The sequence below is a fragment of the Pristis pectinata genome, chromosome 26 (genome assembly GCF_009764475.1).
Source record: "Pristis pectinata isolate sPriPec2 chromosome 26, sPriPec2.1.pri, whole genome shotgun sequence".
Taxonomy (NCBI): domain Eukaryota; kingdom Metazoa; phylum Chordata; class Chondrichthyes; order Rhinopristiformes; family Pristidae; genus Pristis; species Pristis pectinata.
Genome location: NC_067430.1, coordinates 9,652,962 through 9,725,050, shown reverse-complemented (window position 1 = coordinate 9,725,050; position 72,089 = coordinate 9,652,962).

The window sequence follows — 72,089 nt, the reverse complement described above, 5'->3', positions numbered from 1 at the left end:
AGCCAGTACATTCCCTAATCATCCTGGTGCCAACGCAGGGCACTCTCTCCATCTCTCCTTCCTATATAAAAACAAGTTTGATGTTATTTTTAACAGTAATTATTGTTTATGTGGCATATCTTGATTTACAATTGATTTCTTCTGCATTCAGACTGGAGAGAAGTGTATTTAAAACTTTCTGTTGTTGGGTAATAATTGGTACTGCTTGGTGCCAGGGCATACCAAGCAGAACCTGATCTCACCACGTTCTCAGGGCAGACCCTGTTGGCTTTACTTTAATCAATATTGCATGACATTAGATACCATCCTTAGACTGGGCTCCGTCCCACTGACATTAAGGTCCAAACCAACACAGCAGAAACACCCTGTACAAACATGCTTGTAAACAGAGAATATCATCAGAAGAGATCACGACTTTTAATAGAATTTAGATGAAACTTCATGTCATATTCCATTTTTTGTCACAACATAGAAGCCCTTCAGCTTCCTGAGTGTATTCCAGGTTACAGAGTAATCCCATTCCCAACTAATTTTCCCTGTGACCTATTCTCCCCACATTCGGAACAACTCCCCTCAGACTCAACCACTCACTGATATATGGGGGATAATTTACAGCAGCCAATTAACCTACCAACCTGTATATCTTTGGGATGTGAGAGGAACCTGGAGGAAAGGCACACGATCATTGGGAGAGCATGCAAATTCCACACGGAAAGCACCAGAGATCAAGATCCAATGGAGTTTAATCCGGTCAAGTGCAAGATGTTACACTTTGGGAGGCCAACTATAGGAGAAAAGTATACAGTAAATAGCAGGACCCTTAGGAGCATTGACGTACAGAGGGATCTTGGGGTGCAAGTCCATTGATCCCGGAAGGCGGCAACACAAGTAGATAGGGTGATAAAGAAGGCTTAAGGCCTACATGTTTTCATCAGTCAGGGTATTGAATATAAAAGTTTGCAAGTCATGTTCAAACTGTGTCAAACTTTGGTTAGGCCACATTTGGAGTATTGCGTGCATTTCTGGTCACTACGTTACAGGCAGGATGTGGAGGCTTTGGAGAGGGTGCAAAAGAGGTTCACCATGATGTTGCCTGGATTAGAGAGTATTCACTATAAGGAGAAGTTGGAGGAACTTGGATTGTTTTCTCTGGAGCGCCACAGGCTGTGCCTGATTGAAGTTTATAAAATTAAGAGAGGCATAGGATAGGGTAGACAGAGTCTTTTCCCAGGGTGGAAATGTCAAATACTAGAGGGCATAGGGTTAAGGTGAGAGGGGAAAATTTAAAGAAGATTGATTAGGGAAGTTTTTTACACACAGAGTGGAGGTGGTGGAAGCAAATATGACAGCAACATTTAAGAGGACTTTAGACAGACCCATGAACAGGCTGGGAATGGAGGGATAAAGACAACATGCAGGCAGATGGGATTAGTTTAAATTGGCATCATGGTCGGCACAGACATTGTGGGCCGAAGGGCCTGTTCCTGCGCTGTACTGATCTACGTTCTATGAATGCAGGTGGCTGCAGCTGTGAGGCAGCGGTTCTACTAGCTGCGCCACTGTGCAGATGACAACATTGAAAACAAGCTGATACCTGACCCTTGAACTGACAGACAACTGATAGGAGGGGAGATTAAACACGAGATGTGATTGGTGGTGCTCAGTGTATGATACATTGAAACCAGGCTGGAGCACCTGAGGCAAGGCCCTAGGAGTCCTTACTTTCTGCTGATTCTTCTGTCAGCAATTGGCCGGCACTACACCTGTGACCACCAGAAGGAGCTGCCGAATGCAATGCTTGTAGCCCTTGACAATGGGTCAGTGCAAGAGTTAGGGTGACTAAGCATGAGAAACCGAGGCAGCTGAGGGCCATCAGCTCCTCTGCAACCCATAAGAACTTCCAGGAGATCACTTCTCATTCTTCTAAACTCTAGAGAGTTAAGGCCCAGCTGTTTAATCAGCCCTCATATCTGTTTGCCATTTATTTAGAATTTACAGCTTTTTGCCACTTTCCTGCACTAATCCTAGACCTCTCAATTTCCCCAATATCTAAAAATCCATCAGTCTTCACCTTAAATTCAGCAGCTGAGACACCAGAGCCTTCTTGTTTCAAGAATACCAGAGATTCTCTTTTCTTTGGGTGAAGAAATCTCTCCTCATTCCAAGAATTTCTTCTCAATTTCCAAGATTGTCTGACTCCTTATTTGGGAATATGACTTGATTCTAGATACTGCTGTTGGGGGAACATTGACTCCACATCAATGCATAAGAATTTTGTATGTTTCAATGAGATCGCTTCTCATTCTTCTAAGGGTATAGGCCTAGTCTCTTTTCACTGTTCCAGAAATCAATCTGGCAAGCCTTCAACTGTAAATCTATCCTTCCTGAGGTAAGAAGACCAGACCTGCACACAGTAATCCATGTCTAGTCTCACCAGGGTCCTATATAATTCCAATAAGACATCTTTTGTATTCAAATCCTTTTACCAACGCACTGTTTGTCTTCCTAATTATCAGCTCTACCTGCACATTAACTCTAATTGATTGGTGGATGAAGATACTCAGGTCAGGCTGGATACTAAGACCTTTCAACCTGTGGGGCTGAGGAGAAATGGACTTCCTGGAGGGCCAGAAAACCACCTCGATTCGCAAGTTGGCCCATGAGGAAATGTCATGGTAAAATGGGACTGAATTTGGATAGACTTTGGATAAAACTTCACTGGGATTAGGATATTTAGTCCGGCCAGTGTATTGGGTTACTGTACATGTTGTGAATGTTTGGGCTATGGGATGAAATCGATTTGGACAGTTTTCTGCTCTGAGACCTGGAATTGGAATTATAGCAATGTACAAACTGTGTCGCATTTCTCGGGATATGGAAGGGTGCTCCGTGCACCGTCTGGGATCTCACCGAGGCCAACTCGGGAGCTTCGCATTGTGGCTGTCAATGGAGAAGTCTGTGGCTCTGGTGGACACAAAGAAGAAGAAGCCTGAAACATTTCTTTCAGTCATGTCCTCTAGACCCTGCACCAGAACAAGGCCAAAGATATTTAACCAGTTTGTTTTCACAGTCGTCTGGGTGTGCCTCGCTTCTGTGTTGGTATTTTCAAAAGAAGCAACAGTTGATGGTGTGGCAAAACCAACAGTAGAAAGATCACAGAGCGCAGCAAACATCTGATTAGAATCTGGGGACGGGTATAATTTATAGCTCATGAGTTGAAAGCACAAACGAAATCATTTATGGTTCATTTCAAAACCACATCCCAGCTCTTCCACCAGGGTGACCTCAAGTTGTAACTGAAGACATCCAGGACGTGAGCCAACAGCTGAGCCCCATAAAGAGTCACGGTAATAATTGATTGCATATTTAAGGCCGTGTCCCCAAGCCAACAAGCTTCAGTGCTCTGACATAGATGGGGGCACAGATTGCTCTTGTAGCTGCAGCTGCTGGCAATTGCCACAAGGGAGAGTCAGTGGCTACTTAGCGAAGGTCTTCAAGAGCCTGCCTGACTCAGAGTCTTGGATCTCTCAACCCAGGGAGCAGGATCCTCTGGGGTATTAATATACCAGTCGCCAGTCTAGGTCTGAACATACACAAGCATTTAATAGTATCATTTAAGAAGCACTTGGATAGGTACATGCAGGGGCAGGGCTTAGAGGGATATAGGTCGAACACTGGAAATTGGGACTAGATGGGTGGGCACCATGGTCGGCATGGACTCGTTGGGCCGAAGGGCCTGTATCCGTGCTGTATGACTCTATGACTCTAAGCTTATGTGCACATTCACCGGTTCTGCAGGAGAGGCAAGGGGCAAATTACTTGTGGGCCCCAGAGAAGATCAGTCCTCTTTGACCCCCAGAAATGATCTGGGCCACTATCAACCAAAGACATCTCCCCTCCAAGGCCCTAACCGTCCCCCAACCAAGCCATCACAATCACGAACCCTCCCTCCATGACTGAGACTCACTCCTCAAAATCATGAGCCCCAACCCTGTGATCAAACATAACCCCACCCCTCAGTGATTGGGAGACACCGCCATCTCCTGCAAACATGACCGTCCTTCCCCATCCCGTCCCCAACACTAGTGAATTCCACATCACCACAGCTTACCTTTCTAGCTTCAGAGCATTTTCTTTTTCCAAGTCCAGCAGCCAGTGTCAGGGGACAAGACTGGGGTTGGTGTCACAGCAGAAGGGTTGGGTGAGGTTGGGGTTGGAAGGGTCAGGATCACGGGAGTCACTTTTGTGCAGGGGTAAAGACTCAAAACCAGGCAAGAGAGGAGCAAAGGATGGAGTGAGGCAGAAGGGGCCAATGAAGGCTCAGTGGAGGAGTGCAGGCTTGGCCTATAGAAGGACTGATAACCCCAAATCCAAAATCAATCTCAGAGCAGAAAACTGTCCAAATGTATCTCCTCCTATAGCGCAAACATGTGCAGTGTGTACAGTAACCCCATACACTGGCCAGACTAAATATCACAAAGAAAGCCATTTCAAAAATAACAGCACCCAATTGACGTTTGGGCTGTGTGCTTAGGCAGAAGATACCTTTAGCAATGAATGACTCCCCTTTCTTTGGATTAAGAATACGTACATTGAAAAAATGGTCCTTTATACCAAATACATAACTTGGAATTAGTGGTTTTAAGGGAAAGTGATCTGGCACTTATTAACCCCTGACCCCTCGAAATATGTCAAAACCTTCTCACCCTGAGGCTGGAGATATTATTGCTATTTCATTACAACTTAGACGATGGGAAATCAGTCCCCATTAAAACTTGCACAGATGTGAAGTCTTTGTGAAGTGGAACAGTTTCTTTTGGAAAAATGATGTCCTGTTTGTTCTTTCTTTCAGCTAGCGAGTGGGTTCTGGGCTCCTGAGGATCTCCCATTCCACAGCAACTCCTGAAGAATGGGAACATGGTGCCAAACAGTTTTGGGTAGGTCCCTCAAGACTGATGGAGGGAGATGGGATGCCCATCTTCACTCAGCCACCTAAAGCAGAGGGTACTTCGTATAAAGTGAGCAACATGGATGGTAAAATGAGGGCTGGGTTGAGGAAGCTTCATGCAACCAACACAATGGGGGAATCAAGAATTTCGATGCTGGACCCAGTGCTGCTTAAAACATAGAAGCAATGTACAACCCTGCTCCGTTCAGGATTCCAGGCACATGGATGAGGAGATAGAGTTATATGGAATGCATGCTACTGAAGAGCTAAACTGGTGTGGTTCCAAATCATAGTAACGTTGACTGAGGCACCCTGAATTCATTTAGTGAAGCCAGGAAAGGCAAGTAGGATGTGCTGATGCAGCTCCCACTGTTAACAGCAGTGCATGCATCAAAACGATTTGCTCATTATATATAGTGGTCGTTGTGAACAAAAAACATCTCTATAAGGCAGAGTGAATCTGTGACCTGCACTCCTTCAGCCCCAGTCACAGTTCTAGTAAAATGGAGCTTTCTCGGAGAAAGTGCCTCGCCTCTGCAGAGTTTGCACGTTCTCCCTGTGACCGTACAGCGGCCAATGAATCTACCAACCCACATGCCTTTGGAGTGTGGGAGGAAACTGGAGCACCCCAAGGAAACCCACACAGTCACAGGAAGAACGTACAAACTCCATACAGACAACACCAGATGTCAGGATTGAACCCGGGCCACTGGAGCTGTGAGGCAGCAGAACTCCCAGCTCCACCAGTGTGCTGGTACTTACTTTTGAGATTTTTGGGAAAGGGTCATTGACTTGAAAGGTTAACCCTGTTTCTCTCTCCATTGATGCTGCCTGACCTGTTGAGTGCTTCCAGTATTTTCTGCTGGATATCCATGGAAAATGGCTCTAGATCTTTAGAAGCCAATTCTTTATGTGGTGAGCTTTCCCATCCCAGCTCCCTGATGAGAATCACCGATGGCTTTATCATATTCCATAGTCTTGAACACTACTCTTCTTCTTTAGTTGCTTGCCCATGGCTAGGGTGCAGTTGTCCCCATGAGGTGCCACCTGATAGCCTTATCCTGAGCACAGTCTGAGACCATGATGTCCAGGTCAGCCTCAACGTTATGTGTTCACTTCAACCATGTCTGCCCCAAGGTCAGCTCCAGAGATGAATTCCAAGCAATCATAGAATCATAGAACAGTACAGCACAAACAGACCCTTCAGCCCACAATGTTGTGCCGACCTTTAAGATCTCTCCTAAGACTATCTAACCCCTTCCCCCCACATATCACTCTATTTTACATTCCTCCATATACTTATCCAGCAATCTCTTGAACTTGACCAATGTACCCGCCTCCACCACCGCCCCAGGCAGCGCATTCCATGCCCCAACCTCCCTCTGGTATCTCCCTTGAACTTCCCACCCATTACTTTAAAGCCATGCCCTCTTGTATTGAGCATTGGTGCCCTGAGAAAGGGACGCTGGCTGTCCACTCTATCTATTCCTCTTAATATTTTGTACACCTCTATCATGTCTCCTCTCATCCTCCTTCTCTCCAAAGAGTAAAGCCCTAGGTCCCTTAGTCTCTCCTCATAATGCATACTCTCTAAACCAGGCAGCATCCTGGTAAATCTCCTCTGCACCCTTTCCAATGCTTCCACATTCTTCCTCTTATGAGGCAACCAGAACTGGACACAGTACTCTTAGTGTGGTCTAAACAGAATTTTGTAGAGCTGCATCATTACCTCGCAGCTCTTAAACTCGATCCCACAACTTATGAATGCTAACATCCCATAAGCTTTCTTAACTACCCTATCCACCTATGAGGCAACTTTCAGGGATCAATGGCCATGAACCCCCAGATCCCTCTGCTCCTCCACACTACCCAGAATCCTGCCATTGACTTTGTACTCCACCCGAAAGTTTGTCCTTCCAAAGTGTACCACCTCACACTTCTCCAGATTGAACTCCATCTGCCACTTTTCAGCCCAGCTTTGCATCCTATCAATGTCCCTCTGCAATCTTCGACAATCCTCCACACTATCCACAACTCCACCAACCTTTGTGTCATATGTAAACTTGCCAACCCACCCTTCTACCCCCTCGTCCAAATCATTAATAAAAATCATGAAAAGCAGAGATCCCAGAACTGATCCTTGTGGGACACCACTAGTCACAGCCTTCCAATCTGAATGCAGTCCCTCCACCACAACCCTCTGCTTTCTACAGGCAAGCCAATTCTGAATCCATATGGCCAAGCTTCCCTGGATCCCATGCTCTCTGACCTTCTCAAGAAGCCTACCATGTGGAACCTTGTCAAATGCCTTACTAAAATCCATGTAGACCACAGCTACTGCACTACCCTCATCTATCTGTCTGGTCACCTCCTCAAAGAACACTGTCAGGCTTGTGAGACATGTTCTGCCCTTCACAAAGCCATGCTGGCTGTCTCTGATTAGATCATGATTCTCTAAATGTCCATAGATCCTATCTCTAAGAATCCTTTCCAACAGCTTTCCCACCACAGATGTAAGGCTCACTAGTCTATAATTCCCTGGACTATCCCTACTACCTTTTTTGAATAAGGGGACAACCCTCCAATCCTCCAGTACCAATCCCGTGGACAATGAGGACTCATAGATCCTAGCCAACGGTTCAGCAATCTCCTCCCTCGCCTCGCGGAGCAGCCTGAGGAATATTCCGTCAGGCCCTGGGGACTTATCTGTCCTAATATTTTCTAACATCCTGGCCCAACTGTAACAAGGACCTGAGTTCATGCCCGCATTCAGCCATTAGGTAGTCTCCAGAACCCTGTTGCATCAGTTCCAGATTGTCACCCATGGTGCAGTCGACCAAGGGAGAGACTCTGGCATTTTATGACTCAAGTTCAAGGCCTGATTGAAAAATAGATCAAATGTAAAAATCTGCTGACTAGATTAAGCTACATCAGTCAGCATTCCCAGGCAGACACTGATAATAAGTACATGCCATCATTATTCAAGTCATCAGTATAGACAGAGCAACTAGCGGAGAAGTTGAAATAATAGAATCATCCATCTGTGTTTTCATGCACCATGAATCTGACAATGATGCCACTGTTGGATTTGTCTTTGTAACCTGTCATGTGGAGCAATTTCCCATTGTCCCAGCTGTGATGAAGAGGCTATTACGAGCACTTGACAAGGGAAAAGTGCTCCGATTTGAATATGTACAAAGATTTTCAGGTTAACATTCAGAACCAATTTGTTTTCTTTTCCACCTTAATCCTGAGTAATGCAACCCTGACATCGTCAGAGCAAGAGTGCAGTCATTCATTGCTGAAGGTATCTTCATTTTGTTGGGGCACTGGATTGCAATGTACATTATCTGGGGAGACAGGTTGTGGGAATATCTGCATTGTTGCCAATTTTTACCACTGGTCATTGAGGGTCTGGTCCCTGTGTAACAGCTTCTCAATCACTTCTTGGCTGCATTGTTTAAGCAGGAAGCATGACGTTGATGCATTGTAAGGGAAGGTGTTGATTTGATGGTACATGTTATGAATGAAGTATATTTGTGAAATAGAAGGTTGTTTTTACCAGTTTAAATTCCAGAGTAGAATAGACAGAACAGAAGACCATTCGGCCTATTGTGTCTGTGAAAGCTCTATCACTGACCCCACTCCTCTGCCATTCCCCGTGCCTCTGTATGTTTCCCTTTTCCCGTTTTTGTCCATTCCTTTCAGCCCATGTATTCCAAATCACGTCACTGCATAAAGAACCATCACAAAACATAGAACAGTACCTGACCTGCTCCCATTCTAACCTCTCTGTCTTTACAGATATGCAGATCAGACATGCAGATATCAGATATGCAGATCAAACACCTCCATTCAGCACTCAGGAGTGCCTCTGAGCTTCCAGTTGCCTGTTGCTTTAATATTTATCCCACTCCCTTTCTAACCTCCTAAACACTAACTTGCCCCAGGCCGCAAGAAACTGCAGAGAGTTGTGGACACAGCTCAGCACATCGCAGAAACCAGCCTCCCCTCCATGGACTTTGTCTACACTTCTCGCTGCTTCAGGAAAGCAGCCAGCATAATCAAAGACCCCCGCCCACCCCAGATATTCTCCCTTTTCCCCTCTCCCATCGGGCAGAGGATACAAAAGCCTGAAAGCACGTACCACAAGTTTCAAGGACAGCTTCTATCTCACTGTTATAAGAATATTGAACGGACCTCTTGTACAATAAGATGGACTCTTGACCTCACAATCTACCTCGTCATGGCCCTTGCACCTTATTATCTGCCTGCACTGCACTTTCTCTGTAAGTGTAACACTATATTCTGCATTCTGTTATTGCTTTTCCCTTGTACTGCCTCGATGTACTGATGTGATGAAATGATCTGTATGGATGGCATGCAAATCACAGTTTTTCATTGTACCTCAGCACATGTGACAATAATAAACCAATTACCAATTATTTGCTTTGTCCATGTGCTTTCAAAATGCCAACCCATGCTCAGAGGGCAGCCCAATAGCACAGCAGATTGTTCTGCTGCCCCACAGCTCTAGTGACCCAGGTTCAAACCTGACCTCCGGTGCTGTCTGTGTAGAGTTTGCACGTTCTCCCTGTGACTAGCTGGGATTCCCCCGGGTGCTCCGATTTCCTCCTGAATCCCAATGATGTATGGGTCATAGGATTAATTGGCCAAGTAAATGTCTCCCCTCTGTAGGTGGGTGGCAGAGAATCAGTGGGGAGTTGATGGGCATATGGGAGAGAACATGTCACAGGGAAGTAAGTGGGGGAATGGGATTGCTCGGAGAACTCGATGGGCTAAATAGCCTCCTTCCACGTCAGAAGAAAATATGAGAATATAAAATAGGAGACAGTGAATGTGGAATCAGACATCTACAATGCAGCATCCTCTTTTACTTTAGTTCCACAGTAACTCTGCGCCTCGAGACAGTTCCAGCTCTATAAATGCTCTCCTCATTCAGTCAGGTTTTATCGGGGGTCCTTCTACTTGGGGGGGCAGCACCGAGGGACCTGGAGTGGATACCTCACTCACACTTAGTGTGAGGTACAGAAGTCCCGAGGACAACGAGCTTCACACAGTGCGAACAGGCATGTGGTAAGTCACCTTCAACAGAGGCGCACACTCAGCAAGATCCACCAAACAGTGTCCTGCCTGGAAAGTTGTGCTATTGACAGCGATTGAGGCGGGGTTCTCCTGGTCTTCCTTGAAACGGTGGCACTGGAACCTTCATCTCCCCTCATATACTCCGATCATTTCCTCATTTTCTCTCCACCGTAGCTGACAGAGAGCTGAGGGGAACTGGATCCTCAGTTTAACATCCAACCCAACTGTAAGTGTAAATATTATCGTCAGCAAACACGTGGGATCTCAATATCCACATTTCCTTACGACGTGGAAGCAAGTCATTTTGGCCTATTGAGTCTATGCCAGCTCACAGAGCAAGCACATTCCTCCACTTACTTTCCCTGTAATTACTTCCTCCTCACCCCCTCTCCCCTCACCCCAACCTACACACTAGGTGCAATTTATAGCAGCCAATTGAACCCCCCCAACCGTCACGTCTCTGGGATGTGGGAGGAAACCGGAGCAATCAGGAGAGACCACGTGCAGTCACAGGTAGAACGTGCAAACTCCATGCTGGCAGCTCCAGAGGTCAGGATTGAACCTGGGCTGCTGGAGCTGTGAGGCAGCAGCTCTGCCGGCTGCACTCCTGTGCCACTTGTTGGTGAAAGGGCTTCCGCTACAGACGAGGAATGGGAACCTCCGTACTGCCGACACGGCTGGGGTGGAATACTTGCTTTCATGTACCCAATGCAAAATGTAACTCTTACAGTTGGGTAGGATGTTAAACTGAGGATCCAGCTCCCCTCTTGGGTGGATAAGATCCAATGTCACCAATTCAAGGAAGTCCAGAAGAATCCCCCCTCAATCATCATCATTAGCATAACTTTCCAGACAGAACATTGTTTGATGGATCTTGCTGAGTGCCAGTGCTGGGTTTTGTACAGTATGTGTGTGACTGCATTCAAAAGTCCATCATTGCTTTGAGTCAGTTTGGGGATGCCAAAGGTCCTCGAGGAATGGGAATCTTTTTTCCAGTTTAGCCCGTGGTGTGACAAGACTTGGGTGTGTGAAAATCAAAGAATTGCAGATGTTGGAAATCTGAAATGGAAACAGAAAACGCTGGAAACACTCAGAAGGTCAGGCAGCATCTTTAGGAAGAGAAATAGTTAATGTTTCAGGTCCAGGACCCTTCATCAGAACTGGGGAAAGAGTTAGTTTTCAGTCGGAGAGAAGGCTGGGGGAAGAAGTGGGTAGAACAAAGGAAATATTTCTGATAGGGTGAGCCCAGCTGAGTTAATGGATGCAGTTACAAGCACGTTATGCCTATATTTGTCTGAGTAATGTGTTGTTAATGGCGAGGTGGTGGGATATGTCCAGCAGGCCAGACTGCATCAATGGATTAAGGAAAACTCAAGCCAAAATGCCTTGAGTCTGTGCTGGGACCGGCACGTAGGGGTGAGATTGCCATTTGCAAATGCAGACAAAGGCCTCAAATGGGTGGCTGTCTGTAAGAAACACAGGTGATTGGCACATTGTTAGTGTAACAACATGAGGTAGATGCTTTAACCTTGTTAAAAAGAAACATCTCGTTTCTATTATGTTTTGCTGGGGATTCCCCCACAGATCTACCATCAAGATGGTTACAGTACTAAGAGGGCTAAGGATCATTTCCTAAGCTTGTTTAAAGCCCCTAAGCTGAAAGCTTGTGAACAGTCCTTGCAAGAGCTCGTTCCTTGGTTCCATGGTAACACTCTTGCTTTTGAGTCAGAACATTGTGGGTTCGAAGTCTCATTCTTGAGGACCTCTGCTGGTAATTTAAAACTGAGTGTCTGCCTTCTCAGCTGCAAGTAAAAGGTCCTTTGGTACTGTATTGAAGAACAATGCCAGTCTCTCTCTATCCTGTCCAACATTTAATCATCAACCAACATTAATAGAACAGATTATCTGCTCATTTCCTCATTGCTGTTTGTGGGATCTTGCTCTGCACACATTGGCTGCTGCCTGTGTTTCCTACATTACCATGGCGACTACTGCTAAACAATTTAACTGGTTGCAAAATGGTTTGAGACATCCTGAGATAATAAAAGCCACCATATAAATGATTTATTCTCTCTTTGCATGGGAGTTTAACACTGTATAAAGTTAAATCTTTTAACCTGTTGTAGGATCTCAGTCTGATAAAATTTCCTATCTGTGAACCTCATTAAATATCAGGAATATGGGAGGAAAGATCTTATGGCTGTGCTTTGTTGGAAGTTGGAAGTGTTTTTGTTAACCTGCTTTCTTTCACAGTCCACCACTCCACTGCTAATATTAGTCCCTTATCTACAGCTTGCACATGGCAAAGGGAGTTGGAAAACTCAGTTATCATAATTTCAATCATCTGTCACTTTTAAACAAATCCTCAAACACATGTTGCTCTCAATTTACTGTCCACACAGAATTAATTAACAATTGAAAATATAAAAGCAAAACAACTGCAGAGGCTGAAAATCTGAAATAACAACAGCAAACGTTGGAAACACTCAGCAGGTCAGGCAGCATCTGTGGAGAGAGAAACAAATGTAACACTTTAGGTTGAGGACCCCTCATCAGATCTTTCTAATGAACTGAAAAATGTGAGTCACAAGAGCACGTAGTGGTGCTTTTCATCTAATTGTGTTTGATTTTCTATGGATAGAGGTTTTGAAAGATTGAGGGAAAAAAAGGATGATGAAAAAAAGGAAATAAAAATATTTTTTCTCCTAAGTACTCTCTCCCGGTTTCATTCTCAGTCAGGGTTCAATGAGGGGTTCGGGAATATATACAAATGCTCAGCCGCACTTGAAGTATTTTGTGCAGACCTGGTCACCATATTATAGGAAGCAGGTGATTGAACTGGAATGCAGAGGAATTCAAGAGGTTGCCTGGATTGGAAGAATTTAGTTATGGGGAGAGATTGGTTTGGCTGGGCCTGCTTTTCCTGGAGCAGAGGGTTTTTCACAAGGTAGGGGTATCAAAAATAAGAGGGCATTGTTTCAAGGTGAGGGGTAGGAGATTTAAAGGGGATCTGAGGGGGTAGTTTTGTTTTGCACAGAGTGGTTGATATCTGGAACATACTGCCAGAGGAGGTGGTCGAATCAGATGCAATCACTATGTTTAAGAGGCAATATGGACAAAGATTTAAATTGGAACGGCATAGAAGGACACCTAAGGTGGGCAAATGGGATTAGTGGAAGTGGGCAAAAAGCTCGGCAAGTGCTATACAACTCCATGATCTATGATAAGCTCCACACAGGATATGATCTCATGGTAGCCCAATCACACAAAGTGTGTAAACTTATTCTGAAACAAGTACCCCAACCCAATACAATAGGTAAATTAAATGAAAATCATTTATTAAGAATACACGTAATTTTATGCCAGAACAAGTGGTTAACCCTGCCATGTTAAGCTATTGGTGTATCCTCTCAAAGAACACTGTGGATTTTGCTTCTTGGAACACTCTGTGTGGTTTTGAGCATGTGCAGTAGCTCACAAAGCAGTATAATGGTAGCACAGTGAGCTTCACTTTGTGAGGCACCAATATGTGTGTGTTTTAATTACTAATACAAGGGCTTAACTGTCAGAGTTTATAGATCCCACAGAGTGTGTGAGCTTTACCCAGAAAGATGTGGTTTCCAGAAAAGGTGTCACAATCCTATTCAATCCAATCTCCAAAATTTCAGAGAAATTGTGGATTTTTTTTTAATCATCTCTTCTGTTAAAACAACAGCAAGCTGCCTTTAGTTTTAAAGTTCTGCACGGCTGATTAAAACACAGGTGCTGGGACTGAAGTGGATGCATAGTTCTGCGACGTTCATTTAAAGCTGGAGTTTGGCCAAAATTAATTTTTTGCTGAACTAGTTTATTTATTCCAGCCTTTTCATGCAACTTATCTCTGTAACATGTTTATTCAACCAAAACAAGCATGATCTGGATTTGATATAATTTCATGTCAAATTCTGTCTGTATTGTGTCGGCATCAATGCTTCCAGTCCAGGCTTTTGCCTCGTCAGCTTTTAAAACTGTTTCTCAGCCAAAGGAAACTTGTAAATAATTTTTTCCCCTGCTTCCAATCTGGGCCATGGAGAGAGTTATAAAGAGGGAGTTCTGTTAGGAACTTGAAAAAGACACAGACCTGGGTAGAGAATTTTCAAGTGGGTTTCAGGAACAAGGAATAGAACAAACAGAGTAAAATTAGAGTTGACAATTTCAGTGCAGAGAAGCAAAGATGAGTGAAAAGGGTAAAAAGCAAGAGCAGAAAAATAAACAACGATGCTCTATAAACGTGGTCAGAGGAATATAATTTCAATGCTTCCCTCCGATGATCACCATTTCAATCAGTGAGTGGGAGCTGGAAACAAAGATGGCCCCAAGACATCCAACCACAATCATCCTTGCTCGGGATGAGGAACCTGTGCTCCCGGGTCTCAGAATAGTGGGAGTCACGACTTCAACTTGCAATATGCAAACTTTGCTCTCTGAGACTGGAATCATCCTGCACTGTCATCACATTGGGAACTTTTCTCCTCCAACTGCAGTGTACCAGGAAGAAGCTCAGAGTTCTAGCCGCTTCTAAGGCCTTATGATCTTTCTTTTAACCTTAGGAATTACCGCATCACCAAGAGTGAAGCAATTTGCCTCAGCTTGGTGCTGGTCACAAGGTACTGGCCTGAACCCCTTTCAAGGTTGGCGAGTGAGGAGAACAGATCAGGATCTGGACTATGGGATAGGACCCAATGGGATATTAGCTTCCAAAACCTCTGGGATACCTTTTTCACTTCTTGCAGTGAAAGCTCCCACTGCACAACACTTACCCGTGGCTACTGGTATAATCATAGATACCACCATGTCAGAAAATGTACAATTCACTGTCTAGCAGAGTTAATCAGCCTGAAAATATTCACATTATTTTCCAAGGGAAGAATAAAATGATCAGAAAGTAACAGCCTTGAGTGCTTACTTTGAACATATGAAATGATTAATACAGGGGTCCCTTTTACAATCACCTCACACTTCTCCCTGTCACCTAATGAAAGCTGTCGCAAACCACTTACGTTTTCATCCAGATGAAAAGACAAAGCCCATTAATCTCTTCAGAGTTTAAAATTAGATTCTGCAGATGTTACAGTACACCTGAGGATAAACAGCCGACTGCTCCAAAGATTGAGGGACAAAACTTCTGGCTCTCTGATTTGATTTGATCTCAATTCATTTAACTTGACGTCCAAGCAAAAGCAAAACAGTTAAACCTTCATTCAGAATCAAGTGCGACATCTGCCTTCAGTGCCACCTCCCACTCACGGAATGTCTCTAGTCCCATGGCTTGTTCCACAACACCACCATCTGCACCTGACCAGCTGTGAACTGCGAAAATTTGATTATTATATAAGTTGAAGTTCTGTTTGTTTAACTCCAGATTGCAGGATAATTCTGGACAAACCATCAGTGATTGTTGTTTTGGGTCCCCTGCCTTCCTGACCCTTTTCAATCGAGACTAAAGAACTGTGGATTCTGTGACATGCACAGACATTCCAGGTCTGAAGCAGAGGGGCCAGATGTGAAGTGCCTTCGGCCCCACAGCTTAGAAGGTTTGACCTCCATTCCTGGGCTCAGTGCAGGGTTCAGCAGCGGAGCAGTGGATACTACAAGCTGAAGCTGTGACTCCCGCCACCCACTGGTCAGTGCACCAGCTTGGATCTCCCAACCTTTATGGTTGCAACGCCCAGGTGTGGAAGGTGACCTGAGCAATGCAGTTAGCCCAGTGTTCTCTCAGGAACTGTTATCTGAACAATAGTCTAATATCTCTGCATAATTCCTAGCTTTCCCAATTAACCTAAAACTACACAGAAATTGTGAGATAACTAGACTGAGCAGAGAAGGCAGGCAATCTCCCAGCATTGGGTCTTTATCCTCTTCGGAAAAGGAAGTGGGGCCTCACTCTATTCCTTCTTCGGCTTCCTTATCACTAAAGGTAGGAGTGCAAGGGCCATGGCAGTAGGGAGGCCTCATACATAGGGACCAGCACCCAAACTGTAGCTGGACCTTTGATAAAAACAGTAGCATGAACCACCCTTACTATAGAAAACTATTCTAAGCCACAGTTGATCAAAGTTTCACACTGAACCACATATTAGGATAAGGGTCAATACGTTTTAATAAAGAGGTAGTTTTTTTTAAGTGAGAATCAAACAGAAAGATTGCAATTGCTGGGAATCCGAAACAAAAACAGAAAATGCTGGAAACGTTCAGCTGGTCAGGAAGCATCTGTGGAAAGAAGACCAGAGCTAAAAGTTTCAGGTCAATGAATTGATGAAGGTACGCTGAGCTGAAATGTTAAATCTGTTTCCCTCTCCAAAGGTGCTGCCTGACCTGATGAGTGATTCCAGCATTCTCCGATGTTATTGCAGTTTTTAAGGATTGGCGGCAGAGGAATATGGAGAAGGTCGGGAAGGGAATTCTGGACTTTAGGAAGCAGGCAGCTGAAGCCATGGTGGCCAGTGATGGAGTGATGTGGACTGCAGATTTAGAGATGAGCAGAATTGGAGGAGTGCAGGAGGTTGTAGGGCAAGGAGAGGTTACAGGGATGGGAATGTGTGAAGTCAAGCAGGGAGAGAATTTGAAAATCAAGGGCTGTTTAACCAAGAGCCAAGGGGCCCAGAGTGTTGGAGGGGTGGGACGGTGCTGGCTAGGGCAAGAGCAACGGAGCTTAGGGTGAGCTGCAGGTTACAAGTGGAAATTGGTAAGATGCCCAGGAGAGCGTTGGAACAGGCTCGCTGACCTTCAGGCAATGCAGTGCCCCATAAGTCAAATCATCCCGTTGATCAGCTGATGGAACCCATTAAAGAGGCCTGAGTCTATGGTGAGTCTAGCACATTTATGGGAGCTTGCTGTGCTTAAATTGGCTGTCACTTTATCTACAAGTGACTTCACTCTGAAAGAACTGACCTGTCTATGTTAGTTTACTTGCATTTGCACTTGAGATGTCCAGAGACAGAACACATAGCAGACCTAAGGACTCTTCCATTGCATTCTGACTTGATGACTAAGTCTGGTAAAAATGGATATCCCTAAAGGGGAGGCTACAGAGGAAGGTCAAAGGCCATAACAGGGAGCCAATCCCTAGGACTTTCCACCAGCACATGACTCATACGTACCCTTGACAACTTCAAAGAGGGTTGTCGGAATGGGCAACAAAGAAGTAGAACATCTACCCTTTGAAAAACAAAATCTGCAGATTTTGGAAAATCTGAAACTAAAGCAGAAAATGTTTGAACTACTCAGCAAGTCAGGCTGCATCTGCAGAGAGAGAGAAACAGAGTTGGTGTTTCAAGTCAATGACCTTCCAGCAGAACATCTGCCTTTGTATGGGAGACCCGATCTGAATAGACTTGAATACTGACGACCTGCAGTCTACATAATTATGAATAGAAGAGTTGTTGGCATGATTATTATAATGTACTCGACTAATTTATACTTGTCAATCTGTTGTGGTGCTAGCTGGAGACAAATTAAATAGTGTCTTTGATGCATTTTGAAGCGTCTTCTCATTCTCTCTGTTGTCTTACTGCAAGAATAATTAGTCTCACATCTGCTTGATGGAGAGCAGAAGTAATTTTACACTCTCAGCCATAATTACTACTTAATAAGTCCTTAAGAAGCCAAACTGCATTTTTCAGCTTGTATCACACTCTGTAATTCTTCCTGTTTACCTCCTGCTGTCTTTTGTTTGTCTCGATGTCTCTCTTGTTCAGATCTTCCCTTTCCTGCTTATTTTGTTGGGATAAAGTGTGTTGATTCATGTTTCTGTATTTGTTCACTAACAGGTGCCTCTGAAATGGTCACCTTGCTCATCATTTCTGAGTTCACAACTGATTTCACTACATATTCTAAATAACTTGGAACAGAGCAAAGGTTCCTTCCATTTCACACTGCAGCCTGACTTTATCACCAACACTTGCAAACGTGACATCTCCAAGGGGGGGGGGGGGGCACAGAGTAAGGTCAAAGGCCATAGCTAGCTTTTGTTCCCCATCCTTAATTGCTCTTGAGAAGATGGGCGGGATTTTCAGGATTTAGGCAATGAAGGAACAGCAAAATATTTCCAAGTGTGAGACTTGCTAACGTCCCTCCCATGTCTTCATCCCTTTCACCTTACGGGAAGTAGTCAAAGGACAGTCAGTTGGTGGAGACCAGCGGGCTACTTTAATCAAGGAGCCTGACTAGTAAGGCAGATGAACTTCGAGAGTTGATCAACATGTGGAAGTATGATATTGTTGCGATCACTGAGACCTCACCATTCCAGGGTATTGAAGCTTCAGGCGTGATGAGGGAGGATGTAAAAGAGAAGGGGACATTGTATTATTGATCAATGGGACCATCACTGTTGTTATGAGGATGGATATCTTAGAAGGCTTTTGTAATGAGGCCATCTGTGTAGAGTTTAGGAAATAAAAAAGGATGATCACTTTCCTGGAATTATACTACAGGCCTCTCAACAGTCAGCAGGAGATAGATATAAACCTTAAAACTTTATTTATACAGCACGGTAACAGGTCCTTCCGACCCAATGAGCCCGCACCGCCCAATTACACCATGTTAACCTACTAACCCGTATGTCTTTGGAATGTGGGAAGAAACCGGAGCACCCAGAGGAAACCCACGCGGTCACAGGGAGAATGTATAAGCTCCCTAAAGACAGCGGCAAGAATTGAAACCTGATCGCTGGCGCTGTAATAGTGTTGCGCTAACCGCTATGCTACCGTGCCGCCCTATATGTAGCCATATACCAAAGGTTGTAAAATCGATAGGGTTATTCTTTAATATTATCTGAGATCACCTCAGTGTGAAAGGAGCAGATGGGTGGAATTTTTAAAGTGCACCCAGGAGAGCTTTTTGTGCTGGTATGTGGAGAGTCCTATCAGAGGCAGGGCCGTACTGGACCTAATCCTTGGGAATGAGGCCAGGCAAGTGAATGGAATGTCAATGGGCAAGCAATTTGGGGATAGTGACCATGACTCTGTACATTTCGAAGGGATAAGGATTGCCTGGAAATTAAGTATCTGTATTGGGGGGTGATTTTAATATCACTAGACAGGACCTGGTAAATGTAGATTGCTAACAGCCACTTGCAGGAAAATCTGTATTTGGAAAGTGCAAGTCTTTTAAAAGTGAAATGGTGAGTGTTCAGGGCCAACATATTCCCACAGACGTGAAGAGTGATGGTGAGTCCAAGGAATCCTGGATGTTAAGGGATATCAGGGGTTCGATAAAAAGAAAAAAGGAAGTATATGAATGGTATAGAATACTGAAAACAAGGGAGATCTTCCAGGAGAGTAGAGAGTGTATGAGGGCGAGTGGGTGCTTGAATAAGAAATTAGGAGTGCAAAGAGGGGCCACAAAATATCACTGATAGATAAGATTAAGGAAAATCCCGAGGCATTTATAAATATATTAAGAGCAGGGGGGACGCCAGGGAAACGGTAGGGTCCATTAGGGACCAAAGGAGAAATCTGTACTTGGAGCCAGAAGACATGAGCAAGGTCTTAAATAAATAATTTTCAACCGTACTCACCAAGGAGAAAGATACTGTGGTTGGAGATTTCATTTGGGATGATGCAATTCTAGACGGCATTAAGGTTAAAAATGAGGAAGTATTAGATGTTTTAGCAGGAATAAAGCTGGATAAATCCCAAAGGTCTGATGTGATACATCCCAGGTTGCTATGGGAGGCAAGGGAGGAGATTGCTGGGGGTCTGCTGGAGATATTTAAATCTTTGCTGGCCACAGATGAGGTGTCAGATGACTGGAGGACAGCAAAGATATTACCTTCATTCAAGAAAGGCAGCAGGGATAAGTCAGGTAATTATAGGCCTGTGAGTCCAATGCCAGCAGGATGGAAATTATCAGAAGAAAGTTCTGAGGAACAGAATTAACTTACACTTGGAAAGGCAGGGAGTGATCACAGATAATCAGCGCAGATTTGTTGGTGGGAGATCCTGTCTGGCTATGGTAGTGTAGCGGTTAGCGTAACGCTTTACAGCACCAGTGACCCGGGTTCAATTCTGGCCACTGCCTGTGAGGAGTTTGTACGTTCTCCCCGTGCCTGCGTGGGTTTTCTCCGGGTGCTCTGGTTTCCTCCCACATTCCAAAGACATATGGGTTAGGAAGTTGTGGGCATGCTATGTTGGCGCCAGAAGTGTGGTGACACTTGTGGGCTGCCCCCAGAAAGTTCTACGCAAAAGATGCATTTCACTGTGTGTTTCAATGTACATGTGACTAATAAAGAAATCTTACACAAAAAATTAACTGAGACACAAAAAATTCTGCAGATGCTGGAATCTGGAGCAATACACAAGAACCAATACACAGAAATTCTTCCCCTCCCCCCACCTCCTTATTCTGGCTTCTGCCCTCTTCCTTTCCAGTCCTGAGGAAGGGTCTCGGCTCGAAACGTCGACTGTTTATTTCCCTCCATGGATGCTGCCTGACCTGCTGAGTTTCTTCAGCGCTTTTTGTGTATGGCTAAATTAACTGTATTTTTTTTGAACGGGTAACTAAACATATTGATAAGGTCACTGCGGCTGATTAGTTTACGTGGACAAAGTCCCACATGGAGCACTAGTCCAAATAGAGTCCATGTGATACAGGGTAAGTTGGCAAATTGGATCCAAAATTGGTTTGGTGACAGGAGACAGGTGATGGTGTAGAGCTGCTTTTGTGATTGGAAGCTTGTGACTAATGGTGTAGCACGAGGACCGATACTTGGATCCTTGCTGTTCGTGAGATTCATGAATGACTTAGTTGTAAATATTGAGATATGATTAGTAAGTTTGCAGGTGGCACAACATTTGATGGCGTTATTGATGTTGAGGAGGGTAGTCTGAGGCTACAGGATGGTATCGATTAACTGGCAAATTGGTTGATGGAATTTAGTCCTGATAAGTCTGAAGTGATGCATTTTGATGCATGAGATTAGGACATATACTACGAGTGCTAAGGAACAACAGGACTGAAGTTCTGATCACCACACTACAGGAAGGATGCGATTGCACTGGAGAGGGTGCAAAGGAGATTCACTTGGATGTTGCCTGGGATGGAACAATGCAGTTATGGGAGAGACTGGATAGGCTGGGTTTGTGTTCCCTGGAGTGGAAGAGGCTGAGGGCGGATAAGATAGAGTTCTATAACATTACGAGAGGCATAAATAGGGGAGGTGGCAAGAAACTTTTCCCAATGGCAGAGGCGTCAAAGACCAGAGGGCATAGGATTAAGGTAAAGAGTAAGAGGTTTAGAAGGAATCTGAGGAGGAAATTTTTCACCCAGATGGTGATTGAAGTCTGGAACACACTGGTGGAGGCAGGTACTCTTACAATATTTAAGAAACATCTGGGTGAGCACTGGAATTGCCACAGGCCAGATGCTGGTAAATGGGATTAGTATGGATGGGTACTTGATGGTCAGCAAAAACATGACGGGCCGAAGGGCCTGTTTCTATGCTGTATGATTCATCTGTACATGCTCTTCAGGCACCTGGGACCACCTGCATGGACATACATTGGCAATGTCTAAGCAATTTCTGCCTGGCTTCCTAGAGTGAGAGCAAACAGAAAACGTGGAGAGCTTACTAGTAACCTGAAAGGCCACAGAACAATCTCTCTTTTCCCCAACAACGTATAAAGTAATGGAGTGGTTAGTCTTCTGCCACCCAGAAGCCACCTTGGAATCCTTGTTCAAAGAGTTAGTCGGCTTTCAGACAGAAACCTCTGTGATCAGGTCTTGGCACTGACCAGTTGTACCGAGGTCAGATTTCAATGCAAGTTAAAAACAAGTGCAGCCTTTATAGACCTTTCCTCTGCTTATGGAACTTGTTGAAAGAAAGGGCTCTTGTTAAAGTTAGTGATTGTTGTTAGGTCCTGACCAACTCTTGCCCTCGTGAACCTGTTCCCATTAAACTGCAGATCTCAGACACAGGATTTAAATACTGGTGTTTAGTTAGTTACAGAGATCAGAGGACTTTGCTTCCTCCCACTCTCTCCAACTGTACACAAAGGAATTCCCACCAAAGGAATTCTATCCTGTCAGTCTACTTTTGACAATGGGTGAAGGAGACATCGTCACATTGATGAGGAATGACCAGTCCTCCTCTCTGCAGGAGATATCTGTACATTGATTGGAGTCTTTCAACCACTCTCTCCAGGCAGATACTTATATTGTGTCAGGGTTCTTCCTGCCTCCACTTCCTTACTGAAAACTCTCAAGACTCTCTCCCTTGGTATGTGTACTCTGTTATGAATCTCTCAAGTCCTTTCTTCTTCAGGGAACTGAAAGAAAGAAGAGATGTGGGATATTTGAAATAAAAACAGAAAGTGCTGAAAATACTCAGCAGGTCAGGCGGTGTCTATGGGGAGAGAAGCAGAGATTGTTGGTCAATGACCCTTCATCAGAATTGGAAAAGTGAGAAAACAAATGTTTTCATTTAAGTTGCTGAGATAGGGAGGGATGGAGAGAACTAAGGAAGTGTCTGATAGGGTGGAGACCAAGGTTGTCCAGGTGACATAATACTTTTGGTTCTATCCGGTTATTGGATGGATGAAAGCAATTGGAAACAATAGAAAAAAACAAAAGAACATGCCGAAACTATGTGTGTCTGTTCAATGCAGCAGGTGCAGGAATTCTGAAACAAAATAGAATGGTAGAAATGCCCAGTAGTTCAGCAAGCCTCCGTGGAGGGAGAAAAACTGAGTTAATATTACAGGTGGATGACCTTACATCAGAACTGACTAGTTCTGACACAAACAGGAAAGACTGGCTATCTGAAATTGATAAATTCGACACTGAGTCCCTCAGACAGAATGCCCAGACAGAAGATGAGGAGCTGTTCCTCAAGCTTACACTGGAACAGTGTGAGATGCTAAAAGAAGAGAGGTGAGAGTTGGAATGTGGCTCTTGCTAAAGTGTCACTTTATCTCTGCACCTTAAATCCCATTCACGGAAATCCCTGGAGTGTAGAACTGCAGTAGATGAAATAGAATTCGTTTTGCAGGATGAGTGGTTACCATTAATTAGTTATTTCATTGCTTGGGCACATTTAGAGTGATTGCAGACATTAACTGTGTCACACTGGTTGCAAACATGAATTTTAAATTTGTAGGTTGCTTTGGATGCCACTTACACATACTCGGTGTATTTGGGCATGAATGTGCAGTAAATCAAAGTAAATCATCGTCCAGTAATTTGCATTTGGTGACTCTGTCGAGGGAAGAATCTGCAATGAACATGTTGGGCTGGACTGTGCTGGTCCCAGCCTGTGCATCCCTTCACCACGCCGCTCCCCACACACACACACACACACACACACACACACACACACACACACACGTACACACACACACACACACACGTACACACACACACACACACACACACGTACACATACACACATACATACACACACACATACCCACACACACACACAAACACCCACACACACGCACACACACATACACACATGCACACCCCCGCACACACACACGTCCACCCACATATACACGCGCGCACACACACATACCGCACATGCACACACATACACACACACACACACACACACACACACACACACACACACGTACGTACACATACACACATACATACACACACACATACCCACACACACACACACAGACACCCACACACACGCACACACACATACACACATGCACACCCCCACACACACACACGTCCGCCCACATATACACGCGCGCACACACACATACCGCACATGCACACACACACACACACACACACACACACACACACACACACACACACACACACACAGAGGCACCATGGTCACATTTAGCCTTCATGGTCAGGATGCTCCTGGGGTCTTTTGCAGGGTCCTTCCTCAAGGCAGAGTGGGTTGTGAGTGGCAACTGGACCATGACTGAAAGTCAATAGCAGGACATCTGGAATCACACAGGAATATACTTGGAACCATACTAGATCACAGCTGGAATTGTACTGGAGCACAGCTGGAACCTCACAAAAGTACTTCTAAAACAGAGCAGTTAGTGCTGCTGTCTCACAGACCCAAGTATCCTGGTTCGATCCTGAGCTCAGGTGCTGTCTGTGTAGAACCTGAACTTTCTCTTTGTGAACACATGGGTTTCCATTGACTCAATGAGAGTCCTGCTGACATTTTGATCCATGGTTGTAGTTGACATTTCCACTAAATGTACAGTAATTGGATATAACTGGCTATATTTTCTTTGGGATTAAGTTGTAGGATGATGGCTAATTAGAAGCAGAAACCCCCCCCAAGAAGGACATAAACACTCCAAGCAGGACCCCAGTCATTGCGGTTAGAAGTGTCTGCATTAGGAATTCCCACAAATAGCACAAGGTTTAAGTCAACATTGTGTCTCGGGTGGTTTTAAACCATTTTAAACAACATAGGTTACAATACAGTAAAGGATTATGTTTAATCCAATCACTGCATGTTAGTGTTGTGCCATTAGGAAAAACTGTTAAATGTGCTGTGCCTCTGGTCAGTACAAATATCTCAGAAGTAAAGCAGCATTTATTTGAAAATGAGACATATTTATATAGATTATTCCTGAAATATTTGAGGTTTATTTATTTGTAGACTATTCCTGCTTAGGAAGATACGCCAGTAAAATGACTCCGGCTAAAAACAACTTTTCACACATGAATAATAAGAGTCAAAAGCAAGTTACAGCAATCAGAAGAAGAAATAGAGAAAGATAGAAAATGCTTAACAACTCATACAGCAGAAAGAGAGAAGCAGAAGTTTATGGGTCAACGTTTATTAATCTCGGAAGACCCAGTATTCATTGAGGGGTCAGTGGTGGAAAGGGTGAGCAGCTTCAAGTTCCTGGGTGTCAACATCTCAGAGGATCTACCTTGGGCCCAACACATTGATGCAATCACGAAGAAGGCACGCCAGCAGCTCTAATTCATTAGGAGTTTGAGGAGATTTGGTATGTCACCAAAGATTCTTGCAAATTTCTACAGATGTACAGTGGAGAGCATTCTGACTGGTTGCATCACTGCCTGGTATGGAGACACCAATGGATAGGATCGAAAGAGGCTGCAGAGGGCTGTAGATTCAGCCAGTTCCATCACGAGCACAACCCTCCCTGCCATCATGGACATCTTCAATAGGCAGTGCCTCAAGAAGGCGGCATCAATCATTAAGGACCCTCACCACCCAGGACTTGTACTCTTCATGTTACTACCATCGGGGAGGAGGCACAGGAACACTCAACGTTTCAGGAACAGCTTCTCCCCCTCCACCATCAGATTACTGAATGGTCCATGAACCCATGAACACTACCTCGTTATTCTTTTTTTGCACTATTTATTTATTTTAGTAACTTATAGTAATTTTTATGTCTTGCACTGTACCACTGCCACAAAACAACAAATTTCACGACAATAAACGATTGTCAGAAATCAGCGATAATGAACCAGATTCTGATTCTGACTGCAGATGATGGAAATTGAAACAAAAACAGACAGTGCTGGAATCACTGAACGGGTCAGTGGAGAGAAGTACAAGGTTAATGTCAAAGATTGATGATCCTCTTTCAGAACCTGCCTGCTTTTGTCACGTATCCCTTAATACCTTTCATAAAAGTCTATCATCTAAGATTTGAAACTAACATTTAACCTGGCTTTAGCTAGAGTTTGCAGAAGGTTCCAGTTGTAAACACTCATTCAGACATGATTCTAAACTTCCTTCCTGAAAGACCTAATTCCTAGACCTTACTAACCAGGTATTATTTGAGTAAATCTAGTAACACTGTGCTACACTCCCTCCAAGACCAATGCATCCTTCCTAATAGCTGCTCATAGTTCTCCAGATGGAGACCAACCAAAGCTTTGTTTAGCTTTGGTATAACCATTACCGCTTGTACATTCATTCACCCTGAAATGAAGGCCAGCTTCCATTTAGTCCTGCCAGCTCTTTCTGAAGCTATCCATGACAGTTTATTATATGTGAGATATGGATCTCTGTGGCTTTTCCAGGATTCATTGTTTTTACTTCGCTATATTTCAAATAAAATTGCGTGAGCTTGATTTGATGGTGAACTTTTCTTTCTCTGCTGCCTTCCCTGTGCCTTGTTCTTTAGCCAAGAGTCATCTCTTCTTGGGGATGAACTGCAACAATTAGGAAATATTGAGACTTAGATGAGATAGTACCTAACCTTCTGGAGGGGCAGAGAGAAGGACCAGGGATTGGTGGATAAGAGGAAGCCAGTTTGAGCTCAGGGATTGTATGGGTGAGAATTGAGTGATCACAGCAGTAAGGGAAGCTCTTGATCTGCAACAAGCTTCCCTCCAAACTCCTTTTTTTCCTGTCTCACAGAACGTGAAGTAATAAGCATTTACTTCCTTGAAATAGTGGTTTCCTGTTTCCATTTTGAAAGCCAGGTCAGCAATCGTTAAATTTAAACGACGTTCCAGAGCCAATTTAATTATGTTAATCAGGGCCCAGACTTTCCAACCTCTGACTCAGGAACACTACTCAAACAACAGCTGTAAAAATGGTGTCAAGTGTGTTCGACAGCTTGGGATCACATAACATTCATCACCCCTCCCCCATCACATCCCTGCCTCAACGTTCCCACCACTGATCTCTTCCCACCATTGCGGAAGGATTAGTGTTCTGAAGGTGGGTCATTGACCTGAAATATTAACCCTGTTTCTCTCTTTGTAAGTATATGATTCGAGAGGACATGAATACAAAGGGTAATGGTTAGGCTATAGCTAAACAAAGCTTTTGTTGGCCTCCAGCTGGAAAAATCAGAGCAGTTCCAGGAAGGATATGAAGGTCTTATGGTGCAGATTTACTAAAGTAATACCTGGATAATAAGGACTAAACATGAAGTCTTTCAAGAGAGCAGTTGGGAAACACTTCAGAATAAGAGAGTGGTTTACAACTAGAACTCTCTTCTGTGAATACCAGTTAATTATTAATTTTAAATCTTAGATTGATAGACTTCGTTAAATTGGTAAATTTGGTAAATTGGTAAATTGGTTTATTATTGTCACGTACCAAAGTACAGTGAAAAACTTGCATGCCGTCCGCACAGATCATTTCATTACAACAGTGCATTGGGGTAGTACAAGGGCAATAACAGAATGCAGAATGAATTGTTACAGTTATAGAGAAATTGCAGGCAGACAATAAGGTGCAAGGCCTTAATGAGATTGTGAGGTCAAGAGTTCATCTTATTGTACTGGGGAACCATTCAATGGTCTTATAACAGCAGAATAGAAGCTGTCCTTGAGCCTAGTGGTATGTGTTTTCAGGTTTTTGTATCTTCTGCCCAATGGGAAATGGGGGGGAGAAGAGAAAATGTCTGGGGTGGGTGGGGTCTTTGATTATGTGGCTACTTGATTGAGGCAGTGAGAAGTGTAGACAGAGTCCATGGAAGGGAGGCTGGTTTCCGTGATGTGCTGAGCTGTGTCCACAACTCTGCAGTTTCTTGTGGTCCCGGGCAGAGCAGCTGCCATACCAAGCCACGCTGCATCCGGATAGGATGCTTTCTATGGTGCTTCGATAAAAATTGATGAGGATCAAAGGGGACATGCCAAATTTCTTTAGCCTCCGGAGGAAGTAGAGGCATTGGTGAGCTTTCTTGGCCGTAGCGTCTACATGGTTGGACCAGGACAGGCTATTGGTGACGTTCACTCCTAGGAACTTGAAGCTCTCAACCCTCTGGACCTCAGCACTGTTGACATAGACAGGTGCAATGTGCACTGCCCCCCTTCCTGAAGTCAATGACCAGCTCTTTTGTTTTGCTGACATTGAGGGAAAGGTTGTTGTCATGACACCATGTCACTAGGCTCTCTATCAAGGATATTAAGGAATACAAAGACAGGTAAATGATCTCATTGAATAGTGGAACAGAAGACAGTGACTTCCTATATCTTATTAAGATGCGGACATAGAGAACTGAAATCAAGGCATCGGCTGAGGACAGATTGTCGGGGTTAAGGAAGGGAAGATCACTTTAAACCCAATTATGGTCATGTATTTTTATGATACTAGTCCACATCCATTAACTACAGTGTGAAGTATACCAGACAAGCCATGATCCATCACATATAGCATTCCTTGATGCTGCATTTGTAACACAGGGACAGCCCACACTCAGAGTAATCCCAGGTTAGGAAAAATCCCAGGGCTCTGCAGATGGCAAGCAGCACAGTAGGTGAGTTTATTCTTCGTCGCCTTTAAGGTGCTGGTGAGCTGCTTTCTACCTGAACCACAATGGACTGTGGTGAAGGTACTTCCTCAGTGCTGTGGGATAGGGAATTATGGATCCGGTGACAATGGGCAAATCGTGACTTATGTCCAAGTGGTACTGAAGTGTGACTTAGAGCGGAACTCGAGGTCATGGTACCCTCATGAACCTGCTGAATTTTCTCAGCTAAGTGGTGAAGGTCGTGACTTTGAGAGGCTCCACCTCCGAAGCTCACACACCCTTGTGCAGCTGAGATGGTCAGAGGTCATAGATCAGATGGTCTTCTTTCACACTTCTCATCCACGTCACCACTGATCCTTTTATTCCAAGGGCTTTCACTTTCCTCACAGGCCTTTTATATGCCCATTATCAAATCGTCACAGAGCATGGAAACAGGCCCTTCGGCCCAACTCATCCGTGCCAACCAAGTTGCCTACCTGAGCTTGTCGCCTTTGCCTGCATTTGTCCCATATCCGTCTAAACCTTCCCTATCCATGAACCTATCCAAATGTCTTCAAAAAATCCATGTATATGAGATTTACCATCTTACCCTCATCAACACTCATCAAAAAGCTCAGTGAGATGAAACAAGTACAATTTGCCTTTAACAAATCAGCGTTGACTTTATAATAATTCAGATTAGTATTTCCCCTCATTACTGCCTCTAAAAGCTTCTCACTACTGAGATCAAGCTGACAGTCTGCAGTTGCCAAGCTTGTTGCCGCCCCGATTTGGACAAGAGTGCCCTGTTTGCCCTCTGGCATCTTCTCCATAACTGGCAAGAAGTAGAACCTGATGGCCAGGCCTTCTCCAGCCTCCTCCTCCTCCTCCAATTCACTCAGTTATCCATTCACCTCACATCTGAATCATGTAACTAATTTGTTTTAAGCATATCTTCCTCCTCAAGAGATATGAGGAATGAACGATAAATACAGGCCTTGCCCACGATCACCACACCAATAAATGAATAAGAAAACCCTCCTCTTAGGTATGGTGTGGGAAGCTAGAGTCACAACTACCTGTGGTGGGAGAGTATAATCAGAATTGGAGGAAGCCTCATATCTTCACGGGAATTGAGGAGTCTACGGAGAGAGGGTAGGGTGAGACACTGGAAAGATCTGAAAACAAGGAAGAGAATATTAAAATAAAATGCATTGCTTATGTAGAACCCGGTGTAAGTCAGTAATCACAGAGGTGATGTGTTTTGGTGAGATTTATCCTGTGTGTAGTGGAGGCTGAATGCGAAGCTTTTGGAAGGTGGGAGGTGTCTGGTTGGAGAGAATTGTGTTGAAACAGTCAAGGCTGGGGCAATGAAGACATGGTGGAGGGTTTCAGCACAGACAGCGTGAGATAGGGCTGAGTCAGATGATGTTATGGAAATGGAAACAGCCAATCTTAATACAGGATGGGTGGGTGGGGATAGGATGAATCAGGGGTGGGGAGGAGACGAAGGTTCCTGCTCTTGTTTTTTTATATACTTATTCAAGGGATGTGGGCTTCCCAGCTGAGCCAACACTTAATTGCCCATCTCTAGTTGACCTTGAGAAGGTGGTGGTGAGCTGCCTTCTTGAACTGCTGCAAACATTGAGGTATCGATATAGCTGTTAGGGAGAGAGTTCCAGGATTTTGACCCAGCAATGTTGAAGGAACGGTGATATACTTCCAAGTCCGGATGGTGTGTGGCTTGGAGGACAACTTCCAGGCGGTAGTGTTCTCATGCCTTTGCTGCCCTTGTGCTTCGAGCTGGGAGAGGTCATGGGGATGGTGCTGTCTCAGAAGCCTTGGTGAGTTGCTGCAGTTCATCCTGTAGATGGTGCAAACTGCTGCTACTTGGTAATGAAGATGAGACAGAAGCTCAGCTTAGGTCAAATAGAACAAAGGCTGGACTATATGGAGTGTTTTATTTACTGAACTGGTATCCAGAGGTCTGGATCATTGATCATTGGCTTTTTTCTCACTGCTACTATCAGGCAGGGGGTACAGAAGCCTGAAGTCCCACACCACTGGGTTCAGGAGCAGCTACTTTCCTACAAACATCAGGCTCTTGAACCAACCTGCACAACCTTAACGTTACCTCAGCAATGGAACACTACGGACAACCTCTCGCACTACCATGGACTTGTCTCTGATTGTGTCTTTTTTTTTGCCCTAAGGTCTTCTTTTCACACAGTCTTTCTCTCTCTCTTTCTCTTCACTGCCGTGTATAATTTATGTACAATTTATATTCTGTGTGTTGTCCGTACCAAGGTGCCTGTGATGCTGTTGCAAGCAAGTTTTTCACTGTACCTGTACCTCACTGTACTTGTGAACATGACAATAAACTCATCTTGACTTGACTTGACTCTGGTGACACAGTGGCTCAGCAAGTAGTGCTACTGCTGCACAGCTCCAGGTACATGGGTGCCATCTTCCTGGAGTTTGCATGTTCTCCCTGTGACTGCCTTGGATTTCCCTGGGTAATCCAGTTTCCTCCCACATCCCAAGACATACTGATTAGTAGCCACAGTAAATTATGTCGAATGTAGCTGGATAGGAGGAGAATGAGGGTGAGTTGAAGGAAATAAGAGGGGGAATAGGCCCAATGGAAATACCCTAAAAGCTGGCATAGACTCAACAGGCCAAATGGGCTTCTTCTATGCTGTATGAAATTATGAAACATCTGGAGGCAAGAGTTCAAATCCCACCACAGCAATTCAATTAATTAGATAAATCTGGAGTAACAAATGAGCAACAAATACAGGATTGTCATAAACCCCATCAGGTTCATTAAGGTCCTGAAGACATGGAAGTCTCCCATCCTCATCTGGCCTGCCTTCTACGTGACTCCCAAGCCACCAATGTGGTTAACTCTGAAACCACTCCCTAAAATGGCCTACCAAGCCGCAATGTTCAGGGGAAAATTACAGATGGAATGCTGGACATGAATCCGATGTCCCCACCCTGTGAGTGAATAATTTAACTATCAGCCTAAATCGTTGCTGGGGTGGTGAGGAGGATCATGGGTCCACAATGTAGCTTGGCACTGGGACTGAGGAAAATGGCTTAACTTTTCCATTATAAAAACGGAGAATGTACTTGCTCATCCCACATTCCACATCAAATAAAACAGAGACAGTGACAGAACCAATGTGTGTGAGAGCAGGGTAGAGTTGCCAGATAGGGAGTTAGAACAGGGCAATTGAAACAGAAAACGCTGGAAACACTCAGCAGGTTAGGCAGCATCTGTGGAAAGAGAAACAGTTCACATTTCAGACCCAGGACCCTTCATCAGAAATTTTTAGTTAGTTTTCAGCAGCAGAGAGGGTGGGGTAGGGGTGGGTAGAACAATGGGAAGATCACTGATGGGGTGAATCCAAATGGGGACAGTTACAAGCACATGAGGTAAGTCATTGTCAACACCTTATCCTCGAAGGGAAAGAGAAACCATGGAGGGTGAAAAAGGCAAAAGGGAGTCGGAGATCTCCCGAGAGAGCAGAGGAGAACTTTATCAAGATAAGATAAGATCTCTTTATTAGTCACATGTACATCGAAGTACACAGTGAAATGCACCTTTTGTGTAGAGTGTTCTGGGGGCAGCCCGCAAGTGTCGCCACACTTCCAGCGCCAACATAGCATGCCCACAACTTCCTAACCCATACATCTTTGGAATGTGGGAGGAAACTGGAGCACCTGGAGGAAACCCACGCAGACACGGGGAGAACGTACAAACTCCTTACAGACGGCGGCGGGAATCGAACCCGGGTCACTGGCGCTGTAATAGCGTGACGCTAACCGCTGCACTATGGTGCTTGTTGCCATTCCTGGCAGTGAATTCAACAGGAAATGAAAATTAAAATACTACAGATGCTGGGAATCTGAAATAAAGGCAGAGAATGCCAGAAACACTCAGCAGATCAGGCAGCATCTGTGGAAAGAGAAACCGAGTTTCAGGTCCAAGACCTTTGGTCATATTTGGGAAAGAGAGAAATCGAGTTAGCGTTTGGTAGCAGAAACAGGATGGGGTTAGATTTTCATACTGAACAGGGTAAGGATATACGAGAGTAGAGTGAGGGTGCACTGGATGATGGGGAGTGACGGTGTGGTGCATCAGTGTGGTGGCTTCCAGGAGTAGGATGTTGTTCATTCAGATGATGTCATCAAGGGGCAGGATGGAAATAAGACATAGAAGGGGGTGCAAAGGTAGACCCTCAGGGACCTCTGAAGATTACGAAGCAGGAATGAGCCATTGCAGGAAATTTCCTGGTTACAACTGGGTGCATGGGAAGGGAATCCAACAAAAGTGCTTCCATCCCACCAGTCAATGGAGGAGAGAGATTGGACCTCAGTAGCATCATCAACACTTCCAAAGATAGAACACCACAGTCATTGTCTCATTGTCTTTGACGTGGGCTCTTCCATTGCTGCCATAGGCACGGAAAGCTGATCGGAGGCTTTAAACCATGAAGACGAAGATCAGGAACAGATAACCACAGGTTCAAGGACTGTGGAGGGGAATGGAACACTAGTGTTAGTTTGCAAGGACTGGGTTGTCAAAAGTGTGTTTTCAAGGATTTTTCCTCAGTATGGAAGGTCCTTAGACCAGATCAGGTGCACTGTACTGAAGCAACTGCTAATAGGAAGGGCTGTGGGAATATTTTACACTAAGAACCAACCTCCACACTAACTCTTGTTTTTGCATAATCTGAATTGGTATTCACTGCACAGAGTATCATTGTAATTGTTTAATTAAGATTAATCGTCCTCGTTATTGCATTTTTTAAATTACATTTTACAATCTAGCAGCAGCTGAAAAGCAGCCACCCACAACCCTCACTTGCTTTCCACCTCAGGAACTTTCTCTCAGAATGTATGAGATAGGGACTGAGCTCAAACAAATATTTACTTTAAAATATTTCTTAGTAATAAGATGCAATTAATTTTTGCTATTTGTTAAACAGCAAAGTTATGCAATTGAGTGGGGTATAGTCAGGTTTCTTGCTATGATTTGTAACACTAAACTCTTTGTTCAAGGATAATATCCAAGTGCAGAGGTTCTGACAAAAAAAACGCAGTTGCTGAAAATCTGAAATAAGAATAGAAAAATCTAGAAAAACTCAGCAGGTCGGGCAGCATCTGTGGAAAGAGAAACAGTGAATGTCTCAGTTCTGCGATTCTTGTCAGAACTGACTAACTGCAGCTGAACTCCGATTTGGCTTCGAGCTAGATATCCCCACTGATTGAAAGCGTATCAAATATAAAATGGCCCCAGGAGATTTCCTTATGACCCCCTATAAAGGGCCTTGTTGCAAAATGCCCCAAAGACCTTCATGGGATCATTTGACATTGAGCCACACTGGGAGATATTAGAGCAAACGTTAAAAAGGTTGGTGAAGAAGTAAGCTTTAAGGAGTATCTTAAAGGAGGAAAGAGTGGTGGAGAGGTTGAGAGGGATAGGGAGGAAGTGGAGGTTAGGGTGGGCATGTAATAGGAGTGAGAGTGGGGGCAACAGAGTGAGGGTGACAGGGAGAGTGTAGCAGGTCTACATATTGGGAAGAGGAGAGCGGGAGTGAGGGCAATAGAGAGGAAGAGTGAGGAGAACGGAGAGTACGTTACAGGAGGGTGAGCTAGTGAAGAGAAGGTAGCAGAGTGGGGGTAGTGGGAGAGAGGGTAGCAGAGGGGGTGTAATGGAGTGAGGATTGTGGGTATCAGGGTAAAAGGCAGCAGAAGGAAGTGTAATGGGGCACAAGTAGTGGAGAGAAGTTAGCAAAGAAAGGGTAGGAGTGAGGGTAAGAGATGACGTGACAGAATGAAGGTAGTGGACAGAGGGTAACAGGAGACAGGGTACTGGGAGTAGGTTGAACAGAGAGAGTGGCTAACGGAGAGAGGAGTGAGGGAGTGTGGACAGCAGGGGGCAGCAGTGTGCAGTTAATCAAGGCCTTACACTAGAAATGGTTTCCGTTAATCATATTTTAGGTTTGCTTCTTGCATCTTAGTTCTAAAGTTGAATACTTTGCAGAACGTCTGGCCCATCTCACTGTGTGCAGCTGAGATTATCGAGGATTTGCCGGTTTCACTGCAGCGTTGAAGCTGCGGCCGAACTTATTCCAAGTGCTGTTACCTGCGTCAGGCTCTGGGTGGTGACATTGCACCTACTCTCAGGGCATTGCTTCCTCAGGGTTCACAGCATGGGGATTCCAGGGGATCAGTCACTTCAAAACATAACCCAATAGGGTCACATGATTCAGAGGATCGTCCTATTTCAATTAAAGTTTGGAAAATAAATCAAAGTCTTTCGCAGGAATTCTAAATCAAAAACTTGTGATACAAGAAGAGATGATTTGCGGTGAAAGGCTTATTTGTAAAGTCATATTCTGTAAATGCCTTGCTTTGTAACCCCAATAAATCTGTACTTAATATATTCCTTTCAGTGTAATCGATCATTTTTTTTATCGGATTTTATAAAGGGCCCAATTCAAATGTGAGGCCAGCATTTTAATGCACGTGTTGGCTGATTTTCTAATGTCCCTCCTTGAGTGTTTCCTCACCCTGTGTTCTACTTATGTCCACAAGAGAGCAGTAAGTGGGGAAGGCCATTTCACCTCCCATCCACTTGCCTCTTCAATTAGACCATGGCTGATTTATACCTTAAAACAGTCTCAAGTGTTGCTTCATCTTGGTCATATTGCTGTCTTTTACCTAGAAGCCAGTGGAATAGACAGCTCTTTATTCGAAATTCAGTTATGCAGACTAAGTGCTCACAGAGGCTGTGACAGCCCGGAGAGTTAGTCTAGCCTCTGGGCCAAGGTGTCATTTCTGGTGTGACTAAACATCGGGAGTGCTGCCAATGTTTCAACTCTTTACCGTGCTAATCCCAGCTCTGCATCTGTTCCAGATGTGGAGTAAGGACAGGTTCATCTGGTCCTCTGAGCTCACTGCCCGCCTGGAATTACCCTCCCTGCATGTGAAGGGTGGGATAAATTTGACTCTCTGGACTCAAGAGGCATCTGGGGAGGTGGAACGGGCACTGAGCCGCCGTACCACTGAGCCCCATACCTGCAGACCTTTGACCACTCGTCGGTAGGGTGGTGGGGGACGAGGGTAGGTTTGGTAGTGTTTTTGGGGAGGGATTAGCCTTGGTTGGCAGGGCGATGGGAACCTGAAAGGGGAGGCAGAAGGGAGAGATGCAAAGTTAGAAGTACAGCAAGCAAGATATAAAGTCAGCAGAAAAACGTCCAAAGGCCAAATTTAAAGGCACAACATCCAAATACACCCAAAAGGTGCATTCAGTACCAAAATAATTAAATGCTCCTGCTTATGTTCAGAATGTTTTGCTCCTGAAGAAATGGTGTCTCAGTGGGGATTTTACCTTCTGCCACAAATACAAGGTTTGATGTTTAGTTTGCACTTGTTGGATGAAAGTGCCTTCCTACAGGTGCTTTGGAGGTAGATCTTAACTTTGTCTCCTGGTGTCGGAAGAGACTATAGAGAGCCAGTGGCCTCTTTCACTTCTCTCATTTGTTTTTTTTTACTTCATTTGCATTATTGATGGAGATTCCAAATGCTGGGAAAAACCAAAGTACTCTTTGCCTAGTAAAGTTGTCACGACCCCACTTTCGAACAAGGTAGGGGATTCCCCATGGTGTCCTTGTAAATATTAATTCCTCAACCACCCTCATTAGAACAAGTTCTCTAGACAACATCATGCTACTGATTTTTGGGAGCTTGCTATGCACAATTTGGCTGAGATGCTTCCTACTTCACAACGGCAGCTACATTTCAAAAGTATTTCATTGGCTGTAAAGCCTTTTGGGATGACCCAAGGTTCTGTTCAAATATAAGATTGCTTTGTTCTTATATAGATAGTTTCAATAGAGGGATTAGCATTGCAAGAGGGTTCAGATATCAGAAGCAGAATTAGAATCAGGTTTATTATCACTGACTTATATGACGTGAAATTCGTTGTTTTGTGGCAGCAGTACAGCGCAAGACATAAAATTACTATAAATTACAAAATAAATCAATAGTGCAAAAAAAAGGAATAATGAGATAGCGTTCGTGGGTTCATGGACCTTTCAGAAATCTGATGACAGTGGGGAAGAAGCTGTTCCTAAATTGCTGAGTGTGGGTCTTCAGGCTCCTGTACCTCCTCCCTGATGGTAGTAATGAGAAGAGGGCATGTCCTGGATGGTGAGAGTCCTTAGTGATGGATGCCACCTTCTTGAGGCACCGCCTCACGAAGATGTCCTTGATGGTGAGGAGTGTTGTGCCTGTGATGGAGCTGGCTGAGTCTACAACCCTCTGCATCCTCTCATGATCCTGTGCATTGGAGCCTCCATACCAGGCTGTGACGTAACCAGTCAGAATGCTCTCCACCGTACATCTATAGAAATTTGTAAGGGTCTTTGGTGACATACCAAATCTCCTCAAACTCCTAACGAAGTCGAGCTGCTGACATGCCTTCCTTATGATTGCATCAATGTGTTGGGCCCAGGACAGATCCTCTGAGAGACAGGGAATCAATTTAGTCCATATGTCATTACATCTCAAAATTGATTGGATTGCCTGCTGTTTTTAATTTAAAGTTAAGTCTGCATCCTCTCCCAGTTAAAAATGTACAGAGCAAAACAGATTAGCTTTCCATTAGGTTCAGGCTGTGAAAACTGGTATTTTTCCAGCAATTTTTCTCATCTTATGGGAAAACTGCCTATTTTCATACAGGATATGACCTCTTCCCAGACATTTGGAGAATCAGGGGCACGAGTAGTTCAACTATCTCAGGCACAGTACATTAAAGAACTTTGTTATCACTCCTAACAGCTGGACTTCAATGAGATAAAAATGGAAACGTCCATACATTTCACCACATGGGGAGCTTCATGGTCACGGCGCCTTGTGAAAGAATGAGGGCCAAACATAAGGAAAAGTATTGTGGTAGACCAAGTATTCCATATATTATCAGGGATGCAAGCAATTCAAAACCCAGGAGTTTGTAAACACAAGAGACTGCAGATGCTGGAATTTTCAGGACTGATTCAGGGTTTTGATCTGAAATGTTGACAAATCCTTTCCCCCCACAGACGCTGCTCGACCCACTGAGTTCTTCCAGCAGATTGTTTGTTTCCCCAGGATCTTTGTCATTATTAACCTGTTTTCAAAGTTAATTTGATTGGAAAATATTTATTGACTTCTGCACCTCTCTGAGATAGCTGTGTTACTTTCAGCTCCATTAAAGGAAAGAAGATTGGACCAGTGATAGATCAGTTTGTTTGACAGCTCTTCAGCTTGGGTGGAACATCATAACTAAACCGTTCCACTCCAGGCCAAGGAATAGTACGTACATGGAGAAATCCCTGCAACACAATGCCATAGGACTTTTCACCTCCATCTAAGGGGAAATACATTGAACTTTAACATCTTATCCAAAGGACGGGACCTCTGGCAGTGCAGCTCTCCCTCAGAACTGCCTTAAAATGCCAGTTTAGTTACTGCGGGCAAATCCTGGTAGAGAACTGAGTCTACCTCAGAGCTGAGCCATACCTAACACCAAGTGCTTAAGGCTAAGGCACCTATTTTGTATTGTGGTCTGGGACCTGTTTCTTTGGTGTTGTTATTTATTTAAGCACAATACCACACTTGATGCCCAGCAGCTTCTCTTTATGTAGAAGTTCACTGATGTTGGGGACAGGTTTCTGGTTCACTGAGTGAGTGTGGATTTACTGGAAAGGAATGAGTTCCTGATGCCTCTGCACAGAGGAAGATGAGTGGGTGATGCACCTCCAGTTCATTGTGGCCTCTGATATAGGTGTCCTCTTCAGCTCTACCCACGGAGCTCCCATTTGTTATAGTGCTCTTGGTCCTGGAGTTCATACACACACAGGTGTACATCCACCTGCTTTTTTTTATTCCAAAATAAACTTTATTCATCATAAAAAAACAAACTATATACAACAATAAAACAGTGCAAACCTTTACATTCGTGTACGGATCAATCATTAGAGTTACCTTTTTATATATAAAAAACACAGCACCAATGCCACCAATCCCATATTTACAATATTTAAGGGGCTTCCTTGCCTGACCCCACCCCTCCCCTCTCCAGTGGCAGAAGAACCCTAAACTGTAGTCCTTTCCCACCGAGCCCTTGCATTGGCTGCACCCAGCTTCAGTGCGTCCCTCAGCACGTACTCCTGCAGCCTGGAATGTGCCAGTCGCCAGCTTTCCCCTACGGACAGCTCACAGTGCTGGAAGGCCAACAAGTTTCGGGCAGACCAAAGATCCACCTGCACATTGAAAAAAACACATCCACTTGGGCCTGATCCCAGGAGCTCTGCTGGTGTGAACCACTGCCCCTTGCTGGCACTCCCACAGCATTGAAATGGTGACCAGTTCCCATTGGTGGGTCAAAGGAGGAGAGAGTCAGCAGTTTCAAATTCCTGGGCATTAACATCTCAGATAACCTGTCCTGAGCCCAGCATATAGATATAATCATGAAGAATGCGCACCAGTGCCTCTACTCTCTTAGAAGCTTAAGGAGACTTGTGTCACCAAATACTCGAATTAACTTCGACAGATACACTGATGAAAGTATCCTGACTGGTTGTATCACGGCCTGGTACGGCTATTCCAATGCACAGGAATGCAAGAGGCTGCAAAGAGTAATGGACACAGCCTGGTCCATCACAGGTACGGCCTTCCACACCATCAAAAACATCTACAGGAGGTGCTGCCTCAAGAGGGCGGCATCTGTCATCAAGGATCCCCACCATCCAGGTCATGCCCTCTTCTCACAGCTACCATCAGGCAGGAGGTACAGAAGCCTGAAGTCCCACACCACCAGGTCCAGGAACAGCTACTTTCCGACAACCATCAGGTTCTTGAACCGACCTGCACAACTTTAACCTTCCCTCAGTAACAGAACACTACGGGCCATCTCTCGCACTACCATGGACTTGTCTTTCTTTTTTGCACGGAGATCTTGTTTTCCCTTTTTCGTCAATGTCTTGCATAGGTTATGTATAATTTATAGTCTGTGTGTTGTCTGAACCTTAATGCCTGTGATGCTGTTGCAAGCAAGTTTTTCATTGCACCTGTACCTCACCGTACGTGTGCACATGACAATAAACTTGACCTCTTCGCCATGGAGTTCAGTGTGAAGTGAGTCACCCAGGCTTCCTGTGAGGGCTGAGGGTTGGGTGAGGTGTTAGTGATGAGATATAACTCAGTGATGCATGCTCACCTGCACTATGAGTGTGGAGCATTGATAAGCTTGCTCCCTATGTTAGCAGGCTTCCCAGTGGTTATTGGCCATTGAGCTTGTTAGCACAGAGAAACCTCTGGGCTGTGGAGAGGCTGTGCAGCCACACAAGTAGAGGGGAGGAGATAGCAGCCGTCGCATTCAATGGGAGGGGATGAGGGAGACCATCTGGGTGGTCTGCTGTTACATGGAGAAGGTGCTGCCAGTCTCCAACAATGTCCACACTCACTATTCCAGCCATGGAACAGCCAGGAGTGGAGGGAGGAGGCAAAGAAAGTGATGGTGAAATGGAGAAAGATAGGATAACTTAGTACCCAATGGGAACATAGTATCTCAGTATCCCAGAAGGCATTCATTGCTTCCCGAACCTGAAATCAAAGCTCTGGTAACAGGAACCTAAGGATGAAACCTTGTCATTTGGGAAGAGTGGTTGCCTTGATGCCTCTGTAGTGTTTGCCTGGATACCCTGCAGATTGTTCCTCCTTGATCCCAAATTCCCAGGAGCTTACACTTTCCATTGAATTCCCATTTGATTATCTCCAACCAAACTTCTTTGCTGAAAACCCCCAGCACACGCGTTAAGATCTACATTTGAGTTTGAGGACAGGTGGCGAGTGAATGGAGTAAAACTGAGACATGCAGAATGAGTCTATGATGATTCACCATGAGCATTCACCGCATCATAAGTAGGGAGGTGAGGACCCTCCCAAACTTTGCATCTTGGGGTCAATCTCTTGTGTATAGAAAGCCCAGCTATACAGGCGTGAGTTGTGTTGAAGTCCTTTATTTGCCCAGGATTGCAAGCTTGACTGTATAGATTTAAATGATTCTATGGAACCAGTTCAGTGAACCATCAATGCTGTCTCTGGTGTAGAGAGTTGGCTTTGGCTTTGGATTTTGCTGAGTCTGATGTCCATCTATAATGCTGGATCTGTCAAACTTCTGAATTCCTCTGGGATTTCAAGCTCATTCTGGATTCGTTTCAGACCTGATTCTGAGACCTGGCCACTAAACAGAGGTGTTGATTCCACACCCAGAACCCACACTTCTAAAAAAAATGCCAGCCACAACCACAGCTAGCTTTGAAGAACTCTGAGTCCGAGACTATCTGGTTCCCTCAGTATACGTGGACGTCAACGGGGACAGAGAGCATGACGGTGAGAGTGAAGGGAGGAGGCAAGGAAGGTTATAATAAAATGGAGAAAGATAATATTTCACAGGATCACTTGGTATCCAGTGGGAACATGGTATTTCATTCATTGCTTTATGAGCCTGGAACCAAAGCACAGACTCTGGTAATAGAAGTTTCGAGACAAAATCTTGCCATTTGGAAAATAGGAAACATCCATACACCAGGGTTTACAAATTAAAATTGACAATAAGTATCTATATGCAGGTGAATTGTGAAAATAATATTCATGGTATATGCAATAATAGTTTAACAATAATGAGGAAAGTTTGGATAAGGCCTGATTTCAATGGAGACTGTGGGAGACAGCCTCAGAATAAAGGGACGTCCCTTTGAAACTGAGATGAGGAGGAATTTCTTCAGCCAGAGGGGGGTGAATTTGTGAAGTTCATTGCCACAGAGGGCAGTGGAGGCCAAGTCATTGGGTGTATTTAAGGCAGAGATCGATAGGTTCTTGATTAGCAAGGGGTTTAAGGGTTACGGGGAGAAGGCGGGTGAATGGGGTTAAAAAAAAATCAGTCATGATTGAACAGCGGAGCAGACTCGATGGGGCGATGGCCAAATTCTTCTCCTATATCTTAAGATTTAATTAAGATGTTTAAAATGATGAAGGATCTGGACAGAATAAATAGGCAAGACCTATATCCTCGATATAAGGGTCAAAAACAAAGGGGCAGAGATTTAGAGTAATTGGTAGAAAGATTGGAGAGATGACGAGGAAATGATTTTTTCACCCAGAGGGTGGTGGGGTCTGGAACTTGCTGCCTGAAAGGATGGGGGATGCAGACACCCTCACTACATTTAATAAATGCCTGGATGAGTCTTATAGGCCTGTGACCTGCAGGCCAGGGACACAGTGCTGGAAGGTGGGATTAGACTAGGGATTTCTTTTTCAACCAGAACACGGTGGATTAAATGTCCTCTTTCTGTCTCGTAAATTTTCTAATAAGGTTACAATTTCACAGCAATGGAATTGAAACAATTCAAAGATCACATGATGATGAAGAGTGATTTGCAATCTGTCCCTCCGTTGCCTTCCACACTCTGCAGTGGGTCCCTGCATCAAGAAAAAGATGCCAACCCTTTGTAACCAACAGCTAAGATAAGATTTCTTTATTAGTCACATGTACATCAAAACACACAGTGAAATGAATCTTTTGCATAGAGTGCTCTGGGGGCAGCCTGCAAGTGTCGCCACACTTCCGGCGCCAACAGAGCATGCCCACGACTTCCTAACCCGTACATCTTTGGGATGTGGGAGGAAACCGGAGCACCTGGAGGAAACCCACGCAGACACAGGTAGAACGTACAAACTCCCTACAGACAGTGGCGGGAATTGAACCCGGGTCACTGGCGCTGTAATAGCGTTACGCTAACCGCTATGTAAAGCTGCTGCTTGAAGAAATGGGACAACAATTCAGAACATTCAACCACGTGTCTACACCTCTTTACAGTGACCCCGGCAATGCTTCTGATATTGTGGAATGTCACCAGTTGGGTCAGGCAGCCTCCCTGCCTCCAGTGCCTCCTCCCTCAGGCTCTCCCACTCTCCTGCCACTGCGCGCCGTGCACTCCATCACCACGGACTGGGTCCCGGTCATCATGCTGGCTCGTGGCAAGTTGGAGGTGGTGGGACTGACACCAACTCCTGGATGTCAGGGACAGCAGGAGGCACCATTGCTCGACAGCAGCAACTTTCAGTTGTTTTGCCCCATGTCTGTAAAGCGGCCTTTCTATGATTGGTCCATCACACATAAAATGGACAACCTGGCCTTCCAACCTGTGGTGAACAAAGCATACAAGTGGCAATTGCACAAAGTGGGCAGAGCAGATTGGCCGACATCCCATGCCTCACATAATTGAACTTACTGGTATTGGAATTGGTTTATTATTGTCACTTGTACCGAGGTACAGTGAAAAACTTGTCATGCATACCGTTCATACAGAGTAATTTATTACACAGTGCATTGAGGTAGTACAGAGTTCATTGAAATAGTACAGGGTAAAAACAGAATACAGAGTAAAGTGTCACAGCTACAGGGAAGTGCATTGTAGGTAGACAATAATGTGCAAGGTCATAACAAGGTAGATTTTGAGGTCAAGAGTCCACCTCAGTCTTATCACTGTGGGATAGAAGCTGTCCTTGAGCCTGGTGGTATGTAGCCTCAGGCTCCTGTATCTTCTGCCTGATGGGAGAGGACAGTAGAGAAGAGAGAATGACCTGCGTGGGTGAGGTCTTTGATTATGCTGGCTACTTCACCAAGGCAGCGAGAGGTATAGACGGGAGTCCATGGAGGGGAGGCTGGTGTCCGTAATGCGCTGGGCTGTGTCCACAACTCTCTGCAGTTTCTTACAGTCCTAGGCAGAGCAGTTGCCGTATCAAGCCGTGATGCAGACTTGCATTTATGTAGCAATGTTTACTGCCTTGGGGCATCCCAAACCACTTCAAGCCCAGTTGAATTGAGGGTGGCACAGTGGTGCAGTTAGTAAAGGCACTGCCTCACAGCTCCAGTTACCTGGGTTCAATCCTGACCTCTGGTGCTACCTGTGTGGAGTTTGCACATTCTCCATGTGATCGTGTGGGTTTCTCCACAACCCAAACATCTGCAGCTTAATTGGCCACTGTAAATTGCCCCTAGAGTGTAGGTGAGTGGTAGAATCTGAAGGGAGTTATTGGGAGTCTGGGTTAGGGTGGGTTTACTGATTCATGGGCTGAAGGACCTGTTTCCATGCGATATCTCTCTATGACTCTAAATACGTTACATAGTCTCTGTTCTTCACACAGCAAGCTCCCAAAAACAGCTCAGGGATAACCAGCATGAGGATTGTGAGAGAAGGGTCACTGGAGAAGTCACCGGACAGAGGGGTCAATACTGGGGAACTCAGCGACTTATCTGTGCACAGAAAGATGACACAAACAGTAATGGAAAAGGTGACCAATCAGTTGTAGAGATCTAATCGAGTGATAAAGTTTAGTCAGGGCAGCAGGAGGGTTCCCCTGCACCTCGTCTAACAGGGCCACAGCACCATGTACAGGGAACGAAAGGCCCTTGTTGAAAAAATCTCATCCATCTTTCCCACACTTACCGACCTCTCTTCCCACACACCAGGGCCTCAGTTCTTACCTTTCTTCCCACACACTGGGGCCCTGGTTCCCACCCCTCCTACTCACACACCAGGGCCCCAGTTCCTGCCTTCTCTTCCCACACACCAGGGCCCCAGTTCCTGCCTTCTCTTCCCACACACCAGGGCCCCAGTTCCTGCCTTCTCTTCCCACACACCAGGGAATCAGTTCATAGATTCATAGAGTCATACAACACAGAAACAGGCCCTTCAGTCCAACTGGTCCATGCTGATTAAGATTCTCATCTAAGCTAGTCCCATATGCACACATTTGGCCCATATCCCTCTAAACCTTCCCTATCCAGGTACCTGTCCAAGTACCTATTAAATGTTGTTAACCTATCTGCCTCAACCACTTCCTCTGGCAGCTCATTCCATATACTGACCACCCTCTGGGTGAAAAAGTTGCCCCTCAGGTTCCTATTAAATCTCTCCCCTCTCACCTTAAACCTATGCCCTCTAGTTCTTGATTCCTCAACCCTGGGAAAAAAGAATGTGCGCATTCACTCTGTCTATGCCCCTCCTGATTTTATACACCTCTATAAGATCACCCCTCATTCTCCTACGAGTTCCTGCCTCTCTTCCCACACACCAGGGCCTCCCGTGCTCCCTTTTAACTTAGTTAGCTCCAGTAAAGCACTGGAATACCACCTGAATTTTATAAACATGCCTGGATGAGCATTTTAATTACCAAGGCACAGAAGGCGGAGAAATAAGATCAGTGTATGTAGGTATTTGATGGTTGGCATGGACACATTTGGGCCAAAGGGCCTGTTTCTGTGTTGTATGATTCTGTGCCTCTTAAACTAGTAACATCTAACTGGATGTTGTTGTGCCACCTAATGTGCCATGACTGATTCCCTGAGTCAGTGGAAAGGAGAAGAGGGACAGATACATTTTAAGATGCCCCCACACACACCCCACCCCTCCCATGTGGCACACTGGGCCAGAATGGAACATCACCCCATTCCTGGGTTCAAATGGAGCTCAGATTAACGTGAAGAAAGTCTTCTCTGTTTCTTGCCTTCGTGAAACAATTTTGAGTAACTTAAAGTAGGTTGGTGCTGATGGATAAGGTCTTGCAAATTGGATTTCATTCAGAATGTAGGACTTGGCAATAGAGTTTATGACTAATTCAAGACTTGCTGAATAATGAATGTGGGATGATTGTGAGGGCAGATGACTGCTGTTTACATCGTTCTTTGCTCCTGGGGTTTTCCTTATGGTTGTGTCTGGGTCTGTCGTCAGTTAATTGATGGGGAAAGATTGCTATTATTAGTCTGCAACTGCATTATCATTGAATAATGTGACTCCCTGGATGTTTGAAGGTAAGCAAGCCAGCTCTTTGCCTTCCCTCAACCAGTAATTTCTACACAGGAGAGCGACAGTGGTAAATGAGGAACCATTACATCCACACTGCTTGTCTGTAGACGCTTAGTCATTGAGTCATAGAGTTGTACAGCGCAGAAACAGGCCCTTCAACTCAATTCATCCATGCCAACTGTGATGCTTATCTATGCTGATCCCATCTGCCCACACCAAGCCCATTCCTCTGCTCCTTTCCTATCCATATCTGTCCAACTGCCCTTTAAGCAGTGTAATTGGACCTGCTCCACCACTTCCTTTGGCATCTTGTTCCAGATAACCACCAGCCTCTGTGTGAAAAACTTGCTGCTCATATCTCTGTTAAATTTCTCCCCTCTCACCTTAAACCTGTGCACTCTAGTTTAAAACCTTGCGAAAGAGACTCTGACTATCTACCTTATCTATGCCCCTCATAATTTCATAAACCTCTATATGGTCATCCCTCAGCCTCCTATGTTCCAGTGAGAATAAGCCCACCCTATCCAATCTCTTCTTATAAGTAAAGCTCTTCATTCCAGATAACATCCTAGTGAATCTCTTAGGTACTCTTCGTAATGTATGTTTTCTACTCTTTCTAATTCTTTCTCCCACGACCATCCTGGAATGTGGCAACCAGAACTGTGCGCAATACTCCAAGTGCAGCTTGACCAATGTTTTGTACAAACAACTTTTAAACTCAGTGCATTGGCCTATGAGGGCAAGTGTTCTGAATGTCTTCTTCATTAACCTAAATTGGTAAATTGGTTTATTATTGTCACATGTACCGAGGTACAGTGAAAAAGTTTGTTTTGCATGCCTTCCATACAATCATTTCATTACAACAGTGCATCGAGGTAGTACAAGGGAAAACAATAACAGAATGCAGAATAAAGTGTTATATTTATGGAGGAAGTGCAGTGCAGGCAGACGAAGAGGTGCAAGGCCACAAAGAGGTAGATTGTGTGGTCAAGAGTCCACCTTATCGTACTAGGGGAATGTTCAATAGTCTTATAACAGCGGGATAGAAGCTGTCCTTGAGCCTGGTGGTATGTGTTTTCAGGTTTTTGTTATCTTCTCCCCATTGGGGAGAATGTCCGGGGTGGGTGAGGTCTTTGATTATGTTGGCTGTTTTACCGAGGCAGTGAGAGGTGTAGACAGAGTGCATGGAGGGGAGGCTGGTTTCCGTGACGTGCTGGGCTGTGGCCACAACTCTCTGCAGTTTCTTGCGGTCTTGGGCAGAGCAGTCACCATACCAAGCTGGTCCATGTCGTCATTTTCTGGGAGCTAGGAACTTGCACCCCAAGTCCCTCTATACATCAACACTCCTGAAGTCCCTGCCATTTACCTTTGAAGATACTTCATTGAATAGGGTAAACAGAATGCAGAAGATTGCCATCCCTCAACTGCAAGAGTATGATGCTGATCCTGGGAGAGTGATACAATGCATTTCTTCAATTAACTCTGATCTCCAGCCCTTAAAAACCAGGACTTGACTTAAATCAGTAACATAAATTTATGTTGCAACTTTAATGTTGCAATGTTGTCCCAATGAAATTGAGATGAGTTCAATCAAATAAAATTTAACAAGTCACTAAGGTGAAATTAGCCAGTTTAGCCAAAGAGGTATATTTTAAGGAGCATCTTAAAGGGAAGCAAGGCTAGGGGTGAGGGGAGATTTTAGGGGAGGGAGCGGTACTGGAATGGGAAGAGAGGTGGCAGCAGGTGATTCTCTGGATGCCAGTGGAACAGCTTGGAGGAGGATGGTGTGGTCATCAAGTCAAAGACTACAGCCAGGTCAAGAGGCTTAGACAGGTACTTCACCGCTGTCACATTCATATCGGATGTTACCATTAGGTGGCACAATGATCAGCAGGTTGATCTTCTGCCACACCGCTCCAGCTACCTGGGTTCAATTCTGACCTCTGGAGCTTTGTGCAATTTGCACTGCGTGGGATTTCCCCAGTTTCTGCTCACATCCCAAATATGGCAGCTGGTAGATTAATTGGCCACTGTAAGTTAACCCTTAGCGTAGGTTAATGGCAAAAGCATCAAAGGAAAGTCGATGGGCATATGTGACACAGAATAAGTTGCATCACTACAGGTAGAAGGCAAGAGGATTGGGACCAATGAGATTGCTCTGTGGGGAGCTGTCATGGACCATATGGGCTGAATGGTCTTCTGTGGGCAGCACAATGACACAGCAGTTAGTGCTGCTGCCTCACAGCTCCAGCAACCTGAGTTCAATCCTGGAGTTTGCACGGTCCCTCCGTAACTGTGGGTTTCCCCCAAGGTGCTCCAGTTTCCACCCACATCCCAAAGGCATGCCGGCAGGTGAAATGACTGCTGAATTTACCCCTTGGTGCAGATGGTTTGAAGTAAAATGAGGGGGTAGTTGGTGGACATGTGAGAAAGAATAGGTCATAGGGAAATAATGGGACTGATGGGATTGCTGTGAGAGTTAGCATAGATTCATGGGCTGCATAGCCTCCTTCTCTGTCAAATAAAAATAGGAAAAAGTATAAGAGCTTTCTTGGGTGGTAGAATTAAAATCTGATTGGAAAAGTCATGACATTCTAGCTAAGATGGGCCCAGATCTTGGAGGCTAAACGTATTCAAGAACTTTGGAGGGAACTGGAAGACTGGAAAAGAAATGGTGATTTGCAAGGATGGTGACATCAAGGGTGGGTGTCAACTAACATGGGAGCCAGAAATGAAAGTTGGGTTTAGTGGGAGTTTAATCAAGGGAGCAGAAAGTGGCTCTTATTGGACAAAGCGAGTTCTGAGCAGGGGTAAAGGGGTGCTGGTTGTCGAAAGGAAACGAGATAGAGATTGGTCAGGAGTAAGCAGAGTTAATACAAAAGCTTGGTCTCATGGGCAAGGGAAGAAGGGATGTGGCAGAGGCAGAAGACCAGATCATCTCTATCTTAGTGACAAAGAAGCCCAAGAGCTTTCTGCTCTTGTTGGAGGGGAAGGTGGAGGAGAGAGAGGAGAGGGCTTATGAAGACAACTTGCAAGTCCACTTTCCATTCTGGATGATCTTGGAATAGCAGCCAGTTCTTAGAGATGATAATGCCTTGTGTACTCTGGCCAAATCTGGCAGTGAGTGGCCAAACTAGTGTCTGCCGCTCTCAATTAAGTCTGCATCCCTTTGACCTATCTGCTCCCTGTGTGAGAGGGAGTGTCCTGGGTGTGGGAGAGAATCATTTTATTGGGCTTTGGCTGAAGGTAGGGATTTGGTTGAGCAGATATTTAGTTGAAGAGATATTGTTCCAAGTGGCTAGAGAGTTAATATTTTGAAAATGAGTGAATTGGAAAGAGAGGTGGATGTGTAGAAAAAAATCCCTGCAGTTGCTGGAAATCAAAAATAAAAACAAAAAATGCTGGAAACACTCAGCAGGTCAGGCAGCATCTGTGGAAAGAGAAACAGTGACAGATCCAGGATCCTTCTTCAGATCCGATGTGTGATGAAGGATCTGAGACCTGAAATGATAACAGTTTCCATGGATGTAGTGTAACCCATTGAGTGTTCCCTGTGTTTTCTGTGGATAAAGAGGAAATAGGTTCGGAAAAGGGTAAGAGATTGTGGGTGGGACATGATCAGAGTTCTACTGATGAGGGTAGTTTCTTTTAAGTTATTCACTCATGGGCTGTAGACATCACTGGCAATGCCAGCATGTGTTGCCCACCCCTAATCACCTTCTCACTTAAGCATCACGCACATTGGTGGGTCTGGAGTCACATGCAGACCAGAGCAGGTAAGAACAGCAGATCTCCTTCCTTGAAGGACAGTGATCAGGTGTTTTTTTATACAGTATATAATTTGGTGTTTTCATGGTCACAGATACCTGGAAGATTTTTAATTCCTCAGTTTTATTTAACTTCTTGCAGCTCTGTCCCCGCAGTGGTGAAGCCACAGAAGATGGGAAGCAGAAAGAAGATGCCATGATTATGAGTAAGTGGGTTTATGTGGAGAGGATGAAGGGAGCACTGGAAGTCACTGAAATCTAAGGCTAGAGAACATGCTGAGTTGAAATGAGAATTCCCTGGAAACAGGGGCTGAAGGAAAAAAGCTGCAATGATATCTCACTGAAAGTTCTGATGGGGGGTGGGGGTAGTGTATGGTAAATGTGAAGTGAGAGCAGTGGAAGCAATTCAATGTTCTGATTCTGAACAATGGGCTTTGGCTAAAGGTGGGGTTATGGTTGAGCAGGTATTTAGTTGAAGGCATTATCTGCATGAGGACAGGGCACTTTGCCACTGCAAATTTTACAGCAAGAGCACTTTCTGCCACCATTTTGATGTTCCAATAGGTTCTGTAGAGCCTGACAAATACGAGCCACACTAATACCTGGGCCAAAACAGTTGAATTATTGAATAGGATCAAATGTAGAGTACCTTTGGAAGCAAAACGTTCAATTTGTCCATTGTGGAACTAATAACACAGTCACTGTTTCTTACAACTCCATTCCCAACAAGACTCTCTGACTCAGCTAACAACTAGCTGACAATTACTAATGTCAGAAGAAACAAGCACAAAACCTTTAGTTATTCAACTTATTAAAAAGCTATTCTCTTGTCACAGTGGCTCTTACATTTCTTACAATGATGCTGATAAGGCAGATGATGCTGCTTCTTTTAAAGCACCTAGAACATTGCTTAACTGATGACCACATTAAACATACAATGGCACTCCAGGAATTTAATGTGATGCTTTTTTAAACACAGGCTATGGACTAAAACATTGCAATTTTAGCTTTCCACATGTAAGCTGTCCTGCAGAGTCACGTAGAGCTGCCAGAAAACATTCCATTAAAGGCAGACCTTAATTTAGGTCTTTCGGAAACAGATGTAAACACAGAAACAGTGCAATTTGTGCCAGTGTAAGTGTCTGCCATTACATTCCTACTCAAAACAAAGCCCAAAGTTTATTTTTAAAGTTTTTTTTTCATTCCAAGCACATAGAGTTGTGATCTTCCTCAAGATATTAGAATCGGTGGTAGTGTAGCGAGGCAGCATGGTAGTGTAGCAGTTGGCGTAATGCTATTACAGCGCCAGCGACCCAGGTTCAATTCCCGCTGCTATCTGTAAGGAGTTTGTACGTTCTCCCCGTGTGTCTGCATGGGTTTCCTCCGGGTATTCCGGTTTCTTTCCACATTCCAAAGACATACAGGTTAGGAGTCGTGAGCTGGAAGTGTGGAGACACTTGCGGGCTGCCCCCAGCACATTCTCAGTAACGCAAAAAGATACATTTCACTGTGTGCTTCGATGTACATGCGATTAATAAATAAATATCTTATCTTAATATAATGGAGAAATGTTCATGCAGGAGGACAAGTAAGATTAAAACCCCCTTAATTATTGATTGCAGCTGGGAACATAGAAAATGGAAGTAGGATTTTGTCATGCAACTACTTGAGACTGCTCTAACATTTATTGAGATCATGGCTGATCATCTACTTCAAGGGCATTTTCCCACTGAATAACCTTATGATTTGGTTCTAAACACATTGATTATAGGGTCCAAACTCTATTGATCACTGTCCTGAATATATTTGGCGAGGAAGCAGAGGATTAACAATCCTCTCAGTGGAATAATTTCCCCTCTCCTTATTCCGAAGTAATTTTGCCTGAAACTTTTCCCCTTAATTTCAGACTTTCCAACCAGAGGAGGCACCAAGGCAAAACTCTCAAAACTTTAAGGCTTAGAAATTCGATCACAGAAAGCTGTTGATACAAGTACTAGGCAATTGCAAGCATGAATGATGACGACCATTTCTGGGTTGCTTTGCATTGCTTTGGAAACTTAAATGAGTCACATTTGTGCATCAGATGAACCTCAACTGGTGATATTTCTTGTGCAGCGCTCCCTCTAGACTGCTGCAGCACACTTGAAAAACATTTCAAATGTAGCTTTATCAAAGGTTCCTGTATATCCAGCTCTCCTGACTTCCCCTCCCCAACAAAAGACATTGTTCCCTCCTTACTGGGGTGCCCACTGCTGCCCTCATTTAGGATTGTGTCTCCCTTGCTTCCCGCTGGTGTCTGCTGTGAAGCTGATGCATTTGTGCCACATTATGCTGAGGACCATCCCCAACAGTATTGGCTCTCTCTGTACCCCTTTACCCGTTGCAAGCAGTCACATAGTATCATAGCAAATTAACAGCTAGAAGGAGGACATTCGGTCCATCATGTCTATCCCTAATCAAATCCCACCTTCCAACACTGAGCCCGCAGCCCCTACAGGTGACGGCTCCTCATTGGCACATCCAAGTACTGCTTAAGTATGATGAGGTTTCCTGCCTGTTCACGCTTACAGGCAGTGAAGAAATATTTCTTCATTGCTCCTCTAATCCTTCGACCAATTACTTCAAATCGAAGCTCCTGATTTTTGACCACTATAAAAGGAAACACTTTCTTCCTGTTTATTCTGTTTTAGTCCCCAAAGTTTTATATACCTCAGTTAACTTTCCCCACAGCATCCTCGGTTCCAAAAAGAAACAACCCCAGCTTACCCAATCTTTCCTCAGAGCTAAAACTTTCCAGTCTTAGTAAAATCCTCATGTTGTTGTGCACCCTCTCCATTGCAGTCACATGCTTCTGATAACCTGGTGACCAGAACTGCACCCAAAATTCAAGAATGTGTACAGCTCTATTGTAGCTTTTCTTCTTATATTCCATGATTCAACAAATAAAGGAAAGCATATTTCTTTATAACCAATTTATTGACCTTTAAGGATCTTGGACATGACTTTAGGGTCCCCCTGTTCCTTCACATTATTCAATATCCTTCTGTTTACAGTACATTCCCTTGCCTCATTACACCTGGATAAATGGATTCCCTCCCAGGACTGAAGTTGAGTTTATTTGCTTTATCCCTACCTTCTTTCTCGAACAATCCTCTAACACCACTCCCATAGCCAGAGAGGATTGAAAAATTACAGTCAGGACACTGCAGTTTCTGCTCCTGCTTCTTTTAACAGCCCAAGGTATATTTCATCCAGGCCTGGTTATTTATCTATTTTCAAAGATGCTAAAGCCCATAACACTTTCTCTTTTACCATGTTTATCCCTTCCAATATTTCACACGATCATCTTAATGGCGACATTGGCATCATCCCCTCTTTTATGAAGGCACTCTCAAAATATTCACTATGGATCCCACCCATATTGTCTACCTCCACATGCTGTAACCATCTTGCTCTATAAGAGGCCCTGCCATTTCCGTAATTTATTCTTTTGCTTTGTTTGTACTTATAAAACATCTTTGCATTTCCCCCCCACTGTTCCCATCTGCCCACCTCACTTCCCTTATTTGATCCCCAGTTCCCTTTCCTATCAGATTCCATCATCTGCAGCCCTGTCTTGCCTCTCACCTATCACCTCCCAGCCTCTGTCATTATTTTCACCCCTCCTCACCTGGATCCGCCTATTGCTTGCCGGCTCTTGCTCCACCTCTCCCTTCACCTCTTTATACTGGCTATCTCCCCTCTATCCTTCAAGAGTGTTGACCCGAAATGTCAACTGTCTATTTCCCTCTACAGATACTGCCTGACTCACTGAGTTCCCCCAGCATTTTGTTGGTTGCTCCAGATTCCATCTTATGCACTCTCTTGCGTCTCGTTTTTGTTCACACCCTCTCTTTGTTTTTCAGATTGAGCTTTTAATTTAATTGCTACACTTTCTAGGCTCCTCCAGAACTTCTGCTGCATTGGGCTAGGTGTTTCACACAAGTTTCCTCTTTTTACCTTGTCCAATTTCTCTGTCCAGAGGCTCAAAGTCCGGGAGTCCCAGTCTTTCTCTTTGGGAGAATGTACAAACTCCAAGCAGACAGCATCCGAGGTCAGGATTGAACCCAGGACGCTGGAGCTGTGAGGCAGCAGCTCCACCACCTGTGCCACTGTGCCACCCCACTGTTATTCGAGATTAATCTAGAGATGCAGAATTTTCCTATTCTGTTCATCTGATCACTGAATTTCCATTCCATCCTGATCTGAAATGTCAATCACCATTGACACTCAGCTCAACAAATACTAATTCTCTATTCTCCAAGATGTTTGATTCATTGAATGTTTTCCTCACTACCTTCCATCCTGTATAAAGCTCCCACTGCTTCAGAGAAAACGCCACCCGTTTCCATAAAACTTGTGAGACATCACTGGCTCTCTGTATTCCACCAAGTAACATTTTATCTTGAAAACTCTTATATGTCCTCACCATAGTCTAATGAAGTGACCTTCTGCAGTCTCACTGCAGAGGATCCCTGGGTTACAGATGACCTGACTTACAGAAATCCAACTTCATGCAAATTCTCTCGTATATTTTTAAAGCATTTTTAAAGGTACTAAAATAATACGTTTTATGGTATTCATTAATAACTGAATACACGGTAGTGTAGGGCAGGCACGGTAGTGTAGTGGTTAGCATAATGTTATTGCAGTGCCAGTGACCCAGGTTCAATTCCGGCCACTGTCTGTAAGGAGTTTGTATGTTTTCCCCGTGTGTCCTTGTGGGTTTCCTCTGGGTGCTCTGGTTTCCTCCCACATTCCAAAGACATACTAGTTAGGAAGTTGTGGGCATGCTATGTTGGCACCAGAAGCATGGCGACACTTGCGGGCTGCCCCCAGAACATTCGACGCAAAAGATGCATTTCACTGTGTGTTTCAATGTACATGTGACTAATAAAGATATCTTGTCTTGTCTTATCTTATCCATTAGCTTAAGTAAGGGCAATGTTAGGGTGAATATTCATTGAAATGAAAGAATTATAGCAAGTGAATGTAGAACAATATGATATGGGTTACTGTAGAAAGTGGATGTTTCTGACTTATGGAGAAATCAGCTCACTGACAGTTCTCAGGAATGGAATCCTCATGTAACCCGGGGACTGCCAGCACATAGGCCTCCTCTGATGCCTTATCATCTACCTTTATTGCACACTTATTTAATTATTCTTTCATCCAATTCCTTCCCCTGCTCTGGTACACTTCTTTAAATTATCCCTGTTGCCTCCCAAGACCGGCCACTCTTTGACCGGGATCCTGAACCCACTCTCTGCCCCTCTGTTGTATCGTTCTTCATCATTCCTCTTCCTTCAGTGCCTGAAAAGTGCCTGTGGATGATCTTCATCGTCTGAGTGAAAGCACAGAAAAGGTATATAGTCACCATTAGCTGGCGATTTCACCTCGTACAAGGAAAGCTGTTTCTGAAGACGCACGAGACAGCAGATGCTGGAATCTGGAGCAACAAACAAGCTGCTGGAGGAACTCAGCAGGTCTAGCAGCACCTGTGGAGGGAAATGGACATGTGGCGCTTTGGGTCGAGACCCTTCATCGGAAGCTATTTCTCAATCCTGGCTGGGCCTTCTGGAGCTGACATTCTGTTTTGGGAAAATAAAAGATCATCGGGTAAATTAGGTTTTCTAATGTTTCATGCGTCTGAGTTTGACACATTGCATAACTGCAGGGAAAGCGATATTTGAATTGTCAAATTTCTTGACAAATATATATGGCTGCATTAAGGCCAATGAAAACAAAGGAAATGATAGTAGCTGCTCAGTTAGGGGTTTCCATGTTATTCTCAGTTCCTGTTTGCTGATGTACTCCATGTGAAAACAACATCCTCTGCTCTACTTGCTTTAGGTCTGAACGAATTGCATTTCCTTTGTAATGAGCCAGGAGGATTGAAATTTCGAACAGACTGTGATACATTCTGTACTGGCACCAACTTCTGGATTCTGTTAACAGAGAGGGACTTTTGACCACTTTCGCATCTGCAATGATGTCACCACAGCTGGACTGTATTACCTGGTGCAAACGCTTTATCTTTGGGATTGGTAGAAAAGCTGCTTAACAGCACTAGTCTTCACGGATGGCCCTGAACTCCTTCCTCTTAGAATTAAGAACTTGATCTCCAGGAGACGCAGGATGCCTTTTGCTTCATCCACTGAAATCGTTTCTTCAATCCACTGTTCTAGTCCCAGAATTTGCTCCTTTCTGCTTCTGAATGGTAACATCAAAATATCAAAACCTCAGCCCAAAATGGTATAAAGAAAGACACTCTTATATGGCCTGGTCATGGAAATGTGCCAATACTTTCACACGAATGGACTAGTCCACAGAGACACAGGCACATTCTGTATATTAAGGCACTAATACATTCTTGAATAAAAGAGGAAAATGCCGATAATTCTCAGTAGGCCAGGCAGCATCTGTGGAGAAAGACCTTTAATCAAAAAACTCATTGACATGAAATGATAATTCTACTTTCCTCTCCACATTTCCAACAATTTTTGTTTTCGCTTTAGACTTCCAACATCTGCAGTTTCTTGCTTTTTGATGAATAATTCCTTAAAGTGTTAAGCTATAAAAGATCTAGTCCAGTTCTGTGAGAAGCTCTGGCCATCACACATTGGCAACAATACATTGGTCTTGAGGGGAGAGCGGCATATTTACCAGAGTGACTGCTGGACTCTGAGGTCTCACTGACGAGAGACCCATTAGAAAGATTAGCTCTGTATTCTCTTAAGGTTAGAAAACTGAGCGGTGATTTGATTACTGTTTGTCAAGGTATTAATGAGAACTGATAGGCTAGGGGAGAGAAACTACTTTCACTGTTTGAGGAAATGAGGACAAGGGGCAACAGACTAAAACTGAAGGACAAGAACCCTTTCAAGAGTGAAATAAGGAAGTGCCTCTACACAACAAGGGAGGGAAAACTGAATTGACTTTGATTCAAATACGGGACGTCTGAGCCTGCTGTCGATGGAGTTCAGAAGGATGAGGGGGACATCTCACTGAAACCTACCGAACACTGAAAGGCCTGGATACAGTGGGCGTGAGAGGATGCTTCCATTAGTAAGAGGGTCTACAATGCGAGGACACAGCCTCAGAATAAAGGAACGTCCTTTTAAAACTGAGATGAGGAGGAATTTCTTCAGCCAGAGGGGAGGTGAATCTGTGGAATTCGTTGCCACGGAGGGCTGTGGAGGACAAGTTATTGGGTGTATTTAGGGGAGAGGTTGATAGGTTCTTGATTGGTAAGGGGGTTAAGGCTTATGGGGAGAAGGCAGGAGAAGGGGGTTGAAGAAGAAATCAGACATGATTGAATGGCGGAGCAGACTCGATGGGCCAAATGGCCTAATTCTGCTCCTATATCTAATAAGACTGATTGGCCTTTGTTAACCAAAGATATTGAAGGATGGATACATAGCAAATGGAGTTAGGCCACTGATCTCATTGTATGTTAGAACAGGCTAATTCAGATGCTCCGATGCAGTTGTGTAATCCATCGAGATTCCCTCTTTTTTTATTAACCTGATCAAAATCTGCATGCATGTTGCTGAGGGAACAATTACTTTCTGTTCACACAGAAGCAAGCAAGGGAAGAGCATCTTTGGATCTGGGGATACAGTAATCAATAAAAGCAGGCTACAGGTGCAAGCAGAGCACTGGAGTTCATTAGCTAGCTGGTATGATTATGAGGGAGTTTGAACTATGAAGGATGTAAAAAAGATTTGTCCAGTGTCTGGGAGCCCAAAACAATTTAAAACATGTCCAATAATTGATTAATGTGAAATCTCTTTTCCCAAAGATCACTCTGAGAAAAGTGTGGAACCTGGTACTGCAATGGTGCTCTGGCAGAGATTAATGTGGATGTATTTAGATAAATACATAAAGGAGAAAGAAATAGAAAGGTAGAGGCACAAGAGACTGCAGATGCTGGAATCTGGAACAACAAACGATCGCTGGAGGAACTCAGCAGGTCGAGCAGCATCTGTGGGAAGAAAGAAAATGTCGACAATTCGGGTCAAAACCCTGCACCAGGACTCATGCAGAGTTTTGACCTGAAGCATTGACAATTCCTTTCCCCCACAGATGCTGCTCGACCTGCTGAGTTCCTCCAGCAGATTGTTTGTTGCTCAAGGAATATAAAGGTACTCTGACAAGGTGAGGTGGAGTTAGGTAGAATGAGGCTTGGAGCACAAACACTGGCTTAGGCCATTTGAGCAAAACAGCTTGTGTCTTTGCCTCGATGTACGTGACAGAAAACCAAATGCCTGATGTGCATGTGCATGGAAATGGGGAGGAAATGATAATCTGCTGAGCTTTAGGATGAACCCTTGAGTAAAATCACTTTCTACAAACTCTTCACCCAGAAGGATGAAGTTAATGAGACATCTACCTGTTGTGTTTGTACTCTTCACATTCCTTGTCTGCAGATAAAACTGACCTTAGAAGCAGTGTGGTTTATATTATCCAGGGTAGGGAGAAAGCCAGGCTGCCGATTTGCTATTCTCCATTCTGCCCCATCCCTGACAATGAATTTGTGCTCCTAATGACATATGTATTTGGCACAGCAACCCTTTAATGACTGAAAGATAGTTTCTTTATTAAAAGTGCATAGTACAATATTCAGCAGTTTTGGTCTCCCTAAGGAAAAATATTTTTTCATTGAAGGAGTTTCAGAGAAGCTTGTCTAGTATGATCCTGGGTATGGGAGGATTGTCCTATGAGAAAGTTTGTACAGGCTGGGACTCATTGGAGTTCAGAAGAATGAAGGACAATTATATTAAAACAAATAAGATTCTTGGTGGGGGGGGGGCGGCGGGCTAGACAGGGTAAATGCTGAGAGAATGTTTTCTCTCATGGGAGAGTCCACAACCAGAGGGCATAGTCTCAGAATGAGGGGCTGCCCACTTAAGACTGAGACGAGGATGAATATCTTCTCTCAGAGGGCTGTGAGGCTTTGGAACTCCTTGCCCCCGAGAGTTGTGAGGGCAGGGTCCTTGGGTATATTTAAGACTGAGATAGATGAACTTCTAATCAATAGGAGATTCCTGGGTTATGGGGAAAGGGCAAGAGACTTGAGGAATGTTGGATCAGCTATGATCCTATCAATTGGTGGAGCAAAGTTGATGGACTGTAATGCCTACTGCTGTTCATACTTCTTATGGGCTTATGGACTTACAGTTTCCCATGGCAGACATAAACCCGACAAGGACTTAAACTGGATTGCACCTCATCATATCAAGGCTCTCATTTTTCACGTTGAGTTAGCAGCCTGAGATAAAGATGCAGGCACGAGAACATGGGGCTGAAGGGGTTATGCTTATGAAAAACTCAGAGCAATGACCATGGTTAGCCCTGAGAGCTTTGCAGTTGCCTGTCTGCTCTGACTTTCATCTTATCTGTTAAGAAACTATAAATATATTTGGCTTAGAATGAGCCACAAGGGAAGATTATTTAACACTGTAAGCAGTATAAAGCAATACTGATCTTAGCAAATCTCTACAACTGTTGGATAATCACTGAGCAAGTCTAGTGTGATGCATTTCAATGGATGTTATGTAAGGAGAATAATTATGAAAGAGAACATTTAAACAGATGTGTCATCCACACAATTTACTAACATTGATTTGATTTTGGAACAGTGCCTGGATTGCCTGCATAATTGACAGTGAGGATGGTATTGTTAGAGCAGGGCAGAATGCTTGTTTTTTTTTATTTTTGTTAGTGAGGGTGTTTCATCAGTTGAAATTAAGGTTTAACTGTGACCAGATTTCTTGTTGGATTCCATGGCCATTTTTAGGGTTGCTGTTTTATACTGAGTTTCATTTGTCATGTCAACAACCAATCTCTAATTGGCCTGGGTTTGGAAGAAATAACAACAAAATTACCGGTGAAACTTTGTAAAACCAACAGCAACTTTGCACAATTGTGGTTTAATGTGGGAATTCCAGGATTGTTGTCAGTGATCCAAGATGCCTCCACTGTCTGCATTGTTTACAGTTTTTCCCACCACAATCACACTAGGATCACTTGAACTGTCATTAATTTAAGGAACTTACAAATAACCTAAATCCGGAATATCCTGAAAATGCTATGCTTAGTTACATGAGGTTTCATTAAATATTTAATGATGTACTAAGCTGTAACTACTTCCCAGCAAGCCCCTAAAAAGAGTCTTCATACATGTGCTATGTTCATTCATTGCAGTAGCATGTTAGAAACATAGATACATAGAAAACCTACGGCACAATGCAGGCCCTTCAGCCCACAAAGCTGTGCCGAACATGTCCCTACCTTAGAAATTACTAGGCTTACCCATAGCCCTCTATTTTTCTAAGCTCCATGTACCTATTCAAAAGTCTCTTAAAAGACCCTATCGTATCCGCCTCCACCACCATTGCTGGCAGCCCATTCCATGCAATCACCACTCTCTGAGTAAAAAACTTACCCCTGACATCTCCTCTATACCTACTCCCCAGCACCTTAAACCTATGTCCTCTTGTGGCAACCATTTCAGCCCTGGGAAAAAGCCTCTGACTATCCACATGATCCATGCCTCTCATCATCTTATACACCTCTATCAGGTCCCCCCTCATCCTCTGTCGCTCCAAGGAGAAAATTCCGAGTTCCCTCAAACTGTTTTCATAAGGCATGCTCCTCAATCCTGGTAGCATCCTTGTAAATCTCCTTTCTATGGTTTCCACCTCCTTCCTGTAGTGAGGCGACCAGAACTGAGCACAGTACTCCAAGTGGGGTCTGACCAGGGTCCTATATAGCTACAACATTACCTCTCGGCTCCTAAATTCAATTCCACGATTCATTCAACTCCCTCACCCCTTTTGCCTCCCTCCCTGTCCTTTCTGAACATTTTATAATATAAGTAATCAGAATCATTGAGGGATACAGCATGGAAACAGACCCTTTGGCTCACTGAGTCTGCACCAGCCATCAACCACTCACATACATAATCCTACGTTAATCCCATTCCTTATTCTCCCCACATTCTCATCAACTCCCCCCAGATTCTACTGTTCACCTACTCACCAGGGGCAATTTACAGTGGCCTACCAACCCACATGTCTTTGTGATGTCGGAGGAAACTGGAGTACCCAGAGGAAAGTTACTCAGCAGCAGGGAGAACGTGTAACCTCCACGCAGACAGTACCTGAGTTCAGGATTGAACCCGGGTTCTCTGGCGCTGTAAGATCACAGCTCTGTGAGCTGCAACATTGCTGACCCAATAATACGAACTTTTATTTGAACTACATTGATTTCTACTTTAATCTCATTTACTTTGTTCCATTTCTGATATTGCTTTCTGTGCAATGTTTAGAAAGTCAATTGAAAATTGTATCCTGGTTTCCTGTCTGTGACAATCCTTTAATGTCAGCTCAATGATATCACTGTTGCAGGGTACCTGTGATACTCTGGGAACAGATGCTTGACAGTAGTAGGCATTGAAATAGAGGAAATTCTTATTCCAGTATTTGCACTTTTGAGGGAACATTGTCACTACCATTGACAGCAAACTCTCCGTCATTTTGTCCAGAGTGTTGATTAGATCACTTTAATCCAGTCAATTTTCCATGGAGTTCCCATGGTGGGATTGGGGAAGTGGGAGAATGGTTTCATTCTAACCATGTACAACAGTGTGAGGTGGATAAGAGCATATTAAAATGGCAGATTTACACCTTCCTCTGTTTTTATTTCAAAGTATCAAAGTACCATGATTTTCTTGCTTTATGCCTAAATTTATATAGCCAAAGTTCTTAGAGACACAAGACCCACTGAGTTCCTCCAGCAGATTGTTTGTTGGAACCAAAGTTCTTCCTGAGTTTTATCAAGTAGTCCCGCCAGCTGCAAACCTTGTGTGTGGAACTCGGTTCTGTATACTTGTACACCCTTTATATTTGTGCCATTTGGTTTATATTTCCTCTCTTCAATAAAATGCCCAGTCCAGATTACTTTTCATCCTCCTGTTTTGAGAAATGTCAGCTGAAGAAGATGGAAGTACCAGGGGAGAGAGGAGTAGGTTACTGGGCAGACCACAGAGTCATAAATATAATGGCAGAAGATGCAGGAAACCATCAGCAGGTCAGGCAGCATCAGTGGGGAATAAAAGCAAAACTAATGTTTTAAGTTGAAGATTTTTTCTTTCCACAGGTGCTGCCTGACCTGCTGAGTGTTCCCAGCATTTTCTGTTTTTATTTCAGGTTTCCAGTTTTTTTTCTCATTTACCACAGAATCACAGAATGAGGTTGACATGGATGGAAGCCATTCAGCCCATTGACTTCATACTGTCTCTCTGCAAAAGTAATCAAGTTACTCCCACTACTCTTCTCTCTCCCCCTAGTCCTGCATGTTCTTGGTTTTCAGATACTTTTCCAATTTCACCTTGAACCCCAACTTAGTACCGCTAGAAATGGACTCCTTTAACTAGGAGAATTCTCTTTTCCTTAGGAACTTACTGAAAGCTTTGTGCACAGAAACCCTGGACAGCACTGAAACACTACAGGTTTACCTCAATGACTAAATATCAGCAGAGTAGGAACCATTACAATATTAATGCCAGAGTGTTTATTAAACAGAAACTAAGGCTGCCCATTGGCTCAGCAGTAATTATATGTGCAGTGCTGTGGTGAGTTCCATGGCCTGCCTTTGATGAAAGGGCCCACTTGTTTGTTGTGGTATGTTGGCACTCCATGGTCTATGGTCTCAAAGAATGTGGTGGACCTGATGGGTTTGGTTTGTGAGACATAAAAGCCAAACTCATATGTTGTCTGTCTCAACAACCATGTTTACTGGAATCCCGAGCATTTTGGTCTGTCTATAGACATATGAATGCGGCTCTAAGCCGCCTTTCACTGTGTAAATGGAATAGATATTTTTCAATTTCCAATGTATGTCTGAAGAACCTATAGGAAACACTGCCACAAACACATTGAAAAGTCTTACGTTTACATCGTCATGACCTCCTCTCACAACCTCATGACCTCCACTGTGCCTCCTAGCCAACTAGTCTGAAATAACTGTAGCCACCAATAAGGTAGTCAATTTGTGCACAGCAAGCTCCCATAAAGAGTAATGTGATAATGTTTGAGAAACATTGGCTGTGGATAAATATAGGGCAGGTAACCTATATTTCACCTGCCAAACAGAGCCATGGTTCTCCTTGTGTCTATGTTGGAAGAAATACATTGCAGTTTAGCAATGTATCTGAGAGACAGCACCTGACTTAGCACCACACTCCTTCCATATTGGCTGGAGTAAAGTGCCAGTTTAGATTTTCTCTTTAAGTCTCTATCGTGGCATTTGGTCTCACAACCTTCTGAATCAGAGGTTGTAGAATGCAAAGTTTAAGATTTCTGTCCTTATCAAATAAGCAGCACAGTGATACATGGAGTGGTATTCATTATTAGGTTTGAATGACTGTTGATAACAGACTAAGCAGAATGCTACTTCTGATGTTGTGCATTCATTGTCCTTCCATTTGTCCATACCAGCACAGCTCACATTAACGTGGCTGATTCCCTAAAAAGTTATCGAGACTCACCTAAAATAATAATGAATATTATTCCAAGAATTCTCTGCACTCCTTGTTTGCTGGGGAGAGACGTATTAAAGTCTGTTTAGTCTTAGCAATGGGTATGGTGTGTAGTTGCAGTTGAAGTACATTTTCAGACGGAGTCAACTAATTATTACATAAATATTAAAATATAAACTCATTAACTTTTCTACCTTTCTGTCAGATTTTCTTCAACAAGTATTAATACCTTTCAATTCTGTTTCTGTTCATTTGCCACTCCTTCCAGATTTCCAAAGACCTCACGAAGCCTCATCAAAATTCCTGAGCTGAGGATATATCAAAAGGGGCTCATAATCTCCTGGTTCATACAATGGAGTAGGCACTCATTCTTCATTTAATACAACATGACAAAATGCATTATTTCAGTTTGTTTCTTTTCTGTTTCAACTGCTGGTTTTTAAAGTAACTGCTGCCTTGACAATTTTGGTCTGCACCTTATCACAGACATTCCTCTGCTCTTCTCATGCTCCTCCTTCCCGTAACTTCTGCTTCATTACTCACTTATCCCGTTCTGATGAAGGATCGTTAATCTGAAAGGTTAACTCTATTTCTCTCCTCACAGATGCTGCCTGACCTGCTATAGTACTTTCTGTTTTCATTTTTGACCTCCACTTCCTACAGTTTATTGATCCACTCACAAAATTCATAATTTAGGGGAAATTGTGCCTTTTTGAAAGAATACAGTTTCTGAAATAGGAAGGAACTTACTAAATGCTGGCTGGCCAGAATAAATGCAAAACAACTTACGTTTATCTAGCAACCTTAACAGAGCAATTGCCAGAAAGACTTTACTGGAACACAAATGTGTCCGACATTTAAAGAGACATGAGGATCGACGAGCAAAGGCTTGGCCATGAATATGGATTTTAAAGAGGATCTTAAAGGAATCAAGAGAGGCAGAGAGGTCAGGAAGAAATTCAGAGGCTAGGGTTTCGGCAATTAAAGTCGTGACCATCAGCAATGATCAGAGCTCAAGTAACACAGACTTATTGGGAGGCCTGCTGCCTGGAACCGGTAGGAGGGCTGGAAAAGAAGGCCTTGAAAATTTTGTCAAGTTTCACTCAAAGCTAATAATGAACACCATTCCAAAATTTATTTGTGCCCCTTGGTTTGATGAGATTAAAAGTCTCTTTTGTTGAGAACAGTGCTGGTGATCTGATAGGAATACTTGACATTCTGAAAGGATGGAAAAAGTTGAAGAGAAGCAGAATTTTCCAGTAAAACAAAGGGCCAATAAAGAAGCATAACATTGCACCTTACATGCTCTCATCTCTGAGTTCAGCCTGAACTTCGTGCTTGGGATAAAACTAGTCAAGGCTCACAGAGCAGCACAACCCTTCATACTTTTAAAAAGATTATTAAGGTTCAGTAAACGTGACAATAAAATAAATTATTTCTTAACATATTACACAAAAACTACAAAGGATTATATAAAATAAAACATAACAAAGTACTATGCACTAATCTGACAGCTGTATTCTAACAAATTTATGCAAATTTAACCCTTAATTGTAATGTTAACACACACATCCTTCTCTCTAATTCTGACTGAACATAAGTCACTCCGGCAATCACTTGAAGGACCCATCAATACAGGAGATCATCCCCGTCTGCAGTTCCCTTGCAAGCTGTCCTTTAGCTCTAAGTATTACTCACTTGTGCAGTCCTCTTTAATTCTAGATCGCTTTGAATAGAACCTTTTCATTGATCACTTGGAGCACTTGGAGGAGTCTGTTCCTGTGTTTACAGGGAATCGTGTCTGCAAATACACACACACACACACACACACACACACACACACACACACACACGACACACAATTTGACTGTACCATATTGACATAATCTTATCTGATTGTTGTACATCTCTGAAATGATTCCTTCTGTATCAGTTAAGTGGTCTACTGCCCTCCCAAGGGCAGCTCAACTTTGACCACAATCATGCAAAGATGTTTAGATGCAGAGAGTCCTGAGTTTATCAGTATTTTGAAAAACTAATGGTTGGGTTTCACTCCAACTACAATGTGAACATTAACATTTCCAAATTCTTTGGGGATGAATCCAGACTTAGTGGTAAAAAGGTTGGTACTTCTCTGTGGACTTGTAAGTCTTGTGGGCGGCCACACTACAGAGGTTCAGAGAAGGAAGCAGACAGGTCAATTCCTTCAGCTCACAGCTCATTTTGAAAATTCATTTCAAAGTCACTTGGTTCCTCACAGCATGCTGAGACATGGAGCATGGTTAATTTTTGGTCAGTGTTGGATTATCATGAGTTAAATTTGTTTGTGCTGCAGATTCGGCTACAGCATGCTAAAGTTTGGGACACAAATATGGGAGGCATAATTTCATTCAGCATTGTTGCTTGAAGCCAGAACCAAAACCTAGACTTTCCAGTGAGCTGAGGGTGCTTGTGTGGTTTAACAACCTTCCCAGGGTGTTCTTTGAAAACAGGCTGAGAAGCGTTTGCACGGAAAGCCCTTGGAATTGCTGATTCTGGGGATGTAAAACTGACATCATGTGGAGCAGACGAGAATAGGCTTGCCCACAAGATCACAAAACAATGATCAGGAGGCCAAGGCATTGTCCTAGTTTCAGTCCAAACTGCTTGGAGGAAAAAATCCATTTTACGATACAAAACTTCTGAAATCTTTGAAAAATGTTTAGAAATGTTTTAAGAAGTTTAAAACAAAACCTGAATTAATATACTCTTTGAGAAACTTGGAAAGATTAGGAAAAGTCATCAAGCCATTGAGAAGATTTTAAGAAACCATTTTTAAATTAATTGGATATTTAAATCTATTTCCTGTGATCTTTCACTGCCCTTTTCATTGAATATCTTCTTATGCTATTGGGGAGAAGTACTTGAAGAGCTTCAGACCCAGCACAAAGTCTTCAGATGAACTTAATTTAGAAGTAGTTTGCAATTAGCCCAAAGATTACACTTCCTTTGTTGATCCCTGTGTTAATTTTACCACTAGGACAACATCAGCATGGCTGGCAGTGACAAGCTGACGTGCTGAGAGCAATTTCAACCATAAACCATGTAAACAGTGAGATCCTTGACAGATTTACAGAGTAATAATGGCCAACACTGATAGCTTTTTATTATTTCTATTGCAAAACCTAATCCCATGTTAATACTCAAACACTCAATTAATTTTCTAATCTACTTCTTCCTTGATTCCCCCTCAAAGGTAATGGTCGGATTCTACCCTATCAAATCCTGGGAATATTGCAACTATTTGAATAAGATCACCCTTCACTTTCCCATTCTCAAAGAAACATACACTATTTGAACTGTCCTTCCAGAATCGGCCTGGTACATGTAATAATGCGGGTTAACTTACATAATGTGATTAGAAATGGGGCTTTCACATCCATTTCCATTCCTTCTCCTGAATGTGATGCAATAGAATACCAGTCCGGTCCGATCTGACCCACTATGGAGGGAGATAAAACAATGGAGGTTGTGGTCTTATAGTGGGTCAACTGTTAGTTCACTGTTGGCACTCCCACTTCTGATAGAGAAGGCTTGTCATTGGGTCCAACTCTGCACAGCCTTAGCATAAAAGATTAAAAAAAACAAAGAGTTTTAACCAGTGTAGCCCAATTCAGGCCATCAGGTTATAGAGTCAAAGGCCACATGAGGTGCTGCCTCAAGATAGCAACATCTATCATCTGGGCCATGTCTTCTTCTCGCAGCTACCATCGGGCAGGAGGTACAGAAGCCTGAAGTCCCACACCACCAGGTTCAAGAACAGCTGCTTCCCTTCAACCGTTTGGTTTTTGAACCAACCGGCACAACCCTAATCACTACCTCAGTATAGCAACGCTATGACCACTTTGACCACGACTTAGTATTTTTTTGATCTAATTGTGTTCTCTCATATAATTCTGTATAATTTCTGTTTAATTTATGTTTTCCTTGTAAACATTGTGTTTCCAACGCTACGTGCCTGTGATACGGCTGCAAGTACGTTTTTCTTCCAGCCCCAGCTGGTGGAATGAAACAGGTCACACTCTGAGCTGCAGATTGGTGACTGAGGAGCCCACAAGAAGGAGCTGTGGTAGGACTTACTGAGTGCAAAGAGTCTGAAGATTATCATCAGCATCTTTTTGAATTGCACTTCTGCCTACACAAGCCCTAATTAGTGAGTGGCCCAAGTGGATTTTTTGCATAAAATACACTCCAGGTGTCACATCCATCCTACACAGTATTTTGTCTGGCCCACTTGGTGGCTCTGTAAGCTCCTAGTCATCACTGAAGATGTTTATTTGCTGTGTATGGAATATGGCAGAACTAGTGCCTGATCAACCTTTACTCCCCATTTATTTGACAGTTTAAACATCTATTGATTCCTTCTTCTCCACCTGCTTCTATTGTCTTAAAAGAAGCCTCAAAGAAGGAGGTGACCTCAACGTTGCTCCAACTTCAAGATGAATCATTGATCGGCTAACTTCTTGTTTAAGCGTGTATGACATCACCCTCTGATCTTTTTACTCTGGCAGCCCTGTTAATTCTTTATCGTCATCACACACAGTTTAACCTAGCACAACTCAGGTTTAGAGCAGAATAGGGAAGCTAAGGTAAAGTCAAAGCTGAGTTTATTGTCATCTGTGCAAGTACATGTGTGCACAGGTGCAATGAAAAACTTGCAGCAACATCACAGGCACATAGCATCAGATAAGCAGCATTCACAAGAAAAACATAAATTGAACATAAAGTATACACAAATTTTACAAGAAAACACTATTGGAACAAAAAAACAAAGTCCATTTTGGGGCAAAGTGGTCAAAGTCATCATAGTGTTGCTAAACTTTTGTGATTAGGGTTTTGCCGGTTGGTTCAAGAACCGAATAGTTGAAGGGAAGTAGCTGTTCTTGAACCTGGTGGTGTGGAACTTCAGGCTTCTGTACCTCCTGCCCGATGGGAGCTGCAGAAAGATGGCATGGCCTGGATGGTGGGTACCTTCGATGATAGATATTGCCTTCTTGAGGCAGCGCCTCCTGTAGATACTACCGATGGTGGAGAGGGATGTGCCCCTGATGTATTGGGCAGAGTCCACTACTCTTTTCAGCTTCTTACGTTCCTGTGCATTCGAATTGCCGTCTCAGACCATGATGCAACCAGTCAGGGCACCTTCAACAGTACACCTGTAGAAGTTTGTTAGAGTGCTCGATGACAAGCCGAACCTCCTTAACATCCTAAGAAAGTAATGATGCTGGAGTGCTTTCCTTAAGATTGCATCTATGTGCTAGGCCCAGGACAGGTCATCCGATATGTTAAAGCCCAGGAATTTAAAGCTGCTGACCCTCTCCACCACCGATCCCCACTGACACATATTTGCCCTCCTTCCCCTTCCAACTCTTTAGTTTTGCCGACGTTGTGCGAGAGGTTGTTTTTGTGGCACCACTCAGCCAGGTGACCTCTCTTGTTCCAGGAAGCAGTGATTGAAGCAAAAGGTGATGTTTCAAGGAAGAGCGAAGTAATTTCAAATCACTGTGAAACCTGGAGTTACCAGACCATTGAGCAAGTATGAGCTTCATATTGGGACTTCATTTATCATTTATTCATCTTTCGGGATCTGGGCATCACAAGGAAGACCAGACTTCACAAACTGAGAAAGTGATAGCTGCCTTCCTGAACCACTCAATACTTCCAGTGAGGGTACTCCCACTGTGCTATTGGATTTAGACCAATCAACAACGAAAGAAATGGCAATATAGTTCCCATGTCAGGGAAGTGTATAACTTGGAAGAGAACCTGCAGGTCATGGTTCTCCTTGGTGGTGGAGGTTGTGGGTTTGGGAAGTGGTGTCAGAGTAGCCTAAGTGAGTAAATATAGTGCATTGCAGATGGTGCACACTGCAGCCATGGTGTGCTGATGGTAGAGAGAATAAATGTTTCGGATGATGGATAGGGTGCCACCCAAGTGAACCACTCAGTCCTGTTCAGCTTCTTGAATGTTGTGGATTTGCACTCATCCAAGCAAGTGGATGGTATTCCATCACAATCCTGATGTGCTTTGTGGATGATGGAAAAGCTTTGGGGTATAAGGAAGTGAGTCATTTTCCACAGCCTTCAACTTGCTCCTGTTGCCACAGTATTTGAGTAATTGGCCCAGCTGTGTTTCTGGTCAGTGGTAACCCCAGTGGATGAACTTGGTGATGGGGTGATGCTATTGAATGTCAATGGCAGGTGGTTAGATGCCTTCTTCTTGGAGATGGTCATAGCCTGGAACTTTTGTTATTTGCCACTTTTCAACCTATACCTGAACATCATCTGGGACTTGCTGCAAGCAGACACAGGCTGCTTCCTTTGCTGGGAAGTATTCTGACTTGTTTCCAAAAATCTATAGAAATTTCGAAATCAAAATTACAGCACAACTAGAAAACTGCAGTAGTGCATCGGAGGGAATCCCGGTGAGCACATTCTTTTTTCATGGCGTTGTTTGAAAAGGATTTTGTTGCATTTCTAAAGCAACTTCAGTTGTTTATTTTTTCTCATCTTCTGCATTTCATTATCCCAAATGGATCAATGAAATATTGCCATGGCATGATCCATACTAAAAATTACCAACGGTAGCATTGAATAACTGTGGTAAATTTAATCAGATGTAATATTGCCATCTTGCTCAAATAAATGTCTAAACGCAAGTCTATTTTATAGGCACCAGTTTAATTAAAAACCTTATTCCCCACTGATTAGCAAGTGCAGAGCCTTATCAAGAAACTAATGTTTGAAGAGAAATTACTATTGAATGTGTTGGTACAAACTTTGCCCACCATTCTCTGAAGGTGTCAGTGGTTTGACACTCACACCCACCATTGCAAGGCAACCTCAAACTGGATTATGTGCTAAACCTCTAGATTGGGGATTAAACCCATGACCATCTGACTCAGAGGTGTGAGAGCTACCGACTGACATCTAACGTCTTGGAGTAACAACAGCCATTAAGAGAAATCAGTAAAAGACCAGTAATGGAACATCGTGCCTTTTATCATCTGAACTCTAAGTGACCCTGCAAATAACTGTAAAGAATTCAGATTACACAGGAGTTTCATTGAAAATGAAATAATTGATCTTAAAGTTTTCTCAATTAATTTCACTGATATCTCTGATGCACTATCAAACTATATTAGATAGAAACATAGAAACTTAGAAAACCTACAGCACAATTCAGACCCTTGGGCCCACAAAGCTGTGCCAAACATGTCCCTACCTTAGAGACCCATAGCCCTCTATTTTTCTCAGCTCCACGTACCTATCCAAAAGTCTCTTAAGAGACCCTATCATATCCGCCTCCATCACCATTGCCGGTAGCCCATTCCATGCACTCACCACTCTCTGAGTAAAAAACTTAACCCCTGACATCTCCCCTATACCTAGTCTCCAGCACCTTAAACCTATGGCAACCATTTCAGCCCTGGGAAAAAGCCTCTATCTACCCGATCAATGCCTCTCATCATCCTATATATCTCTATCAGGTCCCCCCTCATCCTCCGTCACTCCAAGGAGAACAGGCCGAGTTCCCTCAACCTTCTTTCATAAGGCATGCTCCGCAATCCAGGCAGCATCCCTGTAAATCTCCTCTGCACCCTTTCTATGGCTTCCACATCCTTCCTGTAGTGAGGTGACCAGAACTGAGCACAATATTCCAAGTGGAGTCTGACCAGGGTCCTATATAGCTGCAGCATTACCTCTCGGCTCCTAAATTCAATTCCACAATTGATGAAGGACAATACACCATATGCCTTCTTAACACCATATTCTTCCAAGTGCATTTACAAAGAAAATATTGACCAGCACTTTTGCAATTTGTGCAATTTGCTGCATCTGTGGTTCAAACACATAGTTTATTCAGTGTATTCAAACATATAAAGAACAATGCTCCATAAATCTGGGTCATTTAAGGCTTAATGACTAATCAAAGTGGTTTCCATAACATTGATTGATTTGCCAAGAGAAAGGGCAAGGAGGGTACCCAACGTAGACTGTATGTGGAATTTGACAAACCTTTTTATTCTTCTGTTTTCTTTGCTATGTTTTATTATCACTGTTTAGCTTTTTCAATAAAGTTGGGTGCCCCACCTAGCTCTGTTCTATTGACCTCCCCCTCTCCTCCCCCCACCACCACCCCCCCCCACCAATCCCCTATGCAGGCCTCTCACCAACCCTGCTGACACTGTCACAGCTCATCACATCCTTCCACCAGTATCAGGTTGTGTTTGTGGTAATACTGGGGCCTCTGTTCCTTCCTCACTGAAGTTCTGAAAGTATTCTGCAGCATTTGAACTTGTTTCTAATGGAACCAATCCCCCGGCCCAAATAATTCAAAGAATTAGACATTAACGGGCTTTGATGTACTGTGGAACGTGGCTCTGGATTGTTTAGGCCATGAGGGTGACACCTCTCACATCGGACCCTGCATGGCTCTCCATCAATGGATGATGTTACTTTATTTTGCTGAGTCTGTCAGTTTTGTTGAAATTTCCCACTTCCTGTTCTTTATTTTATCTCTAGGGGAGAAATTCACCCTCTGGTAAATGTGCCGAATGTGTGACGTTGTAACATACAAATGATAAACTACACTTCTCAAATTCAGTTTTACCGATTTCATAGCAACGCATCATAAGCACAGTGTTCTAATCAGGCAAGAGCAGACAATGAAATACTGGGAAGGGGTGAAAAACATGATGATGCTGGAGGACCTCAGCAGGCCAGGTAGCATCCATGGAGGAAAGCAGGAGGTCAACATTTCAGGTCAGGACCATTCTTCAGGACTGAAGATAGGAAAGAGGGGGAGCCCAATATGTAGGAGGGAAAAGCAGAGCAGTGATAGGTGGAAAGAAGAGGGGAGGCGGGCTGGGCACAGGGTGGTGATAGGTAGACGCAGGTAAGAGATAATGATAGGCAGGTGCGGGGGAGGAGGGGAGAGCAGATCCACCAGGGGATGGGTCAAAGGTGAGGTAAAAAGGGGGGTAGTAAAAAGAGAGATAGGCTAGGAAACAGAAGAGGCATGGTAGGGAGTGAGTGTGGGGGGGGGGGTGGGGATTGGTGTGGGGATTACTTAGAGTGGGAGACTTTTTTTAATAAGTGGGGATGCCCTCCCAGTCAGAGCTTTCCTCTGCAGATGACATATCACCCCCAGTGTATGCTGTCCTCAGGACGGCTGCAGTGGGGAAGAAGTGGTCACCCACCTTTTGCAGACCGTGGATTTGCTAAGAGGGCATGGAGAAGAATGCAAGGGTCTGTGTCCCGGTTCATCCCCAGCAGCTGTGTGACAGAGGACTCTCTGATCTACGGGCTGTTCCTGGGGGCACACACCGAGACAGACATCAGGTGCTGCTGGAAGGTCATCAACTCGGTGAAGGACGGCCTTTGGTCTGCCCGAAACTTGTTGGTCTTCCAGCACACTGAGACGTCTGTAAGGGAAAGCTGCCGACTGGCACATTCCAGGCTGCAGGACAGGCTGCAGGAGTACGTGCTGAGGGACACACTGAAGCTCAGTGCA